Source organism: Dermacentor albipictus, chromosome 1 (assembly GCF_038994185.2).
Source record: "Dermacentor albipictus isolate Rhodes 1998 colony chromosome 1, USDA_Dalb.pri_finalv2, whole genome shotgun sequence".
Taxonomy (NCBI): domain Eukaryota; kingdom Metazoa; phylum Arthropoda; class Arachnida; order Ixodida; family Ixodidae; genus Dermacentor; species Dermacentor albipictus.
Window position 1 is genome coordinate 38,196,457 of NC_091821.1, and position 68,316 is coordinate 38,264,772.

Below are 68,316 nucleotides of genomic sequence, written 5' to 3' on the forward strand. Positions count from 1 at the left end.
TTATCAATAAAACTGTACAGAGACTGTGGGGTTCTCACACCCGTGCTCTTGGGACAAAGGAACGACAACACAGTAGTGCAAACAATCCCAAGGGCATTTATTGCACCTTTCATAGATCAATGCCTGCTAGCCGAGTTGCTATCCCCAAAACATGCCGATGGGCGCGCGACAAATCTAGAAGTCCGACTCATCGCGACCGGATAGCGAGCGAATGTGTTCGCCCCATGCTGGATCCCAACGCGTGGTCGTTCGCGCGTACGGTCACGCGAACGGTGGCGCGTTCGAAGGCAGGCCACGCGAGGCGGTCTCGCAGAAGCATGGATCGGCGCGCGCGCGGGACGTCCGCGGCACTCGCCGGCACGCCGCCCAAGAGGGACCCTTATCTTTCCCGCACCCCCAAGTATAACCCTGCCGTGAGGCCGCGCTAGCAGCGTAACACTCGCGCCATCTCTCGCACTGCGCCTCAACCACTCCGACCGCCGCGGGCGCCAGGCCACGCGGCGACGCCGCACTGCAGAAGACAGGAGCCATGCGGGAAAACAAGATATCAGGGGACGCGCGAGAGTCGCGCATCCCCACAAGACTAAAATATAAAATAAAGAAGTATTGTTATTTGTAATTGGCATTAGATAAGTGATGCGTACCTTGATGTAAAAATGCAACTTCCTTATTGCAACTTCTGAAGGATGACGAAATGATGACGACGGCATGACTAAAGTAGGAGACACGGTGCGATTGGCGCCCTATCGATACGGCATCGAACGCCGTATCGGACGCCAAATCGCACTGCTGATGGTGTGACGGCGCCAGCATGACGAAGATGACGTGACGGCAACATAATGACGACCGCGGCGTATCAGTGACGTTGTGTCTACATAGTAGAACGACGGCGGCGATGGCCGCGCGACGACGACGGTGTGACGATGTCATGACGAAGACGGCATGAAATCCACGGAGTCCCGCAAGGGCGTCTGTGTCAGCAGGCGTTTGGTGTGTTGGGACATCACGTACCCGAGCACACGAGGGTTGGGCCCTCCCGCGTCTAACCGTGCGTGGCTTAGCCGTGTCCGGGGAATAGGGGATCCTGGGGGTTGAGCCGACGCTGAGTGTTTGGATCTTTAAGGCCTCTCGGCGGAGGCAACAGACGCCTTTGACCTCGGCTTTACATAGACGGCACCCCTGGACTGACCCACGCGGGTAAATCGGTAGTTGCCTTTTCCAACCTAGCTACTCCAGCCTTCGTCTTTTGATCTCACAATCTTTCCTGTGTTCGCTTCTTTTACTTCCGATCTTCCCGGCAGCAAGGGCTAACCTTGTCTGGAACAACAATCCTTGGCTGTATACACTCGTGAGCAAAAGTATACGGACCAGGGATTGCGCAATAAAACTCATTTTCTGCTCTGTCACTCAATGGGACTTGAAATTAAAGACTGCAGTCCAAACTTGGCATCACAATTTTTCTAGTGCACTCATCAGTTTTACGCATATTTCTTACGGATAAATTCTGTTTTTTCGGTGACCCTGTGGTCCGTATAGTTTTACTCACGGGTGTACATATTAGGTTATAGTGGAAAAGTACAGTTGGCGTACGCAGTACTTGATTTTATAAGACCTGCGGCGTCCCCTGTTGGGCTACAAGGTGGACAGCTGGCATTACTGCCGAAAACTGAAAATTTTCTACGGATATTTCCTTTCCTAAACTCCCTGATCGCCCTCAGAAAAGAAGGCGCACCGAAGAAGTATTTAATTTTTTTAGCCAAAATGCGGAAAACTTCCCCGCTACCAAGTACTGTAATTCACTCTGAGAAACCAGGAAATGTAACGAGGATGACCTCGCCTTTCCTCGTTTCCAAATTTCTAACTCAAAATGTTGGCCTAGTCTATAACGCATCGAGACTGGCTAGTGGCGACCTCTTCTTCGAAGTGAATGACAAAAAGCAATGTGAAAATAAGATCAACAGCACTCGATACAGATGGTTCACCAGCGAAGTTGAAACGTGCGGCCCCGGTGTTTATCACTGCGTTAATCCTGATGGTTCATTAAACGATGGTTTGGTAGGCTGCCGAATGCTCGGTACGCAGTCGCTGCTTGCGCTCGGCTGCACGAGCTTGTTCTTGTGCCCGGGCTGCAGTATCGGCAAGGCGTGGACGAGTTCGTTCCTGGTTCTGCTCGCGGCGTTGCTGATCAAAAGCTACCTGCTCCTCAGGAGTACGAATGACGCGTGGCTACCCACTTCGGAGCCGGAGAGAAACTACTGCGCGCGCGCTCGGTTGCGACGGAGAGCAACGGCGCCACTACTGGCGCAGCTAATCCAACACCACCTAGATAGCACAAGGCATTTTCACTCCGATCCATGACGTCATGTTACCTGGCCCGACTGCCATAGAATCTAATGGGGATGCTCCCGAGTAGGCAACAGTGATTTTGACGTTACCGCTTTTATCATGCCAGCCTTGTCAAGGAAATTTTGGGCCAAGTAGCGTGACGTCATGGATTGGAGTAAACAGGCGTTGTGCTATCTATAGGTGGTGTTGGCTAATCGCGTGCCTTTCTCTCTCTCTTTCTTTCGCACATGCGCATGGGGTTGCGCCGGAGGAGTTTCCGGCGTACCGGCGACCGACAGACAGACGAACGGACGTCCGGACGAATCGGCTAGCCATATACATTGTGAAACTTCGTAAAACTACGTAACCTAGTGTCCTTCGGGAACATACCAGTTTCAGTGACCCCACACTGCACCATGGACACCATCCGCGGTGTGATTTCTGATGATTTGATACAGCTGACCGATACTGAACTTCTGGAAGAACGGAAAGAACAGAATGTTATGAACTTAAACCGAATCAAAATAAGGCGCGACTGGAATGAAATCGACACTAAGCACCTAATCCTCACATTCGGTTCCAGTGTGCTGCCAGAAACCATCGAGGCAGGCTACGTTAAAATCCGAGTGAGGCCGTACATTCCTAACTCTCTCCGTTGCTTCAAATGCCAAAGATTCGACCTTTGTTCCTAGAACTGTCGAAGCCGACTGAGCTGTGCTAAATGCAGTGCACACTAACACCTAGCTGAATCCTGCGAGAATGCTTTGCAGTAAACTGTGTAAACGGTGATGGGGACCACGCCGCATAGTCGCGGTCCTCCCCATCCTGGAAAGGGGAGAAATAAATCGTAGCAGTTGAAGTAAAAGAGAACCTCTCATTCAAGAAAGCACGGAGGCCGGTGTCGTACCTGCCAAAGAGCTTTGCCGAAGTGGCGCGTCAAGGGGAAGCGTCACAACGGCTTCCGGCGGTTTTCCGGCTCGCGCGCAGTGAGCCGACGGCAACGCCGTCCGCCCTTGGCGGCTGCAGCTAGCGCTGCTCCGTCGCCCCGGCATAAGGGGCCATCCACCTTCGGGCTGGTGGCCTCAAAGGTCTCGTCCGATGTGTCGAGGCCTTCACGTCAAACACAGCGCTCACAAGAGCGCGTGTCCAGCGCTCCACAAGAGGCGATGGACATAACGCCCATTCAGACGGTGCCGCCAGCGCCTAAGGAGCGCAGGGGTTCTCTAGACTGCTCTAAAAAAGAAAAATCTTGTGTCACGGTAGTGGAAAAGGCTCAGTGAGCTTATCTTCGTCTGTTAAACACACATCACAAACAGTTTTCTCATTATGAAGACACAAATACTACAGTAGAATGTTCGAGGATTTCTTCACGATCTCCACGATATTAGAGAACTCCTATGCAAACTTACAGACACAAACTTTCTCCGTGGATACAACATCTTCCGGAAAGACCGCGACGAGGCTAACTCCTCCGGCGGTGTTGCGATAGTAGCAGACAAGTCTGTAGCTTGTCAACATGTCGCCCTTCAGACGCCCCTTGAGGCAGTGTCAGTTCGGGCAATTCTTTTTTAATAAATTAGTCACTGTATGTTCCATATACGTACCCCCAAATTGTCATCTCGAGAAAACTGATTTCTATGACCTCATTTATCAGCCTCCCGAGCCCTAGATACTCGTGGGACATGTTAAAGCTCACAACACGATGTGGGGAGATTCACGATGCGAGGCGAGAGGTCAATTTATAGAATACTTCCTAGTAAATTCCCGCGCATGCCTTTTTGATATAAAAGGAACCGACTTATTATATTATTTCGCACAATTCTTACTCTTCTATAGACCTAGCGATTGGATCGACAGCTCTTCTTCCTTACTTGGAGGGAAGCGTTATAAAAACCTTACGGAAATGACCACTTCCCTGTTGTGTTAAACCTTTTATTCAGCAACACGAATGTCCTCCACGTGCCCCTCGGGAGAAACTAGCGTCCGCCGACTGGGATGATTTTAAAGAATCGACATACTTATCACGACATTTTATCACCAATTTTATTATTGACGACGCGGTAGCGTATTTTACCGCTTTCATCATCCAGGCAGCAAAAAAAAAAAAAAAACATTCGAGCGGTAGCTCATCCAAAAGATGAGTTCCGTGGCGGGTTGATGAGTGCAAGAAGGTGCCGAAAAATACCAAATAGAGCGTGAGGCATATTTCGCCGATGCCCAACTGCAGTGAATTTGATCGAATTTTAAAACATTAAACCACAGGGGAGGTGAACGCGGCGGCAAGCTAGGAGAGCAAGCTGGGAGAGGTTCCTTTCCGGCATTAATTCATACACACAAGAGGCAAAAGTATGGAGCGAGCTAAGGTGGCTTAAGGGACAACAAAGTCATACATTGCCCCTGGTGGATAAAGATGGAAACAAGTTGGAAGACCAGGCCGACGCTCTTGGTCAACACTTCGAGTGCGTGTCTAGCTCTATACACTATTCCGAGAACTTTCTGAAATACAAAGCAATGGAAGAATGTAAGCCCCTGAACCGGAAATGTAGCTCAAACGAACCTTATAACCGTCCTTTTACCATTGCCGAACTTGAAGCTTCCTTATCAGCATGTCAGAGTTCTGCACCGGGCCCCGATAGAATCATCTACGATATGATTAAGCACTTCACTCCGACACGCAAATCACGCTACTCACACTTTTCAATACTATCTGGGCTGCTGGGTATTGTTGCGAAGGTGGGGGTCCGTGCAGCCACGAAGGTTCCATAGATGGTGCGGTGCCAGGTACCGGGAGAAAGGGTTCTGAGCGATGTTTAAGAGGTAAGAAAAAAAAAGGATTATATTTAAAAAAGATACGTGATTCAGTTTTACAAACACGGCTCCAACTTTTGGAGCACACTATATGCTAGACTCTTTGCATGTCCAAGCCTCCTCTCTCAGCCGTCCGGATCCGCTTTTTATGCCCTTCATTTCCCTCTTTCTGTCATCAAGAGAATTCACCGGCCAATCACAAACGCCAAATCGTTCACCACCTCCCTTTCCCCAACGTCCCATGTGCCTCCAACGTTGCACAATACGAGGCAACCACGGGGCAAACTTTTAACCTACCGTCGAATCTTTTCCCAAGGAGTTCTCGTCAATGACCCTGTCATCGATCAGTGGCCTCTTCGTGACGGTCAGGAGGGGCGACGTTGTTGTCTTGAAGCAAGCTGTCATTTCTGGGCGCTCGAAAAGCCGAAGATGTGGAACATGACTGCCTCTGCGTAATACTCAGGTGACGCTGATTGAGCTGCCTTGAATGAACGATGAGGCGTGATCAGCACCCGTGATAGCCGCACGTCTGCCGGTGAAGCATCCTTTGTTCTGAGGGATCGTCAGGCACAATAGTATCTTCCATCTAAACGGAAAGAAACTATTGTTATCCCAGTTTTGAAGCACGGTAACGATACTTTATTGCTGACCAGCTACCGTCCTATAGGGCTTACGAGCTGCCTTTGCAAGCTTTTTAAAAAATGATCAATCGCCGTCGTGTGCATTTCCAGGAGTCCAACAAAATGCTTGACCCATATCAATGTGGCTTTAGGGAAGGCCGATCAACAATCGACCACCTGGTGCGCGTCGAAGAAAACATCCGTGATGCATATGTACACAAGCAGTACTTCTTGTCTATATTCCTCGATATGGCAAGCACGGGGAAGGCGGGAGATGGAAATTCAAGACAATGAGCAAAGCGAGTCCAAGATAAAAGCGGAAGCCAACGTTTCGACAAGTGGACTTGTATTTTTCAAGGCCTTGAAAAAGAAAAGTCCAGTTGTCGAAACATTGGCTCCCGCTTTTACCTTGTTCTAGTTTTACTCATGGATATGACAGAGGCGTACGGCACGACATGCCGGTGCGGTATATTACGAGACCTGCTGCAGATGGGAATTCAAGGGAATGTGCTTAACACCATAGAAAGCTATCTGTCTAACCGAGAGAGAAAGAGAGAGAGAAACTTTATTGTAATTGTAAAGATTTGAAGGAGGGGTGGTCGGAGCCTCTCAGTCCAGGGCCCCTCTGGTCTCTGCCGCCTGCCTGAGCTGGCTAATTAAGGACTTTTGTCCTGCCAGGTCGGAGCGGGCGAGCTGTGCCTCCCACTGCTCCATTGTCCTACTGGTGTTTGGCCTATGAGGGTGCTTAGTGCACTCCCAGGTTATGTGCATTGGGGTAGGTATGCCACCGCACCAAGGACAATTGGCCCTATAACGAGTGGGATACTTGGCGTTTAGCAATTTTAAATGGGGGAACACCCCGGTCTGTATTTTACGCCAATCAACCGAACTTTCCGAGTTAGAATCGGCGATGTATTGTCCCGTTCATTTATGCAAGAAACTGGTGTACCTCAAGGAGGCGTGCTCAGCTGCACGCTCTTCATTGTTAACATGACTTCGCTCCGTGCATCGCTACCTCCAGCAATTATTTATTCTGTCTATGTGGACGACGTACAATAAGGCTTCAAATCTTGTAATCTCACAGTTTATGCATACGACCGGTACAGCAATTTAAGAACAAAGTGTCTCAATGGACAGAAGAAAATGGATTTCAACTTAACTCCCAGAAAATTTCCTGTCTTCTTTTCACAAGAAAACGAGGACTAGTTCCAGATCCCAGTATCGAAGAGTCTGGGCAACGAAGACCTGTGAACAAGAAGCACAAGTCTTTAGGCATCTTACTTGACGCGAAATTAATCGTCATTCCACATATCAAGTTCCTCAAGGCGAAATGCCTAAAAACAATGAACTTACTGAAAATTCTGTCTCATACGACGTGGCGAAGTCACAGGAAGTGCCTATTAAACCTCTACAAGAGCCTTGTATCACGTTTGTATTACGGTTACGGGGTAAATCACTCTGCCGCGCCGAGCGCTCTTAAGGCGCTGGATCCCGTCCACCATCTGGGTATACGCCTGGCCACAAGTGCCTTCAGACCAAATCATATTGAGAGCCTTTACGTTGAATCGGATGAGTGGTGCCTCCATCTAAAAAGAACATGCAGTAGTTTCACATATTTCCTCAAAGTACAGTCTAACACTCGACATCCTTGCTACACACGTTAACGACGTGGCATATGTGCTGCACTATTCCATTATCGACCCTCAGTGAAAGAGCCTTTTACAATGCGACTCAGAAAACTTATACCGGTGTCACACATACATTTCTGATCGCGATCGGGGCTGATCCGGATCGGATTTCTCGATCGCGATCAACAATGGTCGCTGATACATGGTCCAACGATCCGTATCGAGTTAAATGAGTTAATATCGTCTGCTGACTGTCAGAAACTCTCAGAACTGCATAATCTATAAGCTACAAATTCAGATTTGTAAAATATGGTTAAATTTGGACAATATAGTTCACTTTTACAGCTTGTTATTGCTGGTAAAAGATTTTTAAACGTTTTTGCGTTTAAAAGATTTTAAACGTTATTGCTGGTAAAGATTTTTAAACGAGCCTGTTCTTGTGCCCGGGCACAAGAACAGGCTCGTGCAGCTGAGCGCAAGCATCAACTGCGTACAGAGCATCCGGTGGCGTACTGAACCGTCGTATAATGAACCGCCGGAATTAATCCAGTGATAAACACCGGGGCCGCACGTTTCAGCTTCATTGATTAACCATCTGTACGGAGTGTTTGGACGGTGATTTTTTTTTAATGGCTCACCCAATCTTCGGAGCAAAGCCCTTTACAGGGACCCTTTCCTTACAGCGTGGAACTGAATATCGCTATCAAAAATGTTTCTTCGTGAACTTGCACACATTCCTGAGCCTGTATACATGTTCAGGAGTTGATGTTGATATCTAAGTGCCGTGGTAAGGCTAGGGTGGCTACAGAGGCTAACTGCCTACACCAATTGTTGCGGCACCCTTTTGCAAACCGTGTACCAAATTGACGAAATAAAATATGGCCACACAATATTGCTTATAAATAAGCGAAGAAGAAATGAGCAACAACAAAAAAAGAATGTCAAAGGAGCTCGTCTAATTGCAGCAATTTCAGCTTCGTTTGGGGCGATATTGAAAAGTCCGAATATAGAGGTAGCCAACAGTGCGATGTCGCGAACAGCGTATCCACTGAAATATCGCGAGCAGATTCCTTGCGAAAATATTTTATAAGCTAACCAAAAATACTTTAAATACCACCGGAGATTTGGTGTAGTTCAACATTAATAACATGTTCTGTTGATCTTCACGAAATGATTGCATCTCTAGTTGAACTTTGATGATCATGAATATAGTGTTTTGTGGCGCAAGGGCCAAGTATGACCAAAGAGCGCCAGGCCAATGGTAGTTGAACTCTGTTGAATGAATATGAAAGAAAAATGTATAAGAACAACAAAATATGCAACGAAAAAAGATTAGTTGCTGTTTTTGTCAGCATGATAACTTTCTATTCTCATTTATTCTTGAAACCACTGACAATGACGCCCGCAGATCAATCGGGAGTGTTTCATGCTTCCATCGCACTTCTGTAGAAGCCACCTCGTTCCACGGGAAAAAAGCGTATTTAACGAAGAAGGTAATGCTCAAGCTTATCGAAACTTCTACGTCTGATATAAGGGTAATCAATTATACCACAAAGGAACCAATCGCTCTTTTTTTATGTGCAATGGTGCTGACTATGACCAAGCCTGGCGTGATTTCTTACAGTTCTCCGTAGTTCTGGAAGGGCATACCGAAAAGATATTCCCCACTCGCACGCGCAAAAAATTTCCGAACACATTCTACGCATGCGTGATTGCGCACATTGTATATGCGAGTACGTGATTGCGTGTGATTGTGCGAGGTAACAAACGACCCTGAAACATTTGAGGCTTCGTTGAGAAGTCTTTAATGCGACGCTGCAACGGCACGGACGTAGCACACGCTCCTACACAGTGTCGTCGTCTTTGTCCAGGGTGGACACCGCGGACGAAATCCTCCGGGATGTTTTTGGCCGCGATGCCATGGACGACGTTCGAGGCTTCAGACCGGCAGTCAGATCGTAATCAGCTGTTATCGCAGCTACCACATTCTCGTCGCTGTTGGGAGAAAGAAATAAGGCGCGCGTCAACTGCGACTCTTGTATTAGGGTGGACGCGATCACAAAATTTCATCGAATAGCTACGCTCTTATAGTGTGTTTTAATCGCGGCAGTGGAGAACAGCGATCGCAGAATGTCCGGTTTTGTAAGGTGCTGACTAGTGTGCTCTTTGAGAATGAAACTTGCTTAAAGGGAAACGTAGTATTTGCGGTCTCTTGCTAACGTCAAAACATTCAAGAACCTGCCAGAAACCTTGTAAAATGTGCGACTTCAGAGATGCAAGGTCAATGGAATCTAAACCGTGCTATGTGCCACCAAGTAGCTGCCACGTAAAGCATTCCGTGAAACTTATTTTCGGAAACAACGCACCTATAGTTTTTTAGACACTCTACCTATTATAGTGAGAGAATATCGACAAATTACGGTGGACAAAAAATTTACACACGTGATTCCTCAGTTACTAAACACACATCATGTTACCAGCATGGCAGAAGAATGCCGCTCAGTAGCGCTTTTTAAAAAGAAGATGCATGCTTATCTACTCACGCTTCAGATGTAAATTTTTGTTTGTCGTCTGTTCTCTTTCCAGAAGGGTGTTACTTGCATAGGTGCGATGCGCGAAGGCACGCACAAGTGTTGAAATGTTACATTTAACCTCATAGCTTGCTTTCTGATTTGTTGTACCTTTGAAGCGCTTGTGACCCCACTGCTGGGATCAGGATTTTGTCATTTTATTTCTACGAGTAGATTGTGAAATGCTGTTGCGTGCTTTTTTTATTTTAGATGCGAAAGCATAAAATGGCCCACTGAGCGAAAAGTCCGGCGTCTGTAACAGCTTAACGGAATATAAATTTCCATTGGTTGCGACGCCACGTCAGCAGCGCGCCTCGGCGGGGCAGACACGGCGACGCGACGCCGCGGGGCCAGACGGGTTGTCGTCGGCGAGGCAGTCGCGTGACGTGCGAGTGCCGCCGCCTCGCTCTCGGAGGCCGGCGCGCGGTCCCCGTGTCTCACGCCCACTGGGCTTGGCTGCTGCGCGCGCCTGCCGGCGTTGGCGGCCGCTGCTGGTTCCTCGGTCTCTCGTCGCGCGGGACGTCGGTGGCATGCGGCGTCCTTAATTTCTCAGCAATATCGTCCAAATGATTCCGATCGACAGCCAACATACTGACGTAGAGACCGCGAAAAAAAAATAATCCGCACCAATTTCATAAAAAAGCTCGATAATATACCCCGCAGGAAAACTCGGAAACATATTACTTGCAGCGCAAAACTCGAAGGACCGCTCTGCGGTGTTCAATTGAACATTAATGCGTTCGCATTCACAACTCATCAGAAGTGCTCAGGTGTCCTCGGATTACTTTTTATCATTTTTTTATTTATGAGCGTAAAATTATGTGTGCTTCTCTCATTACTATAGTGTTGAAAAACGTAGTAGCCCGCCGTACTGAGCGTTGTGAAATTGGGTGGTTAGGGAGGGTTTAGGCACATTGCCAGGCATTTAGTTGCCTTTTTGCCACTCCTTCCCACACAACCACAGTGTAAAAGCCATTTGTATGTCTGAATGAGGGAAATTAAAAAAAAAAGCGCTAGAGTTACCTGAAATACCTGGGGGCCGTGTTTTCTTTCTGTTTTCGATTCCTTATATGCTGCGAGGCAGCCTCGAAGGTGCTCGAATTTTTACGTTAGTCAGCTTTTCTTTCTTTGTTTTGGAGGGACATATGCATGTTGCGGGGGTGTGTACATTGCTCAGCGATTGAAAAGTGATACTTGGACAACATGGCGGCTGGTACTTTCTTGCGCCACCGGTGGGCGCTGGTGACACTGAGATGATGCATTTTTGTGTCACACGAAAGCGAGAACATTTTTGATGCATCGGGACTGCATTCAGCCCCTTTAGCGATCACCCAGCGATCACCGGTGGCGCAAAAAGCGTCGGCCGCCATGCTGCCCAAGTATCGCGTTTCAATCGCTGGGCACTGTACATGAGTGAAGACAGTATTGTTTGCGGCCTATTGACGATAACCATGCAGTTCGATTCAGTTCAGTTTACTTCTTTCTTGTGTAAGAGGAGCAATAGCTAAAGGCCACCTGGCCTGACAGATGCTCTTGCTCTTGACGTTCGGTATACAGGTACATTTCACATTTCCTGCAGGTATCAAATGTGAACAACATGCATTGTACAACATGCATTGCGCGCACATCTTGTGACATACTTTCTTCATAAACCTTGCATACTAAAAATTATTCACGTGTATTATATACATGTGGTAAATTTGAAAAGCACCACGAATCAATACATATCTAAATCACTTTTTTTTCTACCAGTCAATAAACTTCTTCCTTGTACCTGGATTACAGTACAGGGAGCATATTTATTTGTAGAAGATTACATCAATAAACAAGAAAGTTTTTTGTATAATGTTTAAATTGGGGTGCATAAAAATCGATTTCCGTCTCAAAAATATGTAATAGTCGGGGTATTTGACAGTCTAGATCTTGACCTCCATATTTTGTGCGGGTGAATGGTGTTGTTCTCGTTTGTTTGCGCAATGAGTAACGTAAAGGAGAAGTAGGTGTGCTAACGATGTGAAGGCTATTGCTTTTCATCTGTAAAAGTAATTTATGTTGGTATACCTGGCTGGCTCGGAGCAATGAGTGCTTGCCAAACAAGTTGCATACAGATCTCACGGCCAACCATGATAGTTTACAAACATTCGTATTACCCTTTTTTGTGAAGGTATCAATTTTTCGTAATTTTTGCCGTCGTTGTTCACCAAACTAATACACAATGAGTAAGCATAGAGTAATGAAGGGCGTAGTGCATTGTTGTTTTTTACCCATAATGGAACAAGAGCATTAATCCTATACATACAATCCTACTATTTTACTAAGCTCATTGGTTAGCTTATTAAGCTGAGTGTCCAAAAAGAGCTTATCTTAGAACCAGACCCCCAAGAATTATTGGGTTTTACTTTGTCCTTCTAAAACAAGTACGCACACAGTCGAATGTCGAATGGGCTTAATTACAGTACGATACAGGCAATAGACGACAAAATTAAATCAGTGAAGAGGAACAAGAAGGAAAAGTTTTGTATTATTTACTAAGTGCGGAAAATGCTTTTAAAGACGTTTGATATGTGGGCGTACATTGGCCGTTACCTCGGAGGGTCCGAAATGTAGGAGTTGACTAGATAACTTTTGAGTGACACACAACATTTTTTTTTATTTGCTGTTGTCGGACATGCAACATATATGCGCGTGCCTCCACCGCCATATCCTCGATGTTCACCCAGATTCCACACGCTGCAAAGCTCTGTCGGGCAACTCTGTTGACTGGCTGTGCAAGGATACGAAGCTGGGCTCGTTGCTGTGTTTTCGACAGTATTAAACATGAAATATTAATAAACGTCTGTAGAACAAACGAACACAATAAAGGCAGAGAGCTGGTGCCGCCCATTTCACCGAACGTCGATTTGTGAAACGCCGCTTGCTTGAAGACGTATTATCGAACGCTGTTTCTTCAAAAGATCGGCACTTCATCGAAGACATTTCATGGAAGACATTTCATCGAACTGTTATTGTGCTTTAACGTCTTGTCGTTAGGAACATCACTAATTTTCGATCAAGAAATGTTCAGTTCCCGTTATTATTACTTAATAGGAGTATATACGCAGATTATTATTGACGGCAGCTATGGAATTGGGAAAGCAGTCGTGTCATTCTTTGATGCCAGGAATTCCTTTCATGAAACAGCGTTCTATGGCGCTTACATTTGTGGTTCTTCCTTTGCATATGTATAGTGTCTATTCCACTGCTAATCAAAAAAAAAAACACGAATAAAAGGAACTATTTGCTTGATCGCCCATGTGTGACCCATTTTACTCTGGAAGAATTTTAAAAACAAGAAGAAAAAATTACTTAAGAAAAATTACGTAAACTGCAAAAATTGCCCATCTGATATGACGCGTGCATGCTGATTATGCATGATTAGTCCAAACAACAACAACAACAACAATAAAGGGGCGTCACATTAACAAGTGTTGAAAGAATTCACCGCATTGGAAAGGAGAAGCGAGTCAAGAACAGACCGGTCATTCTACGGCTTTATAACTTCCAAGAAAAAGCGGAGCTTTTCAGGAATGCGTACAAGTTAAAAGATTCTGGCTAATCACTTAGTGACAATTATTTTCAGGAGGTGCGTGAAAAAAGAAAGCACTTATGCAAACATGCAAAAGCAAAAAAAAAAGGATGGCCACATTGGGGAACCTTCCTTTGGATAAGCTTGCCATTTATGGTAAAACTTATACTTGGGATACTGATGCGCAAGACGTCGTGAAAGTAAGGCACTCGTTACACGCCCAAAGAGAGAGAGAGAGAGAGAGAGAGAAAAGAACAAAGCCTCGCTATGCCCGTGATGTTGTTTTGCTGATTATGAACTTCCGTAGTGTGAAGAATAAAGTTGATTATCTGGATGACCTTATCAAGTCAGTAAATGCTGACATAGTCATTGAGTCAGAAACTTGGCTTGATGAAGCAGTTTTGAACTCTGAGATGTTCCCGTGTAATTTTCGGGCATATCGGGAAGACCGGTCAAAACATGGTGGAGGTGTTTTCATTCTTGTGTCCGTGGAAATCCTTTAGTGATAACAAAAACTGAATCTGTTCGGTGTTGCATGGTGCAGAGTGACCGTTCTAGTTTTGTTGTCGGGGCTTCTTATCATCCTCCTGTTTTTAAGCCAAGCGTTATGCATCAGCTGGGAAAAATTGCCTGCCGTTTTTCTAAAGACTCGTTGTTGCGGGTGACTGCAATTTGCATGACGCTAAGTGGACTAACGGCACCTATGCTTTAAAATCTAATGCAGCTATAGTTATTGTGAATTGGCACGTTGACTGACGTGCTTAGTCTCACGCAGTACGTTTCAAAGCCTACGCGAGGTGACAACTTTTAGGATTTGTGTTTCTGTAATGCCTCTGATGTTATTATCGAAGCAGGTGTTATTCCTGGCATTAGCGACCACAGCGGTGTCGCCGCTAAGCTAACTAAAGCTACTATTAAAACAGAGCCATGTGAGTCCAGGAGAATCTTCTTTTACAGTAAAGCGAACTACGATGAAATATCAACGCAACTAGAAAATCAATTTCTGTCGTTTGAATGTAGTGGAGACGAGGCAAGCGTCGATCAACTATGGTGAATGTTTAAAGAGCTCATTACTTGTCTCATTCGGCCTCATGTTCTGAGTGTCTCAAGCAATAAGTTAGACAAGAGGAAGAAGCCTTGGATTAATCGGCATCTTATCAAGCTTATCAAAAAACGCAAGAGGCTTTTCTCCCGGTACTGACAAATTGAATATCCTAATAACTTCGACGATTTGAAGGACTTGACGCCACTTTATGAAATCCAATCGAGAGAAGCCAGAAAGAAGTATTTTGAGGGCTTGGCTATTCACTTTCCTGATAAAAGGGGGTTCTGGAAGTATATGAAACGATGTGGTAGCGAGAAAGTTAGTCCGCCAAATCTACGTCATGCTGGTTTGCCAGTCAATAAGGATCGGGATAAGGCCACAGTTTTCAACGACTTCTTCAAATCATTTTTTTCCGCCCTTATACACAGGTTACAGTTGAGTGTAGAAGAGAGCAGTGTTTGTCCATGGGGCAGGTAGGCCCTTAATTTAATGGCATATATAAACTGTTACAACAGGTTGACGAAAATAAAGTGACAGGACGAGATGGTATTTCTCCAAGAGTTTTAAAACATTGTTCTGAGGCAGTAGCACGCTACGTTTATGTTATATATAAAAAATCACTAGATGAGGGCAGGCTTCTCAATGACTGGAAGGTTGCTAACGTAGTACCTGTTTTTAAAAGTGGCTCTAAATCAGAAGTGTCCAATTGCGGGCTTATTTCCCGGACACCAATTTGTAGCAAACTATTTGAGCATGTTCTATATTCCGTCTAAATGGATCTCCTGACTTCAGTTGTATTCTTTAATTCTAGACAATACGGATTTCGAAAGGAATTTTCCTGTACAATCTCATTAATTCAATTTTATCACGATGTAGCATGGCTTTGGACAACAGAGGACAGATTGATTGTTTATTTTTGGATTTCCAAAAAGCGTTCCATACGGTATCACATTCAGTTCTAATGCAAAAGTTGCAGAATTTAAACATTGACAGAGCCGTTTGCAGATGGATTGCGGATTATTTAATATCAAGGAACCAGAAAGAGCTTTTAGGTGGATCATGTTCATGTTTAGTTTCTGTCACTTCAGGGGTACCCCAGGTTCCTTTATTGGGCCCCCTTCTCTTCCTTGTGTTTATAAATGATATTTCGGATGTAATCAAGAATAACATTAAAATGTTTGGTGATGATTGTATTTTGTATACTAATTTGACTGACCAAGTGAATTCCACACAGCTTCAGGAAGATATTAATCAAGTAGGGGTATGGTGTAAAAATAATGACATTGTACTAAACAGCAACAAGTGTGTTCACGTCAGCTTTACCAAAAGGGTCAATAGGTTCGCGAATAATTACGCTTTAAACACTCAAATTATTAGGAAAGAGGACAAACACAAGTAGTTGGGCGTTATGTTTTCAGAAGAAGGGGTATGGTCTGAACAAATCAATAGTAGTGAAATGAATAGTAACAATAGTGAAATCAGTAGTGAAATCAATAGTAGCAGGGCAGGAAAAGCCCTTGGCTTCCTACAGCGAAAACTTACGCTTGTGATTAAGGAAATCCATAAGAAAGTGGACGCCAAAGACTTGAAAAATTATAGACCGATCAGCTTACTGTCCGTTGCCTACAAAGTATTTACTAAGGTAATTGCAAATAGAATCAGAAACACGTTAGACATCTGTCAACCAAAGGACCAGGCAGAATTCCGTAAAGGCTACTGAACAATAGACCATATTCACACTATCAGTCAGGTGATAGAGAAATGTGCGGAATATAACCAACCCTTATATATAGCTTTCATTGATTATGAGAAAGCATTTGATTCTGTCGAAACCTCAGCAGTCATGGAGGCATTACGGAATCAGGGTGTAGACGAGCCGTATGTAAAAATACTGAAAGATATCTATAGCGGCTCCACAGCCACCGTAGTCCTCCATAAAGAAAGCAACAAAATCCCAATAAAGAAAGGCGTCAGGCAGGGAGATACGATCTTTCCAATGCAATTCACAGCGTGTTTACAGGAGGTATTCAGAGACCTGGATTGGGAAAAATTGGGGATAAAAGTTAATGGGGAATACCTTAGTAACTTGCGATTCGCTGATGATATTGCCTTGCTTAGTAACTCAGGGGACCAAATGCAATGCATGGTCACTGACCTGGAGAGGCAAATCAGTAGGGTGGGTCTAAAAATTAATCTGCAGAAAACTAAAGTAATGTTTAACAGTCTCGGAAGAGAACAACAGCTTACGATAGGTAGCGAGGCACTGGAAGTGGTAAGGGAATACATCTACTTAGAGCAGGTAGTGACCGCGGATACGGATTATGGGATTGAAATAATCAGAAGAATAAGAATGGGTTGGGGTGCGTTTGGCAGGCATTCTCAGATTATGAACAGCAGGTTGCCATTATCCCTCAAGAGAAAAGGGTATAACAGCTGTGTCTTACCAGTACTCACGTACGGGGCAGAAACCTGGAGGCTTACGAAAAGGGTTCTACTTAAATTGAGGACGACGCAACGAGCTATGGAAAGAAGAATGATGGGTGTAACGTTAAGGGATAAGACAAGAGCAGATTGGTTGAGGGAACAAACGCGAGTTAATGACGTCTTAGTTGAAATCAAGCAAAAGAAATGGGCATGGGCAGGACATGTAATGAGGAGAGAAATTGTCATTAAAGGTTACGGACTGGATTCCAAGGGAAGGGAAGCGTAGCAGCGGCGGCACAAAGTTAGGTGGGTGGATGAGATTAAGAAGTTTGCAGGGACAACATGGCCACAATTAGTACATGACCGTGGTAGTTGGAGAAGTATGGGAGAGGCCTTTGCCCTGCAGTGGGCGTAACCAGGCTGATGATGATGATGATAATGAAGAAGGAAATTAAACAGATCGCATACCATGCCTACGTCAGACCTATATTGAAATATGCCTGGCCTGTGTGGGATCCGTTTCACAAGGTACATATTGATTTACTTGAGAGCATTGAGTCTATTGCAGCCATATTTGTTCTGGGGAAGCATGATGGATCTGGAAGTTGTCGAAACGTGAAGAGAGACATTAAGTGTCAATCTTTAAAGGAGCGAAGACGTAATTTTTGACTTAAATTGTTTTATTCAATTTACAACAAGAAAACGGGAATCAGTGCTTCAGATTATCTACAACCAGCGCATTATCAGTGCTCCCGTTTGGATCACAACCTAAAAGTTCGGCCATACATCCCCAGGACCGATGTTTTTAAACATTCCTTTTTCCCCAAAACGATTTCCGAATGGAATTTTTCACCACCATATTTGGTTCGCCGCCATACTGCGAATTCATTTTATAATTTTTGTGCGCCCCGCAATACTGCCAACAAAGGCGCTGCGGGTAATGTCTCAAATAAAAAAAAAAGAGAAAAGGAAAACTAATTATGCGACTTACGCCTTTTTTGACATTAGCTTTCCGCTATTGGTGGTTAAATTTCTTTCGGGCTCCGCCCACGGAAACTCACCAAAACCGCGGAAACTCACCACGTCAAAGTGTCATGTACACAAGCGAAACGTGTCGTTTCTGTTTCGTTTCCTTTGTGGTCGTCGCGATGAAATATAGGAAGTTACCGTACAGAAAAGGTGTATTATGAAGTGTTCGCTTGTACTTTAGACAGGAAGAAAGTCTGTGTTGAATACGTCTACTGTGTAAAAAGAAATGTACAGAGGACTGTAGAGAACGGATGAGCACGCAGTATGACGATAACACAAAGTAGAAGAAAGCAGGCTGGAGCTGTATGCGGTTTGAATAGATAAAACAAATATATCCACTGGCCGGATAGCAGAAGCGCTGAAGCTCTCTGCGCCAGTGAACAAAGTAATAATAATAAAAAAATAAAATAAAAGAAGGATAGCAGCGACACCTGGGAGTACTCCTGGGAAGATCCTTCAGGTAAGGGTTGGTAACTGAAAATCGTAGCCATAACGTTAACTTTTGCATGCAGTTCTTTTTCTCGCAGCAAATCGCCAATTCAATGGCTGCGGATTGACGCTAAGCTCCCGCCTTTCGTGGAAGTTTGCGAAGGGCGGTTGACCGGAAGTACGGGGCTATGCTTTTCCTGTCAGAGCCGTGTGATCTAACTAGCCTGGTCGTTCCCGATGAATTTAATACCGTAGGCGACAAGAAGCCCATATATAGTTCGACCGAACCTCTCCCTAGCGGGGAACGCATACTCATTTTCGCGACGGCTCAGAGCCTATAAACAGCATCTAGCTGTTGAAAAAAAAAAAAAAAACGGAAACCGTCGCAGCTTACCGTTGCTCTTTGATGGAACCACGGGGGGCATTTACAGTCACTCTCTTCCGCGGTCTCTTGGACGTGACGTGATGGCGACTGACAAGAATCTGCGTACCTGGAAGGAGTCGACGTATGCGCCTCACGCTGTTAGACCAGGGCACTGAACGACTTCCGTATGCAGGAAGCTTATTGTCTCAAACAGAGCTGTCGAAAACGCACCCAATCGTCAAAGTCGTCGAAAGTGAGAAGATCGACAAGAAAAAACTTTACTACAGGCATGCATTTACTAGGCATACTTCCCTAATTGTTTCCCATGGAAGTTAGGTAAAATTGCACGCATATAATGCGATCTTGTGTTTTAGTCTCTGACAGGTAAAATTTACTTGTTCCAAAATTTTGTATAGAAGCATTTATGGTTTAAATGTTATTTGTTCATACGTGGGTGGCGAAAAAAAGAAACAGGGCCCGTATAATAACGAAAAAAATTGCTACGCTACAACAGTTTGTAAGAGCACTTTGTGGATTCGGCCCCAGGTGCTTTTCTCGGTATCTGTTTCGTAGCCTTAATACTGTCCCTCCTACGTATTATATTTGCGTTCGTGCTATCAGGGGAATTTTATGGCATCTCACTAAGACGTGAAGTGATAAGCGCGGTAGCTCGAGTCACTTGCGTCCCTCGCAGACATTTCACATTTGTGCTGAACTACCCGAATGACACAGAACAATTGTAAACTAGCTTGTTGGTACATGGTAGCGTAAATACTTGCGGATAGTACGGAAAAACAAAGAAACGGAACGGAACGAAGCCAGATAAATACGAATGCAGGATTGTGTGGTCGTAGTATTTCTTTTTTTCTTGCATGGTCACCAAGAAAATATTTACACACCTTAGTGCACGGGACCTTTTGAGCTCATTGAGAGATTTAATTCTTTTATATATTTTATCTCAAGAAATGGCGAGAACAAATTTTCCACAATAAACCACAAACTTCACTCGGCAGCGCATGATGAACCTACCGTATTCACTCCGCTTATAAGACGGGGTCGTCATCTCCGGCCACAGGGCGTAAGTGCCAGACTTCAACGCTTCACGCTTCCCCCTCCCCCTCTTGAAAACAAGAAGGTGAGGGTGTAAAGGCAGGGTTTAAAGGGCGCACAGTACGCTCAGGTTATTGGACAAAGGGATGCTCGGCCGTGAATGGTCAAAATACTATATTTAACTATTGGCTTTTCTGCGCTTCTGTTGCGTATATTGTACGGGCAAGATGAACAAATTGCAGGGGGTGTGCGAACACTCGAAATTTCGAATACGAACCGAAGTCTTTACTATTAGAGTGGTATTCGACTCCAGATTTCACTATTAGACATTGTCGACTATTCGTAGTCTCGAGGGATAAGAGAACGATCGAAGTGAGGACTGTTCCGAGTGATTGCGGTGCAAGTATAAGCTGCGGGTGCTGCGCGGGGTCACCAGTTCCTGAGCGACTATGCGGTGCTCATAACTACTGCTCCGTTATTTTCTTTTTTTAATTACGAATGCTTCCCCTTTAGGCAACCCATATATAAATCGTCGTAATTTAGGCAAGGCAATTTCTTATTTGGCCATTCGCAGCATGTTTTCATATCTTTAAAGCAATGTGCGGTGCTACGCGGTATCACAACTCTCTCCTTGAGCGAACCCAAAATTCTGCGCTGCGTCGCGCCACGTCGCCTCCGGGTATTGTTATAACACAGTGCGAGAGTAGCGCGAGCACAACGTTAAATGTTGCTGTCGCTTTCGAATAGCCTTCGGGCGAAACTGCCTACTCGCGTGGAAGTGGTTTTGCGAGAAAGTGTGCACGTACTGGGCCGTCGGACCTTGGCTGCCGGTGAGTGGCGCCGCCTCTTCTTCCGCTTTGAGGTGCTCGACGGCCGGCTCGTTGAAGATGGCGTGCCGCGCCTGCGCCTCCTGCTCTTCGGCCGTCGACGCGTCGCTCTGGCCACCTTGCGTGCTTTGACCGCTGGCTTTCGAGTGACGAGCATTACGGTCGCAGGCCTCCGTCGGCGCACGACAGTAGCCGCCCTACGAGCTGCGGATGGCGCGTAGCGTGGGAAAGTGTCGTTATGTTTTCGTTTATCGCGGCACTACAATACTCGCAACCCGAGGCACCCACGGCCGCTGAGCGTTTCTACATAGTAGCCGCAGCAGGTGCGGGTAGGAGCTTAGCAGGAGCGTAATAGGGTGGCCTCCGTAGCAGCGCCCTCGTTCAGGGTGGAGACACCCTATAACCTAGGCCTCGCCGACGTTTACAGAGCCAAGCTCGCCACCTTTCGAAAGCGGCGTCCCTCTGGCACGGCAGTGTGCTTGCTGCTTTGCCAGGCGCCTTTCTTCAGTGTGTTCTCAGCTAACTTTATGGCGTCCTTAAAATAGGCCCGAGGAGTCGTTTGCTAAAACCGCATGTAACGAAAACACGTTATATATTATAGCTTATAACATTGCAACCGGGCTATATTCGTGCGCCTTACTTTGGTATGTGTTGAGAAAAGAAGCCATTACTCGATCATGCATGTGTCGGGTGAACAGATGGCGCCGTAATAGTGCCACGCATGACGCGATCGAGGCTAAAGTTAGCCTCGCGTTCAGAGAGGAGTACGTATAGCTCGGCAGTATGTTTGTTGATCCGAGCGGGAGTGGTCGCGCTGGAGAGATTTCACTTTGCCGTAGAGGGTATACCGACCCATCGAGCTCAAACTGCTACTCGTCAGGAGTTGTGAGCCTTATGAGCGTGCAACTTCTCCCGCAATTTCGACACCTGCTCGGCTGTGGCTTCCCAGCGTTCTACACGAAGGGTGTCCAGAAATGGGGCGGAGAGACTGGGGCAGCAGGACAGAGGGATATGCAACCCCTTTGACCACGTCGTAACATGTCCGTCTCCCTAGGGAGCGCAAGCACAGGAGATTGCGGCAAGCGCAGGAACCCCAACCATCTACGAGTGCGGAGGCCAGTCTCGGGCAGTACGGGGATTTCTTTACCGTATATTGTCCAAACGCGCTCTGCAAAACAAACCCATCCACTACGAATAGGGAGCAAGCACGATTGAAAAATTAGACCGGAAGACCCCCACTAGCTGAGACATCAGTTAGGCATGTAAGCTTCCAAGTGTGTGCATAAATGTAACTTAATTGTGTATTTAATTACGTCATTTATATACTCTAGTGCCAATACACCATCTCAGCACGCACAAGACGTGTCATGAAACCCACTGCTCCTGCGTCCCTGATACAGCCTACACGACTTTCTTTTTTGTCTGCGTGCATGCGTGCGTGTTTATGTGTTTGTTATACCATCTATAGGGTATGTGCATATATGTGGCAGGGTCGAACTATTACAGGCATGCAACAAACCTCACCAAAATTGGTGCAGTGGTTGCTGAGAAGAACGATTTTTCCATTCCGCGTGCCAGTTATTCTACACAAAAGATATCATACACACTACCAACACTTTTAAATTTGTTTCTGAAATCAAGTCTTGATATTTATATAACTGATGTACGACATTACGTGAACATTTTTTCACTCAATCTTTCTTAAATAATTGAAGAGCGTTTTTCAGGTAATTTGTGTTTTTGCGTTTATTTTTGTGCATATTTCACATGTAGTCAATTGCTATGCATATATATCTCCTGTTCAATCGCTGTTTGCCTTGTAAAGGAGGCTGCGGGCTCTAGTCAGGTCGCTTGCCTCTAAAGCGACTTTTACCCGTAGTCTCCTCCATCACTGATGGAAATAAAGGAGTTATTATTATTATTATTATTATTATTATTATTATTATTATTATATGTATTTAGATTAGAGCTTCTGAATAAACCTTCCTGTTAAATGCTTAATTTGATGTTTAAAACTTTCTTGTGAATATGTTACTGAATGAAACACTTGGTTTTACCACATTCCGACTTCTGACTCACTTTTTCCGGGGAAATGAGGACAATATCGACAAAATCACGATGGCTTTCATACATGCTCCAAGGTGGCGCGGCGGAGTCGTGTCCCCGCCCTGAAAGCGGCCCTTGGCGTCAATGCAACTTAAAGCGTAACCGCGAACAGCACCAGCGGTAGACCGCAGTCTAAACCATATTTGCAAGGCTTTTTGTACACGTGGGAGTGTTTAACGACAGGCAGGCGCCCCAGCTCTTACATAGCTATAGCCCGTGAGCCGAACAATCAACAAACCAAACTGAATTACCACAAAGTTGTTTTTTTTAATTTGGCTTTTGAGAGATGTTCATCCTACGGTGGAGCTATTCAGAGTATAAGTAGACTTAGTTCATGGATCAGACACCCAAGGCGAGAAGATTATATTATAGTCGTGGCTCGAAAGACAAAGTATACCCAGAAGTGTCGACTTTCACGCGCGGGGTGACGGAGTGGGACGAGTTGGACGGGACTGGGAAGGCGAACCTTATATATGCCGTAACAGTTGCCCGCCTGAAGGGCGGGTTGACTGGCTATTAGCCCCGAGAGCGAACACGAGCGGCGCTGCGAGCGCCGCTCGCGTGACGTCAGGGCACGGACTCGCGCCTGTCGTCTGCTACAGTTCGGGCGTTGTCCGGGCGCTTTCTGCGGTGTTTTCGTTTGTTCGCCCCCGTTCTCTCTGCTTGTATACTTATGGTGGTCGTCTCAAATATATTTTTACGACGTCTTCCTTTGCGAACATTTATTCAAAGAGCTAATTTCTAAGACAACAATGCAGCTCTCGAAGGCAACGCTACGGTGCCAGCCGAAGCGACGCAGACCAGCTCATTGCGGGTTTTTCATACGCGGATAGACAATCGCAAGAGCATAGCCTATAGGAATCCAGTTATGATACCATACCTGCCGCGGTGCAACAAGTATGTCACAAAGCTGGATATATATGACTTCTACAGCAGTTACGCTGATTTTATTCCGCTAAAACAGGTTTGCTCACGACGAGTAGTTCATGGTATAATATCGAATTTTTGCATTTCCTCACAGAAACGCTCGGCAGTAGCACGGGGACTTAACTAATACTGGAGCTTAGATTCTACACGCCTCACTTGCTTCTTTAACTGCTTGTCGACATTAGGCGGTTATTCACGTGTTCATTTTCTTTAAGCGGCGGAAACTTGAAGTAAAGTTAATGAAGGCTTAGAGCTATTTACAGAGTACAAATAGGAATGTACCAATATATATTCCCTTTTCCATGCTACACGTTCAACTCACCTCTTTAGAGCGCGTTTGTTAACGGCCCTACAGGCAAACCGAATCGGTAAAACCCGATCAGTCGTCATTGCTTTCGAAGGGCACAAAGTACCCAATTACGTGAGATACGGTAACCTGCTCACGGAGTGCACGTTGCACAGAAAACAAATCGACGTATGCTATGCGTGCGGAAGAGTGGGCCACAGAATGGACGTGTGCCCGGATCCTTCGAACACGATCTGTCGAGGATGCGGAATCTCCAACCCTGCCGAAGACCACAGATGTGACCCGAAGTGTGGCCTGTGCGGAGGCAAACACCTGACCGCGGACAAGGCCTGCAAAGCCCGCTTCAAGACGCCCTACGTCGTCCGCCGGCGACGCTGGGAACGACGCCGAGCAGAGGAAGAAGACGCCGGGAGAAGAAACCAAGACAAGAGAGGTCCTGCAGGTGGACCCCGCCGTAGCGCCTCCAAACAACGGGGCCGGTCACACACGCCAGGCCGGAGCAGCAACAACAGTGGCGGCGGAAACGGCCGCCGGAGTCGCTCCCGATCGAAGACACCATCCGGGGGTGGCAATGGCGGCGGCAACCGCCGCTCGCGCTCCCGGACCAGTTCGAGATCCGGGGCCGGTTCAAGGTCCCGGAGCGAGTCAACCGGACGCCGAGGGATCGCCGAGAAAAAGGTGGGCTGGACCAACAGGTCTCCCGTCGCTCGAGCCAACAACACCGAGTTCCCACCGCTCATCCCCTCCCAACCCCTTAACTCACAAGCGAATCAGCAAAAGGACAGTAGCGAAGTCATAGAACTTAAGAGGATCATAGAGCGCCAAAACGCTCAGATCCAGGAACAGAACGCCCAAATACGGGCGCTTATGAATAAGATCGAAACGCTGGCGAATAACGGACGCTCGGCAAATGCAAGCCCTCAAAACAACAACACGGCGGCAAACAACGCCGCAGGCTTGCGCATATTGTCGCGGAGGGACCCCCCCTCGCCCCGCCTAGGGCGGGCGGCGGGAGAGGCTGGGGTTACGCACAGTGCATCAAGTAATCAAGAGCCAAGTACGCCGAAATGAGCCTCGCGAGCTGTGAAGAAGCGGTGACCGCAGAGACCGCGACCACGGCAACGACACAGATCCCGCGAGAAGGAGAGCTGACGGCCATTTTGGCTGCAATTTCCCAAATTAATGAAAGGCTAGGCAAAATGGACGCCCGACTCGAGGCTGTCGAGAGTCAGTCTCACGCGCGATCGGTGAAGCACAAGCGCATAGTGCCAAAAGTAGCCTCAACTTCGGTGAGGAACCGCTTCGCGTCCCTGAAAAAGGAGCGGTCCGAAAAAATCAAAGGCGCGATCGCGAAAAGGCGCAATCGACTCGAGACGTCCGGAAAGGATGATGCAGAAGCCAAGTAAGAAGCACAAGAAGAAAACCGGGGGGGATACCACAGTAATTTACCAATGGAACTGCCGAGGGATTCGCAACAAAGAAGCGGAACTATTATTACACATTGACGGGCAAGAAAACAAGCCCGATGTAATTGCTCTACAAGAAACAAACGGGAAACCAAGACTCCCGGGGTACGTCACTTACACGGACCCCACGGAGAACGGGACGGCGGTGCTCGTCCGCAGCAACGTGGCGGCAACTCAACATGTCACGGCGCAGGGTGGGTGCGAGCACACGCTGGTCGAAATTCATGCTAGAGAAATTGGCAGCTCGGGCAATTTATTTGTAATGAGCGCGTACTGCCGTCCGTCACAACGGCAGTACGAATTTGACCGCATCGTGAGCCAGGCGAAAAGGTTGGCGGGGACCAGGCCCCTCCTGATCCTCGGCGACTTTAACGCCCCTCACACAACGTGGGGCTATAAGTTTCAGTCCAAGAGAGGAAAAGCATTGGCGAAAGCAATGGAGGATCACGAGATGGCCCTCCTGAACGAGCCGGACGTATCCACCAGAAGAGGCAACAGTGTCGCTAGGGACACCACACCAGACCTGTCGTGGCTATCGGGCACGCTAGACGTCTCGTGGAGAAGCGAAGAAGTGGACCTGGGGTCTGACCACAGTGTGATCGGTATCACGATCCGAGGCTCCCGATATCGGGCTGTACTGGGGACGGCGCGGATCACGGATTGGGACAAGATGAGAAAGTTTACCCAAGAACAAGAAGAGGCATCCAAGGAAGAAACGGGACAGGCTGACAGACAAAGGACCTACACCGATTGGGCGAGGGACCAGAAGAAGGCTCTAGATAAATTTACCCGAGAAATCGCAACGACGTCGCAGACACCGTACGTGGACGCCAGACTGACCCACATGTGGGCGGCCCGACACTCGTTGACGCGGCGGTGGAAACGTTAGAGACACAACAGAAAGCTGGCCAAGCGCATAGCAGTCTTGAACAAACAGATCGCCGAGTACGCGGCCAAACTATGTAACGAAAATTGGCTGAAGACCTGCGACGGCCTACAGGGCAAGCTCTCGACGTGGAAGACGTGGTGTCTCTTGAGGCATCTGATCGACCCGCTGAGTAGCAAAACTGCGACCAATCGCAACCTCACCAAAGTACTGAACACGTACAAGGCAGACGGTTGCAGGCTCCTGGAAGACCTGAAGGCCAAGTACCTAAAGACAGAGAAGGGCCAGTACCCGGTGCCCGAGAGGTACGAAGGACCCGACAACGAAGAACTGGACCGGCCGTTTACCATGATGGAGCTGTGGACAGCTATAGATGACAGTAACAAGAGAAGTGCACCCGGCAGGGACGCCATAACTTACAAATTACTCGGTAACATGAGCGGTACAGCGGCCCGCGGCCTCCTAGAGCACATTAACGAAGCCTGGGAGAGCTCGCAGTTGCCGAAGGAATGGAAGGACGCCGAGGTCCGCTTCATTCCAAAGCCCGGCAAAGCCCTCACGATAGACAACATGCGGCCCATCTCCCTCACATCCTGCGTGGGGAAGGTGATGGAGCGCATGGTCCTTCGCCGGTTGCAAAAGCACCTCGAAGAAACGGATCAGATGCCAGAAACGATGTATGGCTTCAGGCAACATCTCAGCACCCAAGACGTAATGATCCAACTTCACGAACTGGTCGTCAAGCCGGCAACGAGGCATGCACCGCGCGGGATACTCGCCCTCGACCTGAAGGGAGCGTTTGACAACGTGTCCCACGCGAGCGTGTTGCCGAATCTAAACAAAACCCGGTGTGGCAGAAAGACATTCGGCTACATAAAAGATTTTCTGTCAAACCGAACGGCGACCATCAGGATAGGGGAGGAGAAGTCGGACCCTGTCGAGCTCGGCGATAGGGGCACCCCTCAGGGATCGGTCTTGTCGCCCCTGCTCTTCAATCTGGCCCTGCTGCCCCTGCCCGGTCTACTCAAGCAAATCGAAGGCGTGGACCACGCGTTCTACGCCGACGATATTACGCTGTGGACGGCCCGAGCCGGATCCGATGCCTGGATGGAGGAAGTCTTGCAGCGGGCGGCAACGACCGTGCACGAGTACGCAAAGTCGTGCGGACTGAGCTGCGCTCCCCAGAAATCAGAGCTGCTCATGATCCAACCGGGAAAAACCAAGAAGGAGCTGCCGCCGAACGTGATTATCACGATCGCCGGAACGACCATCAAGCCAACACAGCAGATTAGGATTCTCGGCCTACTACTTCAGAGCGACGGAAAGGCACAGGCCGCCATCACAAAGATCAAGACTACATCTGAACAGATACTTGGTATGATTCGGAGGGTATCAAACAGAAACCGAGGCCTTAAAGAGGACGATGCCATGCGCCTGGTACGCGCGTTCGTCGTGTCGCGGGTTACCTACTCCGCCCCGTATCTCCAGCTGACGAAGGCGAATAGGGACACCCTAAACACGATGCTTCGTAAGGCAACGAAACAAGCACTGGGCATACCCATATACTCATCCACGCAAAAACTGCTAGACATGGGGGCCCACAACACGGTGGAGGAGCTCATCGAAGCCCACCTCTCTAATCAGAGAATCCGGCTCAGTCACACGGAACACGGACGAGCCGTCCTACGCAAGATAGGATGGCAGATCGAGCCAGTACCCATCAAGACGGCCCTTCCAGAAGACTGGAAAATGATAGTTCAGACAAAACCCCTTCCCCGGAACATGACGCCGGGCAAGGACGATGAGAGGCGCACCGCGCGCGCCAAAGCCCTAGCCCGTAAGCTAGAAGAGAACCCCAGGGTCCTCTACGCGGACGCCTCGCTCCGAAAACACAGTGACCGTGCAGCCGTGGTGGATACTTCAAAGGAGAGGCTGATCGTCAGCGCTTCCCTGAAGACAACAGACCCCGCAGTTGCCGAAGAAGCGGCCGTAGCCCTCGCACTCGCACAGCCGAGCGTGGGCACCGTAGTCACCGACTCAAAGACAGCCTACAGAAGCTTCCGCAGGGGGGTAATCTCCTCCGCGACCCGAGCCATTCTAGCCAAGTACAAGCCTCCGGGAAGAGCCATAGAGCTCATGTGGGTCCCGGCTCACTCGCAGGTAGCAGGCAACATCATCGCCGACTACCATGCCCGAGAAATGTCAATCCGGGCCGAGCACGAGCCGGAAGAGCTACCGCACCCGGTTACCAGCTTTCGCGACATTACCCGGATGTACCGAGAAGAAAGGTGCAGGCTGCCAGAACCGCACCCCAAACTCACCAGGCAACAACAGACGATCCTGCGTCGAGCGCAGGCGGGATCGCTTGCGCATCCCGTACTGATGAACCGCATGTACCCTGCGGAATACGATATGCTCTGTCCTTTTTGCAGAAGAGAAAAGGGCACCCTGCCGCACGTCTTGGCAGAGTGCACAGAACTCAAGACCCCCCCTCCTCCCCTTCCCACCAACACCCCCAATCCCCAACCCCTTGAGCGATGGGAGACCTTGTTATCCAGCCTCGCCCTACCGATTCAGCTCGCACTGACGGACAGGGGCCAGGAGCTGCTGGAAACATATGGGTCCCGTAACTAGGGAACCACCCCGTCTGGTGCCTGCGTGCACCACCGATTTATTTCGGGCCCAGTGAATGTTGCTTCATCATCATCATGTTAATGAATAATAATGTATGTTATGTTCCTCTTTTTTTGTCTATGTTACCTAGTGTATATCATTTATTTATTTCAATGCCGCAGTGTGTTTTGCATTGTTATTGTGGAAATATTTCACTGTTCTTTCATATATTGTATAACTGCAATGTTTTATGGCCACTATATAAATGTAATTTATATGGCGCTTGATGTGTTACCCCATGCAGCCATATTGTACCTAAGGGGGTGAGGTTACCTCAAGCCGCGTCTGTGCGACTTTTTTCCCTCATCCACCTCCACTTACCACTCCTCTGTACATGTGTGTATGTGTAAATGGAAATTATTAAATCAAATCAAACTCACTTGAGAAATTTACTGATGCTTGCTGCTTGAGGAATATACATGACGAATCTGTTTGGCGAACTGACACAGGCTGCTCGGCACAATTTTTTTAGTGAAGTATGCCTGCTGGACCGCATCGCTGCAGCCAGAAAGAAGTCGAAGCGTCAATGATTAGTAGTATGGGACATATTGAAGATATCGAAATTCCCCCGGTGGAGGGTCAGAAATCAAGTGAAAGTATATGCAAGACTTGTAGTGCTTTCTTTATGAATGTTTGCGATTGGATTGGAGCAAACTTAATTTGCCTGCAAGGTTCTCTTTTATGTACCGACGAAGAGAATAGTTATCCGTTTGTATAATTGAATAACGCTGGATCGAGACATGGTGAGACAGAAGGTGCTTGAATTTTCCTTTTGTATACAGGAAATCTAAGCTGCGGTGTAGTAGCTCGAGAATGCTTTAGCCATTCCAGTTGGCGCTGTAAAAAATGCTTTATGGTTTTAATTCGAAGTTGTAGTGAACTGATGGGTTTCGCGAACATAGCGTGCCTCGCCATACGGACAGCCGATTGCTACCGTTACGTGATCAGGGGTGTGCCATATTGTCGATAGAGGCTACTGAGGGCCACTATGAAACATTCCATCACTTTCAATTGAGTGGCTCTCGATCTTAACAACGAAACTTTTCTCTCAGGTGATTGCTACTATGGTGTTTGTGAATTAACTATGTAAATACTCTACATGACGCGCCGTCGTGTTAGCAGCCATGAGCAATTCGTTTTTTCGGAGGCCTGTTTCAGAGGGGGATGAAAGTAGCAGCAAACTTTTTCATAAGAAATGCGCGCCTAACTATTTTTTTACGCATTAATGAATGGCCATATTTGAATAGAACAACACACCAGAGTAATAGGAATCATGATGAGAGCTTCGCTGGGCAGTGTCTTTCTTAAATCAGATAACATGTTGACGCCAATTACCAAATTTTTCTTCCACGTAAAATGCAATGCCTCTCATAGCTAAATACTAAAGCAATGTTAAATGTTTAGCGAAGCATCATGCACAACTTCGCGCGTTGAATTTGCAGATATTCTTTCTTTAGTCCAAATTTACCGATAGACACGGCGCATATATGCATTGCAAAACCTAGTAGACCCCTTTAACGCTACTTAGCTTGCGATATCCAAGCCGCAAAGTTTCTCGACTCACACGCTTTTGAAGAAGAAACTGTGGTTAAGGTATGGCAGCTGAAAGAAGCCGACGTATTCTTCAATACGTACGGCTCGAGCCACCCATACCCCAAGCATACACGAAGGGAACGAGCGCGCGCGGCAGCCGAGCGAGCCGGAGCGAGCGGCGTCCTGGCCGTGACGTCACTCGCGAGAGGGCGCCACTCCTAATTCTCGGGGCTAATTGCGTACGGTGCAGCGCTGCTGCAGTCGAGTGACAAATACTCTTCCTTGTATACAAGCTTGCCTCGCCGGAAAATAGCGAGAGTTGCCGAGTGAATATTCTGTGGTTATGTCGCCTTGGCCCATGACACCACTCGAGTGTTTCACCCACATATGTTTCACTAGGGCCGAGCTCTTGGCGCGAAGAATGAATAGGAAAATAACTGTTATAAAATACTGCCCTACGATGTGCCAAGGTGGAGAGGGCAGAGAAGTACAATAAACGTTGACGAGCGCTTGCTCGTGTCCACCTGCTCGCTTCTGTTGAACGTCTCGGCTTCCGGACGCGGAGAAAGAGAGCGTAAGAAATCCAGCTCGCTCCTTTGTGTTGTTTGCACTGAACCATTTGTAATGTGTTTAGCATTTATTGCGTCTTGAATTGTACATTTATTTATTTATTTATTTATTTATTTATTTATTTATTTATTTATTTACTTATTTATTTGACAATACAAGGAATAGCCCGCGGGTGAGGACAAAATCAGGTGATTAACATCCTCACGGGGTTCCCGCTGTGCAGTAGTTTCCCGCTGTGAAATATCCATGCTTGGTAAGGAGTGCAAAAGCGTAATAATACCCGAATGTCAGAAAACGTCTCCGAGAATGTAAGCACCCTTAAAGAACAATTGTGAAAGTTAAAAAAAAATATTAGGCCAGTTACAACGCCTACGCCAGATGAAGGTGACGTCTGTGAAGATGCTATATGAAGCCACTCGGCAACCGCATGGCCGTTGTGTAGACCGCGATCGTCGCGCGGAACACGCAGCTCACGAACAACAGAAACCAATGCTGACAGCTTGCCGCATCCAGGCGGTTGTCGAGCTAATCAATGAGCGGAGTTAGTAATTCTTACGGTGCCATTACGCGCGGGAGCGAAATCCCGCCGCGCTGGTTGTGTTTCGGGCTCTACGAGTAAAACGCGCAAAAAAATCAGCACGCAGAACATGCATAACTGGCTTTAAACGACTGACTGGGATCTTTAATTTGCCGGCAATAAGTACGCAAAAGTTGTTCTGGGGGAGGAAGAGAACTCGTGACTGAGCGCCGTCGAATTAACCGCGTAATTCAATCGTTCTTTTTTTTAACAGTTTGGCTAACGCTGGTTGGGACACCGTGTATATTTCCTTCTTTTCAGTAGTTTCTTATATTTATTCGAGAAAATGAGGTTATGAATCAATATTGCGCGCTGATTCATCGATGTAGCGTTTTCTTACTGATTATTCCCCTCCCTAAATAAATAAAAAATAATGATTAGGAAAGGAATTCGAACCGGTTTAGTGGTTGCCTGATAAAATTATTTCTGCCTCTATTGTGTTTTTTAATGGATCTTCTGCCGCACGACCGCAGCAGCGTGCTCTAAGATAAAAGTATTTAAAAGCTCGTTTAGATGGTGTAGTTGCGTCGGGCTATAAGCAAGCCTTACTGCTTACAGTGCTGACGAGCGGCGACAGCCTTCCGTCGGTCACATCGTTGATGCCGCTGACGATGCTCTTCAACCCACCAGCATTGTGAGACGCCTGGTATAGCCGCCAGGGCGCTGTTTGAGCTGCACAGCTAGCCGTGCGTGCTGCGTTGTGCCAATATGTCGCAGGGCGACGTGTTGGCACGACGACGTGTTGCATCCGAGGAGCTCAGGTGAAACGCTCACTAAACGTTGCTATCGCTCGCATCTCGAATCTGTCAGCCTTGATGCCATCAGGCAGCGTGCGAGGGTTTATTAGCCACGTACCTCATTGGTCTCATTGGCCCTAAGTTCACGTGTTGCGTGACGCCATCGGGCGAAAACAGGATGTTCTACATCCGCCCGCCATGGCTCTGAGTGGCGCCGTCTAACACTCCCAGTGCTAGATCTAGTATACATAAACGCCCAAGATAATGACCGAATTGATATACGCGTCGCCGTAGCACAATTTATAGTGCAACGCACGCGTAATGCCGAGGTTAATTGTGGGCTCTGCCGTGTTAATTCTGCTCCCACCGCCGGCAAGTTATCTTTTCGTATACCTTCACTTATCTTTTATTCATTATTTTCTGCATTGAATTTGAACCACATGCTGTTAATTTACCCCATGCTTTACTTGACTTCATTGTCTGTTGGCTTTATATGGTCATGATTAACAAGAAAATCGAGCCCCTCGGTTTCTTCTCGTACACACACACCCACACACACACACACACACACATATATATATATATATATATATATATATATATATATATATATATATATATATATATATATATATATATATATATATATATATTACATGTCTCATAGTTGGTTTCGAACCCACTCCACTCAACACAGAAGCCCGATGCTTTATCCATAGGCCACGGACGCCTGCCTGGAAAGGTGGCAAAAAACAACCTTAATGCAAGGTTGTTTGTGCAAGGTTGTGCAAGTCAGCGCTTTGAGACGCTTGGCGCGTTAGCCCCGTCGCGTAGTGGTAATTGCAAAAAGCGAGCGCGCACACCTTCTGGCTGAGCATGAAGGTGGAAGATAGATCCATTCGTCGCCTGAAATTCGCTGCGCGTCTCTCAGCGTATAACTGTGCCACCGTGGCGCGTCTCTGTACAAGGTCGACTACGTCGCGCCTTGTGATTCATCGCGCGTTTCAATGCCGAATAAAACTTCCACATGCTCTGCTAGGTCCACCATGGTGGCGCATGGAGGCGTTGGTCGCTGAAATCCGCGGCGAGTCTCTTGTCGTATGCGCCATTTTGCCTTGCTGGCTCGTGAAAGCTTGGCGTTCACCAGTTCTCTGCGATAGGAGTTTAGACAATTTGAATTGCGCCTCCGAATGGGTGTGACTGCTATGGGGCGGCGATGGGCGAAGAGGAAGAACAGGCCGGTGTCTGGGCTGAGGGAGCAGCTATGCGAGCTGCCTGAGCTGCCTGGGCTGGCCTTTCGCGCCGAACGAGCCGAGCAGTCCGTCTACCCAAGGCCGGTGTTCCTAGGTGTGTTCCTAGGCTTGAACCGGCTTGCACCACTTCTGTGCGAGCACCCAACGCCGGCGTCTTCCGGTGCAGCCAAGCATTCCGAACGGACTACCCTGTGGTGGGCAGACGTCCTGACATAGCTGTCACGCGAGTGGCTCGTCCTGTGCCGGGCCTCCGCCCCGGCTTTCAGCCCCTGCGTCACCCGCTGCTCCAGATTCATCGTTGCGGCTCTTCGTGCCGTGAGTGTGTGATACCAACACGCGATCAGACGTCTTTCTACATTGACTTTGTGCATGACTACCTAAGCGACAGACAATCATGAAGTGAATCGTGTGTGTTATCGTGTACCTTATCCTAGTCCCCTACCCGTGTCATTAAAGCCTCTCTGTGTTCATTGTGCCATCCCTTTGTGTTTGAGGCCTGGGCCCTAATCATCCTATCACAATTTTGGCGAGCCTGCCAGGATTTTCAAACGCACAGGAGGGGCGATGTACACTGAGAGGTTGTACGTCATATGGCAGGAGTGGTGTTAAAGCGCTGGGTTGACGCAGAAATCGTGAGGGAACGGGACCAGCACGCCCAGCATCGGGAAGACTCGAAAACGCAGGCAGAACAAGACCGTCTACGATTTGAAGCGGAAGAACGAGTGCTAAATCTCCAGATCGAGCTCCAGGAAAAGGCTGCTGGCGCACAAAGCGCGCCGAGTGACAGAACTACGGAACAGTCGGTTACCAGGGTGGCTCCTGAGCTATTCAGTCCCCATAAGTTGATCCCCCCGTTTAATGAAGCCCGGGATGATTTAGACACCAACTTGCAATGTTTTGAGCGAGTGGCAACAAGTCAGGAATGGCCCGGTGCAAAATGGGCACTCAGCACTCCCTCAGCCTCTGCCTGACAAGAGAAGCGTTGACGGTTATACTTCGGCTTGATTCGGATGCAGCCCTAGACTAGGACCAGCTGAAGGCTACTCTCCTTCAGCGGTTTCGGTGCACCGCTGAGGGATACTGAGAAAAATTTCGAAACGCAAGGTGCGAAAACAGTGAGACTGGCTTGCAATATGCAGGTAGAATATGCAGGTAGAAGTAGGCTACTTTGACTACTGGCTTAAAATGTCTCATATTGAGAGGACCTTCGACTCCATCATGGACGCCATGATTGCTGAACAGTTTTTGAGAATATGTTCTGCGTCGCTGCGAATGTTCCTGAAAGAAAGGAATTGTAAGACCCTCACTACGTTGTGAAAGAATGCCGATTCTTTTATAGAGGCACAAAATCTGACCAGTCTAGGTAGAGAAACGTTATCCAAGGAGATCGTGTTAGACTCTGCTCGCAAGACTGAACCTCCAACGACGATGCCGCGCACAACTAATAATCGGGGTTTCCTTTGTGATGAAGCAGGACATCAAGCTTTGGAGTGCTGGTCCCGGACTAAAGAGAACCCTTCAGGTCGCGGATGGTCCGGCAGAAAGAGACAAGGAGGCGAAGCCTCAAGAAGGCAAAATTAAGGACAAGCTTCGTGTATGCTGGCTCCGTCTCAAGCCGAAAAACCGACAAAAGAGGGTGACGGATACGTTGTGGTTCAAGGTGGCGAAACAATCCCAATAGTCAACATGATGTTAATGCGACAAGGTCCCAAATGTGACATTGTATCTGCCAGTGGAAAGAGGCTTCCTTGAATCACAACCGGTGTCTGTCTTACGAGACACTGGCTGCAATACCGTGGTCGTTTGACTCTTTTTGGTACCTGAGGAAAAAATGACAATAACATAAAGCGCAATGTTCTTGCTGGACCGCACAATTCTCTACTTACCGGAAGCGATAGTATACTTAGTCCATTCTTTACAGGCGTCGCGCGAGTTAAATGTATGCGATACCCCCTGTATGATCTGGTATTGGGAAACGTTGAAGGTGCCCGTGCACCTAACGACCCGGCCAGTTCATGGTCTCCGCAGAAACATAACAGCGACAAGACGAGTAACCCTGCCAACAGGATGTCATTAACCGCTCAAGCAGACCTAGCAGACGTAGAGGGCCACATGTTGTCCACAGCTAAAAACGCAACCGTCTCCTCGAGACATACGGAAGACGACGAATCTGGTGCTGAGCTCGTCACTGTGACAAAGGAAACGAAGACATGGTCCCTTCCTACACGGCCTGTGCCGCAACCCGCAGTCACTGGAATAGAGCAAAGCAAATGAAAAACTCTACAGAGTTACGAGGGGTCTCTGAAGAGATGCTTCGAAAAGGTCGGCAAGATGATGACCGCGGATGGCCGCACAAGCGAATATTACTTACAGGACTACATTTTACAAAGGAAGCACACATTGTCAGGTGGGAAAGATCACCTAGTGGTGCCAAAAGATCTCGTGGCGACGGTGAGGAAGTTGGCGCATTAAGGGATCCTCGCCGGTCAGCAGGGTGTGACGAGAACGGTGGATCGAATCGTTGCTGAATTTTACTGGCCAGGGGTCAAGTAGGAGACGAAACGGTTTGTTAAATCGTGCGACGTCTTCCAACGAATGGTTCCGCGCAATTTAGTCAGACGCGATCCACTGGGTACGATGCCTGCAATTGACGCTCCCTTTGCTCACGTAGGCATCGATATTATTGGTCCTTTATCCTCAACTTCAGATAAAGGCAACCGTTACATCCTTACTATGGTTGACTTCGCCCCCCGATACCCTGATACTATCGCCCTGCCGACTACCGAGTCGAGAACTGTTGGGAAAGGACTGATTGAAATGTTTTCCCGGGTGGGCTTACGGCGGGAGATTTCCAATGACCGCGGATCCTATTTCATGTCAGCTGTGTTGAAGGAGTTCAGTCGTCTTCTGCCAATTAAGTAATTGCCTACCACGCCGTACGACCCCGTGGCAAATTGATTAGTGGAACGATTTAACGGCACGCTAAAGCGTGTGCTAGGAATTTCATGCAGTGCGTGACATCCGCATTTTTTTTTCGGAGCTAAATATACGCGTACGTGCTAATGAGCAGCTCGCATTGCAGGGTGGGCAAGGCGTGTGCACATGCACATGTAGTGCGCACCTGTTGTGGGCGCCGTCACCTCGACTTCCTCGTGCGCTGCCACCTGCTCGTTCTCGAAGGAATCGTGAAGCAGCTCCAGGTTGTTCTCTTTCTCGCCCGTACCCGCTGTAAAGCAAGGCCGATGTAAAATGTTGATAATCAGGGTCCGTATTCACAAAAAGCTCTTATGCTAGAATCGTTCGTATACAAGAGCAAATTCCAGCCAATCCTGATTCTGGACATGGGTCATTCCATGTCAAGTGCCGCGGACGTGGCGCCGGGCCGTAGCAGATTTTGCTCACGAAACTCGTTTCGTTATACCACGCGGAGCGCTCCGGCTAAATATTTCTGCCGAAATATTTTTTTCGGTCCCGTGATGCCCTCTCAAACTTATCTCGATTATATAAAAGGGTGTGCTACAGAAAAATGTATTTAAGAGCAATAATTGCACGTAGCCCTATGAAACTCTACCTGCGCGTCTATATAGTTCCTGCTTAGACATGGTAATGTGAGAAATTCTTTCAAGTTTAAGATTTTTTACGAGAAAACTCGCTATCTCCATTAGCAGTCTAAGAACGTTTTTTATAATCTAATCTGAAAATGCTCACGGGCACATGTGCATTTATAATTTTCTATAAAAGTAAGCATATATACTCGACAAAATGTGCGATTTATTGCATTTTCGGCCGTAATCGGTGCATTGATGCGTTCCAAGTAAAAATATGCTGCATGTCGCCTTTGATGGAACTTTTCATTGTCAAGCACATAATAAATCTCACGAAATGGATATATGTCTAAGGCGAGAAAAATAGAATTGAAGTTGGATCTCACAACGTGCTCGTATATTCATCCGTGTTTGCCGCTTCGCCACACTGTTTATGTTGCATGCAGCTTTTAAGTTGTGGGAACACTAGAACCGGAGGCTGTGCGGCAATAATAAATGTTCCCGTGATAGAAGTCGCGCTGTTGTCACCTCCTAACAGCTTTTTCCTGCAGAATAGCTGGTCTCCCAAATTCAAACATATACAGTAGTGCGTGTCGGTGGGCTAGTCGGTTCATACTGAATTATTTCAGATCGTAAGATTCATGGCCTCTTAGCGCAGTAGGGAATCAGAAATGGGACTGGGGTCAAGGTGAGCGCTGACTTTCGGTTGTTTATTCTGCTCACAAAGACATCCAATATGTAGAAGTAAGCAGTGCGCAGCAAATTAAAAAAGTTCACCCAGAAACACGTCTGGCAGTTGTCTGAGTATGCGTAAGCATTGTGCCGCTTGCTCATCTCCGCAGCCCGGTGTCATTATCATTGTTATGAAGCTTGATCCGACCAGTGCAAATCCTTATCAACCCTTATCGGTCATTATCAATCTTATCAGACTAGATTAGACCCTCATCAACCCTTATTGGCTGTTATCAACTTATCGAACTCGATCCGAGCCTTATCAATCCTTATCGGTCGGTATCAATCTTATCGCAATCGACCCGCTTCTTATGAGCCTTTATGTCCTTATCAATTTTATCGGCCATGATGCTACCCTTACCAACTACTGTCGGTACTATCAACCTTGTCGGACTTGATCCGACCATCAGCAAACTTTATCGGTGCTTCTTAACCTTATCATAATTGCTCCGGCCAATATCAGCCCTTATCGCTCTTCAGCACCTTATCTATCCGTGTTGAACCAGCATCAACTGTGATGAGATCCATATAACCCCTCGTCACTCCTTATCAACTAATTGAGTGCTTATCCGTCTGGGTTGCGCGACTTTAAGCACATGAGCCCTCAGACATCGTTGGCATTTCGGTCGCTGAAGTAACGCCTCAAGGGAACGCGCATCCCGCGACCACCGAAACGCATCGGGAATGTGGCGTGCTTGACATTAAATTGTCGCAAAGTCGGAATTTTTCTGAGGTATACAATGCTCCCAAAGGGCGCTAGATGTGGTCCTAGAAGTGCATTTTATTCCATCATCACCAAACCTTTCAGCAAAGCATTCATAGAAACTGTTCCCCTTTGACATTTATTTTGTACTGCCGGTACAACACATTCATATGGTTCAGGTATATTCAGATCTGCGAGCGTGGGTGTTTAGCCGAGCGGGTAATTAAGACTCTCGGATTCCGAGCGAGTGGTTGTATGTTCGACACTCACTACCGCCATCGTTTTGCCTTTTCAGTTTATTTTAATTTTTTTTTATAGCGATTCGTCTTACGTGACGGACCGACGCATAGGTTTCCTCGTCGGGTAGGCATAGAAATGCTTACGCATTTATAACTTCAAACGCGTATTGCTGCGCCCGCGTCGTGCTCTCGATAAAACGTCTCTCCGAAGGAAAGAGGGCAACTGACGCGTCGCTGATACACACGATACCTCTCGCTTCCTAATATGAATATCCTCCAATAATTCACGTGCCGCTGCATCCATACTTCTACCCAGAATCCTTATCTTGTATAATCGTAGCTCACACTGATGTGCATTGCAGTGCGAAGAGAAATGTGCCTCCGTCTTTACCTTTTAAAGACAGCTCGTGTTTACGCACATGTTCACTGACGCAACGCACGGTCTGGCCGACATGGGTCTTATCACAAAACGGAATCTCGTATAGACGACTCCAGGGGCACATTTTACGTGTGGTCTTGCGTGCTTCTTACTGCAACCACGCATCTCGCTACTATCGGATAGCGCTTTGTAGGACGGAATATATATATATATATATATATATATATATATATATATATATATATATATATATATATATATATATATATATATATATATATATATATATATATATTAAAACGCTTGAAGTTATTGGTGTGGTATGAATAAAATGCTTTGAAGTAGTTTACAAGTTTCACTTCTCTACACCGAACCGTGAGACGTATTTGTCCCGCTGATGCTAAATGGCCTTTCAAAAAGTGGGACGCATATGTCCCATGGACCCTCTAGGGCCTCGATGCAAAATAATTTTTGTCTACTTTCCTCGTGAAACGAAACTCTTTACATTTTTTGTAAAAAGTAAATGAGGAGCTTAGAAGTAGTTTGCAACTAATTACACTTCTGTCCAACAAGCAGTTTAGTTTTAAAAAATGGGACGTATAGCTGTCCCATTGACTCTACACGGCTTTTTCGAAAAGTGGGACTCAAAGGTTCTAAAAAAAATTATGTGTGACCACTTCCATCGTAAAACGGACGAGAGCACGACGGAGAAGGTGCTACCTTACAGGATCAGACTCTATATAGGCAATTACTGGCTATTTACAGTCTTGGAATACGCCTACTCGTATGGCAGCAATTCCTTCTTTGCCCGGGGTGAGTATTGCCGGCAGGCAGTACTCATATACGCAGTTCCAAAAAGTCAATGCCTGTTTGTAAATTTTATTAATCCAAGATTCTGGGGATTTGCGTGCCAAAACCGCGATATGATTATAAGTCACGTCGTAGTGGAGGACTCCGGATTAATTTTGACCAAGTGGGATTCTTTAACGTGCACCCAATGCACGGGGAGTTTTTTTTCCTTCCACCCCCATTGAAATGCTTCCGTCGCGGTCGAGATTTGATCCCGCGACTTCGGGCTTAGCAGCGCAACACCAAAGCCACTATGCCACCCCTGGCGGGTAACTTTAACCTTGTTATTTTTTGTGGCAAATCTAGTTTACACAGCCAGAATAGATAATTTTATGCCGTTTTAAAAGCTAGCGCACGCCCCAGCGTTGTTAACAAACTTTGGGTGAGCATTTATATGTCATTCTTCAATCTCTGCATGCACGAACTATACAGGGTACCTAAGTATAATGCACAAAAATTCACAAAAAAATATGCAAATGTCATGAAACTGGACAGAACCAAGGTAATGTTTATAGTCGCTTGGAGATACTCAGATTATTTTTTGCATTCCGCCTAATTACGAAATTAGTCTTAATTAATTAATAAACTTCTCACAATATTATAAATAATGCAAAGTGTCAGTGAGAAAATTGTAGAGCAACATGGAAACTGCGGATAAGCCCGCGAATGCACGCGTAATTGCCACGCGACTGGCGGCTCGAGGCACTTTGTGCGTATTCGCGGGCTTCGTTCACGCTCAGAAAAACACTCTTATGTAGCCCGTATGGAGCAACAGAGAGCGGTAGCGAGAGTTTTTCATGTTGCTCTACAATTTTCTCATTAACGCTTTTCATCAAATTATAATATTTGAAAAGTTCAAGAATCAAGACTAATTGTGTAATTAGGCGGAATCCCCCCCAAAAATCTCAGTACCTCCAAGCGACGGCAAACAACATTACCTTCGTTCTGTCTAGCTACGTGGCATTTGCATATTTTAAAATCTTGGTGAATGATATTGTCACGTTATGCCTGTAGTGACGGTGTAGAAAGATACTGTTACCCGCCGTGGTTGCGTAGTGACTATGGTGTTGGGTTGCTAAGCACGAGACCGTGGGATCGAATCCCAGCCGCAGCGGTCGCATTTCGACGGGGGCAAAATGCAAAAAACACCTGTGTACTTAGATTTAGGTACACGTTAAAGAACCCCAGGCGGTCCAAACTTCTGGAGTCCCCCAATACGGCGTGGTTTATAATCAGATCGTGGTTTTGGCACGTAAAACCCCATAGTCTGAAGTCACAGTGTCAAAACTGTGTTACAACTTTAACTTTATTTGGCGAAATTTATAAACACTGTATACGATCGACTGCGACAGCTCTGTTTGAACCTGGCGACACAGAGTGCGGTGCCTACGTGCCTTTTCCAGAAAGTGCTGCGATGGTGGCCAGAGTGAAGAGCACAGCGGCCAGCACAGCCATCGAAACCAGGAACGATTTTGGGTTCCGATGGGTTCCCAGCAGCCTCCGGAAGTCGAACCACGACTCTTCTCTGCGTGAGAGCCGCGGATACGGTCTTATATGAGACCGGGTGTTGGAGGGACGGCAGCCATTCTATGTGCACGCATATTTAAGGTTGGCGTATGCTGCTCGCCAAATACTACGCACGTCTTTCTAGCTGGGCTTGGTGATTATACGTTAGTAATCCTCAACCAAGATGCGGCACTAGTCTAATGAGCGGCCTTCATTCACGCGCCAGCTGCGATATGCGTTTTCTAACTGAATGACTCCTATGTATACATACCGCGCAGTATATATAGTTGATATAAGTTTAACTTTTAACTTGTAGTTAGCCACTGTGAAGTTCGCTAAGGTGAACACTCACGCCATTCAACTGCATCGTACATGGCAGTGAATCAGACGAAAACGGCCTCGTGCTCATATGAAATGTACAGCTTTTCACCTAACTGCATGGACGGAGTTTTGAAGGTTTGCGTGCGTGATACGTGGCTACAGTATAGCGTGTGAAGCCTTAAAGTATGTGCGAAATTGTCATCCAGTGTAATCGGCTGGCTTCTTTCAATTTAACCGAAGATGCTTAGGTACATTGCCGATAATTAGCTTCACTGCGATGCACACGCTATATACATTTGCTGGTGACTAAGTGTTTTCATTTCGAACTGTAAAAGCTACTTCTTTCTGTCTACAGTGAGAAAATATAGCACATTTACATATATTTGCTTTTGGTTTATGAGTTGGAAGAACCTGTTGTTGGGAATTCGGTAGTTGATGCAGATACACATATACCGTGTGTCTGCGACGACTGGCTCACGATTAATAAAAACGGGAATCCCGGCTAAAAAAGAATATGAGCTTTTCAATTACATTAGGTGTGGTTGTTCTAACTGCAGAATCGAAGCCACTCAGTACTGAAAGAATATTCTTTTGCTAGAAGGTCGGCGTCTCGCTCGTTTCGAGAAATGCAGAATTAAAATCTGCGACGAAATGTATTGCTGTTTCACTTAACAGTTTATCGTGCCGCATTTGTTTCTGTCACGGCGTGTAAGCCTATTGGCTGGAAGGGCAATAAATTTCTCTGCAGAGTTTGGGTGTACTCATTGCTCGAAACTGGTGCAAGGCATCGAGTTTTCAGCAAAATGTTGTGCTTTGAGTACTGCTAGCTGACTACGATTGTCAAATCACGCGAAAATTACTATGTAAAAGTGTATTGGCGAAATTTTGTTGAATAATGATCGCATTGGCGATCATGGCGCACATCGTACTCTTGGTCGCTTCTATGCATCCCAGATTAGTCATCGCCGAAATGATAAAGTCGCTTGTATATCCTGGAGCTGTGCCGCACTGAGGACTCATTTGACGTGCATCGAGACGTCACAAAGAGCAGTGTTCGCATTTAGGCGCGTAGGATCGCCGGGCAACGACGTACTCGACGTGCTCGTCGCTCAGCGCCCCAAGCGCGACGCCGCTGGCGGGCTCGCTCGGCCTGGATCCCAGCTCTGTCTGCGTGCTGCGTGACCGGAGCTCTCGCCCGCCGTTGCTCGAGTCGTCGTGTGGCTGCAGCGACTCGAATGCACTCTCCACCGGCCTGCGCCAGTCGCGGCCAAAATGTTGGCCTGGCGTTCATCACTGTATCCTCGTGTGGATTCTCGTAGTACATTATACGGGGTGTTCGACCAAACCTTTTTTTTACAAAAGATTACGTGCGCGCTACGAGAACGCAACCAACTTAGTGTTGCTCGCGGTCCTCCAGAGAATGTATTTTTATTACGGTGTTAGGCCATTAAGTAACAGTAATGAATCTACTCTTAAAGTATTGCTTTAAGCTGGAAATCTTCAGTGGAGAAGTTGTAGAGCCGATGAAAAAATAATCTAAATAACTGATTGCCGTCGTTTTTATTTTTCCGGGCTGAAAAGAAAGCACGCGATATTAAAAAGAAAAGAAAAACGACTAGGCGCTCACGCGCCGCTATCTTAGTGCCCTCAGACAGGTTATCAACGAGGCTTCGTTGAGTAAGCTGACCGGGCTATTTGGAGAGAAAAATTGACTTTTTCGCCCTAATAACGTGCCATTCGGTAAGTAACAACCAACTTTAAAAGCGAGTATACGTCCCTGAGCTGTCTTTGGGCCTGAGGAGGAATATATTGTCGTAAATACGTGTCTCACTCGGCGCGTAACTGCAGTTTCTCTGTTGTGTGAAATCCTCAGACAGCGTGATGTTTCGTTTTGACTCCGTAAATATTTGGAATGCTGGAGATGCGATAGAAGACCCACTGGCTGTTTCCGAGTTAGGTGCGTTCACACGCCGCAGCTTACCCCGAGATTCAGCGTGTCCGGTTATACGTGGTGGCGTTTGCATGATACCGGGTTACCGGATGCTGGTGGCGAAATAGTGTGACGCTACGTCTAAGAACAATGCCCCGTAGACACGTTTTCTTGTTCCACGAGTGTCCTTATCGAAAGAAGAAAAAAAAAGCCATAAAAAGGCAACGTGTTCACGATTACGCCACTGACGTAAATTTACACCAGAAGCGAAGTGTAGAATGCACTTGATTACTGCAATAATATAGCTCTGTGCTTGTCTGGTTACTAAGTCAGTAATGTAGTGCCCCTTATCCCTTGTGAAGCAGGGCAGGTGCTTGAAGCACCACAGAGTCAAAGGTGGCTCCACCAACCCGACCGCTCGAGCTTACGCCTCCGGTAATCCGCCAATGGTAAGTTTGCAGACAAACTAGAATCCGCTGTTAATTGTTGGCGTCTAACGTCCCGAAGGGGAACTGTGGGCTATGAGAGGGTCTGTAAAGGGGGCTTCTGATCAAATGCATTCACCCGAGATCCTTTACCGTGCATTTTAGTTTCAGTTCACGGGCACTTTTAGAGCGATACCGATTCGCATCGTGTGCGGGATGCGGTTACCATTTTTTATAGTTTAAACGGCAGTCATTTTTTGTTGTAACAGACAAACTTGAAATTTCTGTAGTATGTAAAGAAGGAAAGTTCATAGCGAGGTGCTTCCCATAGAATTATTAAAAAAAATAGTTTGTTAGTACAGGATAATTTGATCACGCTGTACGTGTATTTTAATTGAGCAATGAAAATTTGAAGGCAGCTCTCCTATCCGACCCAAGTCACTGATGGGCCATTGCTGCCGATTCATTGTACAACACAACAATGACACACTGCGAAGAAAGGTTTGGGAACCAAAACATCATTTCATTTTTGATCGCTTAAGTCGACATTCATTGGGTACAAAGTTTCGCACAGAAATTTTCGTGTATGCCGCTCCTAAATGTATTGTCTCCCGTCTTGTAATATAAGTCACACCACTGTAAAATTTGCTTCTGGAGAGAAATCTGGGGTCGAAGCCACATGGCGTTTCTTTCGTAAGTGCTGTTTGCCATTGGCCGGCCACCTTCGCTAATGATATGTCCGGCATCAGAATTGGCTGAAATTTTCGCTTAGCAAGGATTCTAGCTGAAAGCAGATGCCAGCCTCTCGTGACGTTAAATATACCCGAGATAGTGACTGGTCACTGGCACGCTGCACTTACTAACAAAAAAACTTTGTCAATTCAGCCCCTGGGCCCGTACTCACAGAAATGTTCTTACGCTTTGACTGCACGTGAGATGATACGTGATGATACAATTGTAATGTTGGGCATATTGTTAGTGAAGGCAGTCGAATCAAAAACAGGCAGTCACATTTTCAAGAACGTTATGCGCACGTCGGCGCAGCTTGAATATATATGTAACTGACAGAAACGTCCAACGGCCACAAATGTGCAGTACGTGCGTTCTCGCAGGCCTTACAATACTTATATTTTTTCCCTGTTAATAAAAGAGAGCGCGGTGCCGCTGTCGTGACTGCCTCGCTGAGTGCTGCAGATTTGGCAAGAAGCTCGACCCACCCGGCGGTGAACTTCTTGGCACGAGCTTGCCAGAGTGCGCGCAGTTTACGGTGCCGTGTACCTGCGGAGCAGCTAGTAATCCTAAGGAACGAGCATGGCTGGCTCTAAGAGGGGACTAGTGGGGAGCGCTCGGCCCCACCAATGTTGGCTTCTGCCCACCCGTCGCTCTCCTCCTAGAACTGTGGAGGGCTGGAACGGCCTCCTGCACCCCAGAATCATACTCCTGTACCTCAAAATACAGAATCGTACTCTGACTTCAGACAAATGCTTAGGCGCCACGCCCTGGGGACGAGTACAACCTGTGGGCACTACTAGTAGGCCACAGAACTGAGGCATTCAAGGAGTGGCGAAGGCAACCGCAAAGAACTGCCGTTGATGTTTGCAAGACAAGTGCTATCACAGAAAAGACATGTTCATTCGTTCATTTGAAGGTAGCGACCTCTACCGCTGCAGAGGAACAAAATCGCGAAGCGGAATCATGCTACATAGAATGCATCGTACCACTTGTGGAATTCGTCGAGATATGCCTCGGTCTCGTACCACGAAGAATGTGGCGTTAGCGTTGAGTCCGATGGATGCAGCAACTCGGGCCGCGAGTCGGGCTCGGAGCACAGGGATGGTGACGTAGCAGCTTTGCTGAGCTGCGCCATTGGCGGCGTTTGCGCTCGCGGGTGCGGGGAGGACGCCCTGCGCAGCGGCCTGCGGCTCCGCGACCGCCTCATCTCGTCGCTGACACCGCAGTAGTCGGGAGAGAAAAAGACCGTCGACGAGGGATTTGCACACTTGACGCACTTCTTTTGCGAGAGCTCGCGGCACGCTCACTGCGGGTGTAGCTATGAAGACGAAAAGAAAGAAGGAAAAAACTAGCGGCGCTTACGACTGCTTAGGGATGATTGATTCTTCGTACTATCGTTGCTGCCATTTTCACACGTAATTTCGCCTTTCAACAGCACTTACTCTGAAACAACCCGGAAGCTTTATTTCTGAATATAACTTGGAATGATCCAGCTATTTCTTCATCTAAATAAATACATAATAATAAAAAAAACGTTTCTTGACCTATCCCCTGTAGTGGGTATGAGCCACACATTTGATGGACAACCACAACGCCATCAAGGACTGCTTCGCAGGTGATGGAATCCCATAGAATTTGTTTTCTTAATGCGATTAGCGTGCTTCGGATACTTCACGCACTTTCCGGTATCTCTATCTATGTCCTTATCTAACCTCTTTCACTCCAACTTGGGTTGCTGAATAGTCCATCGTCTAATGGGTGGAGCATCGGGGGGCTGTGCTGAGGGAACCGGATTCGAAGCCAACCGTCAGACCAACTTGGGTCTCTGGGTGTGCGCCGCTCTTTGATTAACCTCTTTGACCCCACTTTGGGCCACTGGGTATCGTTGTGCTCCACGTGTTACTTGTTTTGCTGAGCACAAGTTCGCCCAATAAAGATTTAGTTTCGCGACTCGCAGTTGTGTCGCTGTCACGTTCTTTACCGTCGCTACAACGTGACAATATCACTGCGACCGCGGTTACATATATAAGCTAGGAACTTAGTTTGCTGTGCGTCCGTCGGTCCTTTCCGCCGTTACGCCGTCATCAGGCCGCCTCCTCATTCACCCTCAGCAGATGGAGGAGGCAGACAAGGCTTTGTCCAACTTTTCCTGTGGGGATTCGAGTCATGCGCACGCGGCAATATGCCGGACATACTAACCACGCAGCTATCGCGCAATTTGGCGCCCAGTAGTTTGTGCGGCCTTTTATTCGCTGCGCAGACTCTGAGAGTGCCAACGTCTGTGCATGTAATTAGGAGGCGTCAGCATACAATACTGTGAAGCGCACGAGCACGACGACGCACGTGCACGTCGCAAATATGTTTTCCTTGAGGACATGTTAGTGTCCCCTCTGAGAGCCTGCTGCAATCTCAGTACAAGACCTCGTAGGCGTGTGGAGCAACCGCTTAAGTCTGAATTGCTTTTCATTTCTGAAATACACCTATGCCCGTTGGGGTGAAAAGTTGTTCGATTGAAGTTATCGTGAAAGTTTAATTTTGTCCATGGCGATGCAGGCATTAGTTGGTCGTCGCTGTCAGCTATATCGCCGCCTTGCGAATCATAACCAGTACGTATATTAGCAGGACATCATTGCGCAATTTTACATCAATTTTGCATTTAGGGAGCTGGGTGTATGTTCTAGTGTATGATTGCGTAATTTACGTTCCAAGCGTTTTTCTGGACACAAATTTGATACGTATATTGGCACGAATCGGAAACAGAGTAGGCGTGACGTCGTTCATTAGCTGAGGCACACTGCGCACAATCCCAGCGGCTTTAAGTTGGACGACGTTCCTAAGCTCTGTTAATGAAATGTGATTAAATCTTCCAGTTTCCAGTTTCAGTTTACTGATGCGTTTGAAATGTTTTACAGAAGTAACTCTAGGAGGTCCCATAGTCAAAGACTGAGGAGGGACCTCCAACAATAAATACATAGAAAAAGTTCATTTCACACATTACGTGGGCTTTATTAGTGGTCCTGTAATAATGCTCTGTGTTGCTCTTTTGTTACAGTTTACCACGCACGACCTTGCGGGTTTTCAAAAGAGCAACAACTTCCACGAGTTATGGGCACTTCTGCAGCCTCGCTCAAGCAGGTGCTGTCGCGGACCTGTCGCTTTCTTCCGGATGAAATATTTTTAAGTGACAGACTCGGACACGCCAGCAAAATGACAGTGAAAAGATGGTGGGCGACCGCTACAAGATATAGCAGACCACGGCACGCCGGTTTACAGCAGCGCCCTCGGCCTTTCATCGTGGCCGCGTCACATCGCTAAAGCGCCAGGCAGCAAATTAGTTGTCATTGTATAGGTTCGTAATAAGGCCGCTCTAATTCTTTCTCTCTATGTTTTTCGAAGGATGTGCCTCAAGGCATATTAACGAAACAAATATCAAATAATAACTTGCAACTCTCCATTGTGCAGGAACTGCAGAAATATCTCTGAGAACCCGTTGTTTGTCACCCAACATTTTAATTTGCCGAGCATGTACATCCGGCATAAATCAAACCTCTTCCAGCGTTTTCAGTCCGGTTGCACGGGCTCCAGGGCACAGCCAAAGCAGATGACGAGCATCTGCCGTCAGCCGCGAGAGATGAGCACCTGGCACATGTTCCTCGGTGGACTGTAGTCGTTCCTCAGCATTGGTCCGCAAGCTTTCACTGCAGTGAGACTGCCGAAAGCGTTTTTCCCGCTCGCTCGCCGCTGCTACGAGGACGCGTGGCTGTGCTTCGCAGCGAGTTTGCGTGCCCGTCCTCGCTCACTTTGAGCTCCCCTGAAGCAGCGCGCGTGTGGCGCACCGTCTGTACAGTCTCGTGTTTCGACTCGACAATAATTATTCGGTACGGTGACCGGTCATTCCAAGGATTGGTGGCGTTTCATTCAGCCGCGTGACTGCATTCTCATGTGTCATGCTGTATCCTCGATGCTACTTCTACCAATGCGTATGCCTTGCTGCATGAGTGCGGTAAATAAATGATGCGTATGAGTGTGGTAAATAAAAGACGTGCCCTTTCGTTCGACCTCTATAGCGCACAAATTTAGTCCGAGTTATGTTGTGTTCAAACCGAGAAAAATGTTTGACATGTGTGAGCGCCTTGTGGAACTTTTGAACACGGTCGAGTTTTAGGCGTGGGTAATTAACCGCATTGATATTGAACGAGAGTGGACTGCACATTGACGATGGGAAAGGCACTTCACGATTGCACCTATACTTTCGCATACGAAACGAAGAGGCAACCTTTATTCATTTTTTTATGAATCAGGTGTGATGTTCAACTACACGTTGTTAAGAACGGCCCACTGAGGTGCAAGTTTTGCCAGCCAGTTGCGACAGCGGCGTCAACTTTTCCTGGTACGCCACCGCAACCCTCTAGCCACACGGCGTCACTAAGTCCACTGTGTCCGCAGGACAATGAGCCACGTCCGCCACTCTGCGTCGCGGGATTGCCGAGATGAGTTCGGTGAACCAGGCTTTATGACTGAACACGCCACCGCCGATCTGGTCTGCCGCGAGCGGGGGAGTTGTCGAGGGAACGTCTTCGGAGGCCCCTTCCTACGCGCCTTTCAAGACGCAAGACAACGGAGCATCGGCGGCCGCGCTGCGGGGGTCAGCTCGGGGAATGAGATGTGCCTTTCCTGACGTAAGCCCCGAGTTCTGCGAAGACAGTCTGACGTCGATGGGGACCGTGAACCTGCGCGGAAGTGTGTATATGTCCCTTCCGCAGAGAGGCGGTTCGTCTACGGTGCCTGGTCGAACGTTTCCCTCACCTTGGGATCGAGGGAGGACCGTGTGTTTATAAACCGCTGTTGTGCGGCAGCTCAGTGTACTTTCTCTCGCAGTCATGCTAGACTGATGTACTTTCTCTCGCAGTCATGCTAGACTGATGAAGTGCAGCATCCTTATGTAGATACTGTAAATAACCTCATATTCCTCGTTCTCGATGAGAAGCAGTCCTACCCTTCAACAACGTCCTAAGCGTGGATAAGTTGGACGACGGCATGGGCCAGCTACCATCTAATTCATGCCCGACTCCATCTTGACATCTTGACAACTGGTTACGAACGGTGGGATTGACCTCCCAATCCTAACGACGTACCTGTTCAACACGTTCAATTCGTTGCAGTGAGATTGGCTTTACCCAGAAAAGCTGTATAATCGAGTTTTCTCATGCTATTAAGTGTTTTTGTAATATGTCAGTGATTAGGCCGCCTACAAATTGCGCAATAAAACTGGGGCCGTATTCACAAAGTTTTTCGTTCGCAAGTGCTGTTTGCTACTGGCCGGCAGCCTTCGTCAGTCATCATAATTGGCTACCACCTGCTCTTACGAGGAGTTCTAGCGTAAGTACTTCCTTGTGAATACGGGTCCTGAAGGTCCAAGATGCATCTACAGTGTTCTACAGAGTGCTATCCGAAGCGAGTTTCCGCCATCTGCTAGAAGCCGCTGCATATTGTCACGTAGGTGACGGTGCGCTACCTGGCATGCCGGCAGACAGAAAGGGGCACTGCGTCGGTGGTAGACTTAAAAAGAGCTTTAATGGGCGAACTTGTGCCCTAAATCAAGCGAACAACGCGGTGACGGCGAAAGCAGCAAGCGCGTCTGGGGCGTTCGTTGGACTGAGCCAGCGCAAGCGGTGGTCCCGTATTTATGCGTTTCGCGTCCATGATCGAAACGCGTCAAGCGACGCCGCTTGCGTCGCAGCGACGCCGGTCGCGTCGCTGCAAGCCGAAATAAACGCACGTGGCAATATTATCTACCGCGAGCACTATCCGAGGCGCCACTGACATTCGCTCTTGTCGCGAACAAGGCATCTGCTACGGGCGGTGGGCCAGGCATCGCAGTAAAGCATGCCGTTGCTTCGCATATATTCGCTAAATTTCGCCTGGATTAAGGTGCGGCCACTGATAAGGACAAGCTTTGCGACTAAATGGCGAGTTAAAGCAAGCTCTAGGAGCCTTGCGTATACGCAGGGAAATGTTCTTTCTACAGAGTTTAGCCCGTGCGTTATAACAACTAAGCCACTAACAAGCGTTGTCGACATAAGACAGAACAGGCAGCTTGAATATAGTAGCGGCTTGGCACCTCACATGCAGCCAATGCTGAACCAGGCTTTATGGCAGACGGCTCAAGATCGCTTCTGAACATGTAGACAATGTTTTATTGACCGTGTACTCTGTTCGTATCTCTCGTCATTCGATTATGTGAAGTATAACGCTATTCGGGCAACTGCAGCCTTCCACAATACTTGAAACGTCCATGAAAGAAACTTGAAAATGTTTTTTTTTGTAAACCACCCTTTATTCACCGCTGAAGGTAGGAACGCCTGCCCGCAACTCCAGCGCCGACGCAAGCAGCCAATCAAGCGCTCCTGTACTAGACGATCTCTTCGACATCGTTGTCGACTGGTCTCGTGGACGGCGCTTGGGACGTACGTTCTGTGGAGGCCTGATTGTAATCGTCTGCTGCCGCGGCTATCACGTTTTCGTCGCTTCTGGTGGAAGGAAATTGGGCACACACAATTAGGAAGGTTGTGCTCACATGTATACCTAACCACGGTAGTTATACAATCTGCACAGCTTTGGTCCTTCCTGCTTTAAACTGCGCACACAATTATGTAAGAAGCTGTGTTTTCATACAGCTAGACTGAACGCTTTGTTAATAAATCATCCCTTATACGTCCAAAAGCTGTACGTGGGCTACGAAGGACGCCGTATTGGGTCACATCGGATTGATTTCTGATGCCGGGAGTTCTTTAACGTGCTTGAGCATTTCGGCAACCCTTCTTCCCTTCGTTTGATTATTATTTCTTTTACGATGGCAAGCAGTGACAACGTGAGGAAGGAAATTTTCTGGAACAAATTTCTCGATAATAAAATTTATTTTCACATGCCAGATAGAATTCAGCAAGTGCCGCACTCGTGTAAGGGTGGCTTCACGTGCCCCCAAATTCTCAGCTCAAAATTCATTGAAATTTTTTTAGAACTTCAAAAAAGAAAAAAAAAACCCCGCACGCCTCTGTTCGAACTACTCCGAGCGTTGTCTTTGAACATTGTTGTGGTGGTGAAAACGTCTTTATTTACTGCAATGACCTCGATGAACATATGAAGAGATGGGGAAAATTATCGCACGTGTAATATCAGGGAGTCTAACTTGACTTCCTGTATGTAGGAGAGGAGGGTGCGAAAGGATGGGCCTCTTACCCAGTTTTTGCGGGTCATTTTTTATCTTACGGTACTGTTGTGAGAAGCTTTAGGATCAGAGGCATATCTAGCGCCACGAATGACACTGAGGACGACTGTATCCGGGCACTAGTGTGCTACTGAACCGAGCTTGAGAAGCAACGACAGCGGCATCGGTGAGGATTATTACACAGGCACCAGCTGCGTGCCCTGCATGCATGAACCAATGTGCGCATTATGAAAACAACAGCTCTCAGCTCCTTTTTGGTACAAAGGGATCACGGTGATTACGCACGGCCGGAAAATTGAACCTAAATGGCCCGCCTCCGTGTAGGACGGTTCGCTCCTCGTTGAGAAGAAAGAAAGAAAAGAAAGAAAGGAAGAAAGTAAAGAAAGAAAGAAAGAAAGAAAGAAAGAAAGAAAGATAGAAAGAAAGAAAGAAAGAAAGAAAAGCTTGCCTCTAAGAGGAGTGTACATATATGGTATTCAAATGAAAACATTTCGTGAAGGAAATTTAGCGACACAGAGCAGAGTAGAGGCGAAACTAGCGAGCGAGGCTTTTGCGCTATTTTCGTCTTTTTGGTCCCTGCGTGTAAAGCTGGTTACTCCCGTCATTCATGAAGAACGTAGCCTATACCTGCTACATCTGTCTTTTGTTTTCCAAGCTTTTCGCTCAAGTCTTGGCACATCATGTGCCGAAAGTAGTTATCGGCATTTAAGAAAAGGAAAAAAAGATTGGAAGTGATTGATTTCCTTAACTCAATTACTGCGAACAGCACTTACGAGCCTCAGAATTCGAGATACTTTTACAGACTGATCTTAGCAAGAACCCACAAAAATTCCTGGAAATCTCTTGAAGGAACCTGAACCCGAAACTATTGGTGCCATCTGAAGGACTTTTGAAAACTCCTAGACGAACACTATAAGCAACATATAGGCGTAAAATTGCTTGATTTTTGACTCGCTCTCAATCAGGCTCTGGGTACGTATAGAGTACGAATTAGGCCGTGCCATGCTGGAAGCAAGATGTCGCAACGAGCCGAACGAACGAACCGACGAACGAACACGATAGGCCCATTTCCTAGCTCATAACTATTGCTCGCAGTAAAAAAAAATAAATAAATAAAAAGAAGCCGCCAACCGCAACATTGGTACTCACTCATACTGGATGGTGCGTTCAGTGGGCTCGCTTCTTGCATCCGCCCGCAGATTGCCCCTGCGTGTCACGTTACCTTTGCCACCAGCAGTGTTCGAGCCTGGGAGTGTTTGCAGAGGATGCACTGTCACGCCCCGCACTGGACAAGCGCATTTTTCTACAATTACCGTATGACGCGTAACGCTGCCGCACACCATTAAAAAAATGATGAAAGCTTCAGCCCGCAGGCGCAGTGGTGTCATGCAAATGAAAGATTAGTAGTATCAAAGTGTACGGGGTGGATCAGCCACAAAAACACCTGGGTTGAGGCGTTCTGCCAAATGTTCTTCTGCCGTATATACGCGCGAAGGTGCCACCCGAGACGTTGTCGTGCGCCTAGGATTATATTGAACGTCAAAGGCCGTGTTCTCAACCTCTGCGCTTCTACGACTCGTGTTTCGGTGCGGCTTCAACCCTGTTGCAGTTTTGAGAGTTTTAGCTAATAAGCGTTCAGAAAAAAAGAGGGGTGGGAGTTTTTCATTAGCACATTTCGCGAGACTTTATATTGAGCAAATTAACACAGAGAATATCGCCACAACGCAGCTTAAGGCGCAACAAACGCTGAAGATACACAGGGCTGGCCTTACTGTCACTCGGCCGCATAAATACCAACTGTGACGTTGCTTCTGATGTCTAGAAATAGTGCAGCGCAATGTCCTTTAGAAGTCTTGTGGGACTACATCAACACATATGCCAGGTTTTTCAGGAAATGGTTCGAAATTTCTTTAAGTTAGGGAAGCTGAGATAATAAAGTGCTTTTACCGCAGAGCCACACATTTAGAAATGATTCGATGCAATAATTATACGAGTAATTAATTACACAACTTAGATGATTTAAGCTCGTTAACATTTTAGCGCTCGCGAACGAGGACAGAGGGGAGACGTAAACAGCATGACGCGCTAACTTGAACACTTCATTTCCGGCAAATTTCGTGCATTTATATGCACCATGCGCAAAAACGCCACCCTTGGTCAACATGTCAAAGTGCTTTTGTCAAAAAGGCCGTCCCTTTGTCAAGAAGGTCGATAGACGCAACGCTGACGCAGCTTACACCACTCCTCCTGATAGGATGTGTGCGAGAATATAGAGGTACATAATGTCAGGCGGAATGGTGAAAACTGCGTCTGTTGGCCTTTTCTTGGTGAAGAGACGGCCTTTTTGAAAAAAAAAAAAAACAGTATTACATGTTGGCCAGGAGTGGCGCTTTTGTGCATGGTACATAAATGCATGAATTTTCTCGCGATTAAAGTGTCGAAGTTAGCGCATAATCATGCCTATACGTCTCCCCTCTGTCCTCGTTCGCCAGAGCTAAAATGTTATCCAAGTTCGAATACCAATACGCCCCACATACGGCAGTGCTACAGGTAATTTACTTTCCAAACTAAAGAGCCATTCGGTTGGTCCCGATGGCAAACTTGAAGCGCGCCGTCCGATGAGTTCATAACTATTTCCAGAAATTAAGAGAAATATTACGCTGCTAATCGTTCACAGCGTAATTAATTCCGACTAGTTTGACAAAGAACAGCGAGACTGTGTAGACACCCTTGGCAGACGCCCATCTACGAGTGACATGACTGATCGCGCTTCACCGTCGGGCGAGCACGAAGCTAGCGCGTTCGGGGCTCGATAAGGACGGTCGCTTGATTGCATGGCGCTTTGGTTCAGAAATGCTAGGTAAACTTGGCATAATTACTTGTCTAATTACTACATCGAATCATTTTCAAATGTTTGCCTTTGGGATAAAAGTAATGTAGAGGATACCATTTAATTATCTCAGCATGCCTCATATTAAAGAATTTATATAGAACGCATTTCGTGAAAAGAAAAAAAAAACATTGTAAGGTCTTGGCACGTACTGAGTGTCTTAGCCGGCGCACAAATACGTCCGATTCACCTGTTTAGTGCCCAATGATAAAGACACTCACTTGACGCCGCACTCTTCAAATCGCAGGATATGGCTTTTGATGGTACACCGAGTATCTCTCAAGAGAGGTAAACACACAACGAAACCAAGGAGGAAAAATCCACGCTTCTTAAATTGAAATATAGAACTATAAATTGGGATTTTATTCGCAATAACTTTCAGGTTGGCTATAGATAGTCTTGTCGTATAAGATCGCACGCTCATCACGCCTGGCGCGTGAAAGGACGTTCCATACCATGCACCATCATGGTCGTGAGTGGCACTGGTTAGCACTTTCAAGGCTGCAGGCTTAGCACATGCACAGAAATACTTCAAGTAGGTGAAGGAACAGCCCCTGCAGGCGCTCAATCGGTAGAGCGTCGCGCGCGTCACCCGGGGGTTGAATTCGGCTCCCACCGGTGGCTTTCCTGTCGCTGAGCCATGGGGCGAGTTCCGAATAGAAAAACTCAGCTCAGTATGGCAACTGCCAGGTGGTGACGACAAAGTACCGGGGACTAGAACACGTCCTTATTTTGACATGAACTGAAAACTTTGTGGTAAAAAAAGAAAGAATTAAACGCTTAGACATGCGCGCGGTCGTCGTTTTAGACACAAGGTGCCGCAGTTGAAGGGCCTTCAAACAAAGAGGCCGCGTCTGCGTCGTCGCCCATTTTGCCTGTGCATGTCACGGCGTGGTGTAAGCAATGTACGGTATGAGCGCGCAAGTCTAACGTCAGGGTGTGGAAAAACAAGCCCCTCCTCCCCCCTCCCCCCGCGGTGCTTACTACAAGCATCATACATCGCCTGCGATCGTCGTCCTTGTGACGTCGCTACATGTGTACGCCTCACAATGTGGCACCGAAACGCTCTTGCATACCGCAGAAACCCAATAAAATCAAACTGAATCGAGCCTCGCAAGCCCTATTTCAACTAAAGCTGAAGAGCGCTCCATCCATGTTACACTGGCAGAATTGTTGCTCTCTACAGGTACCCACTCGGGCTTCGGACGGTGGTCGTTGAAGAGAGTCGCTGCCAGCTCTTTGCGTCTGTGTTGCTCGACGGCAAACTCGTTGAAAACAGCGAGCCACGCTTGCGCTTCTTGCTCTTCAGCCGCCGGTTCGAACCTCTGGGTGCCTTGCGAACGGCGCCGGGCGCTGTCCGAGAGCCGCGCACTTCAAAGGCGGCCTCTCGTCGCACCACCGTAGCCGGCCTGCGAGCTGGGGTGAGCAGGTTCGAGGCGACGTTTGTCGCTCATATGAATACCCGGCACTGACAGCGTCATGCCTCGTCGAACCTGATTGCCTTTTAACTTTAATCTATCTTCGGTCCCTTCGCTGACTGACTTCATACGGGACTATAGGAGTTGTTCGTATAGACCTTGAATGCAGCGAAGGTAAATTCGAACAGTTAGAGAAACAGGCAGAATGGGTGCGAAAATTTTCAATGCATTCTCGTGATCGACAGCAATTTCTGAGCTATACATTAACCCGAAGAATAATAATAGTAAAAGTAAGATGTGAGTGCATTTTGGAAAAGTTAGGCAAGAACTATATAGTTTTACATATACCTGCTGATTATAACGCTTCATGAATTCACTGAATGACTGCATTCTCAACTCCGCGTGCAGCTTTCAATTTAGTCGACTGAGACGAAACAAATATGTACACTCGCTCATTTGAGCATGACGTATATTGTAGCTGTGCATGAGGCTCTATACCCCTTAACGAAACACTACTTCTCTGCAGGTTAGCATTATTAGTATGCCCTTTCCGAGTAGAAAACAGCAAATGTTCCAGCAGTGTTCTGGGTTTCATTATTGATTATTTGCATGAATATACGCATTGACAAAATTATGGGCATTGAAAACGTACAAAATATTGGATATATATGTTAGATGCCTCAGAAACAAATTATAGCAATATTTACGCAGGCATACCTTCTTTATATGTACAATTCAGTGCAGTGAATATCCACCCCAGATCCAATTAAAACATTTAATGAGTTCCTGTCCCCACTGAGCGCCTATAAGCAAGCAGCGGCAGCGTCAATCTAACTTAGCAACACCATCCTTCTTTTCCGCGTTACTTCCTATATACTGAGTTATGAAAACCACACCTTCAAGGTTTTATTTACGACTCATTTTACCGCTATTTTCTGACACCTGCGCATATAGTATGTTTCACAGGACGGTATCACAAAGGGCAAAACTAAAGAGCAACGACACATCAGTCTATGGACTCGTATAAAGTATATTGTTTCAAAGCCTTAAAGACACGAATTTGGCGTGACAATGTGATTCTATTACTGGCGAAAGTGATCAAACTTTCCGGTTTTTAATTTCGCGCTGAAACTTATCTGTGACGTCACGGCTGGGGGGGGCACCGAAAAACTTGTTATATGCTGGAGTCTGTTAGATCGTTTAGAAAGCGATTTGTTCCTAAAAACAATCAGGTTGGCCCGTGCCGTGTAAACCCTGTCAAAACCCATGGCGTCACGGGGAGCTGGTGCGGGAATTTCAAGGCGGTGTCACCCGCCGTGGTTGCTCAGTGGCTATGGTGTTAGGCTGCTGAGCACGAGGTCGCGGGATCGTATCCCGGCCACGGCGGCCGCATTTCGATGGGGGCGAAATGCGAAAACACCCGTGTACTTAGATTTAGGTGCACGTTAAAGAACCCCAGGTGGTCGAAATTTCCGGAGTCCCCCACTACGGTGTGCCTCATAATCAGAAAGTGGTTTTGGCACGTAAAACCCCATAATTTAATTTTTTTTTTTAAGGCGGTGTCGCCACCGGTCTGTCTATCTTTTCTGGCTCACGATAAGATTGGATGTCCTTCTATTGTCGAAGCGTAAGTCAGCGATACAGCTTAATTAATGCAGCCTTGGAACTCTTTAGTGCCACTGGAAAAAGGACACAGCGCAAAAAAAAAGGCACGGACACGTGAGAGCTATACGCACACGTGTCCTTGTATTTTTTGCGCTGTGTCCTTTTTCCAATGAATGACCAACAAGCCCAAGCTTCCACGCTAAGTCTCTAGTGCCCCTTTAAGAGTCCCTCGCGAACGAAGTAAGAGAACATGCAAAACTCTAGCCTGACGTAATTGTGACGCGATTTGACACGGCCAAGAGGAGGCATACAGAGTTGCCGCCTCCTGGTCGCTGGTTGAATTTCGGCCGCGGCAGCCGCATTCCGATCGGCGTGAGGAGGAGGAGGAGGAGGAATAAACTTTATTTGTAAGAATGAGCTGACGGTGGAGTCGTCCGGGGGGCGGCGTCCCTAGTCCAGGATGCCGTGGGCCTGAGCCAATAGCTTGGCCCTGTTTACCAGGCGATGCTGGTCTTCAGGGTTCGGGCTTGTCAGCTGGGCCTCCCACTGCTCGACTGCTTTTCCGGTTATATGTGGTATCGATGGGTTGCGCCCACACACCCCTACCATGTGGTAGAGGGCCGTGCGGGAATGTGCCGGTTTGTAGTTTGCGATGGGGGTGAAACGCAAAATAAAAAAAAATAAAGAAGAAAACAAAAGAGAAAAGAGAAGGTAGAAACGCCCGTGCACTGTGCATCAGGGGCACGTTAAAGGACCCCAGGCACTCAAAATGAATCCAGGGGCCCTATAACGTAACACTATTCCAATATGTTTTTATTCCAATCTCCGGACGTCAAATTTGCGTAACCGCCGACACAAACATCGGACGGTGACCCGCAGGGTTGTATAAACAGACCAATCAAACACTCTCGTCGTTTACAGGAGGTCACTTTCGTTTCCTTCAAAAACGAATACCATTGCCTACATTGAGCGGCTTGTCTTATCTAATTGGCTCACAGGAGGCGAGGCGCACGCTCAAGTGGAGAGGGATTCGATGGGGCCGAGTCAGTGCTCTGGAAATCGATAACCGGATGAAGAGGGTGGTGATTGGTCTGCTTTCCCTTACTTAGCTTGCGGTGGCTCCTCGACAATCGCGGCGGCATGCAACGGAAGCATAAGAATGACGCTAAAATCGATCCTCAGCAAACGAGAGTTGGCAGACCGAGGTCGTAAACGGGCCGAAAGTGCCCGAAAATGTTGCACGGCCACGCAGAAAGTTTTATTACACGCAAATAAACCCATGCTCATCGACAGGTGCAAGTAGCCAGTGCCTGAGGGATCGGCGGCAGCCATATTTTATTCCTTTCGGAACGGGGCAGCCTGCGGCTATTCAGAAGAAAAATCAGTTTTGTTCGACATACTAATGCATCTTTATCGCGTACACGTCACTTTGACGCGGTAAGTTTTTGCGGTTTTGTGACGTCGCGTGACAGGGAGGTGAAGCGGGTGCAGCCCGAAAACCTTTGACCAATAGCCGAGAGCGAATGGCGAAAGGCGTCCAATCAGAAATAACTATTTTTCTTTTGCTCGGTCAAATCATGCATAATCAGTGAGCACACGTCATATCAGATGGGGAGCTATCGCGGTTTTCGTGACGTCACGTGACAGACAGGCGAAGTGGGGGTGGTCCAAAAAAGTTTGACTAATCGCGGAAGACTGATTGCAGAATTGGAATAGAAAAGTTTGGAATAGATTTACGTTATAGCGCCACAGAGTCCGCCACTATGGCGTTCTTCATAATTAGATCATGGTTTTGGCACCTAAAACCCCAGAATTTATTCAAAGGAGGCGACGGAACATACCATGATAGCGTTGCCTAACACTCAATATTTAAAATGTTGTAGTCATATTTATATTATGGTGTTGGTTCCCTGTTTCTGTTTATTAGGAACTTCATTTTGTATTATTTTTATAATTTGAACCCTTTTCCCTTCATTCCTACTCCCGGACGTACTCGTCGGTGGGCTTGGTGGATTCCTGGCGCAAACGCCACCTCGAGCCGCAACAATTCTTATAGTTTTCTATCCATGCCGTTCTGGTACACAAAGCACAAAACAGGACAGAGTCATGAGCGCGAACTAACAATTGTTTTGCCTCAGACACACTAGATTTACATTTATATGAATAAATAGATAACTGAAGAACACTTAAATGGAACTAATGCGTGGCACCGACAAAGAATGAGAAGGCTATGCGCATGCGCGTTGTGGGGGGGGGGGGGGTAGGGGTAAGGGTTTTTCCGTTATCTACCTATTCATATCTATGTAAAGCTACCGCGTCCGAAATAAAAAGAAAAGCAGTTGTTAGTTCGCGCTCTTGCCTCCGACCTGTTCTGTGCTTAGTGTCCCAAAACAACGCGGTTAGAGAACTAGGAATCGCCAGTGAGTTTATGAGGGACGCCGTATAGTGGATGGCTCCGAATCGATTTTGACCACCTGGGGTTCCGTATGCCGTGCACCCAACACGCATCTACGAGCGTGTTTGCATTTCGCCCCCCATCGGAATGCTGCCGCCGCGGTTGGGAGTCGAACCGGCTACCTCGTGCTCAGTGTAGCACAACGTCACGGCCACTGAGCCACCGCTGGGCCATCAGGCGTCGAGGCGTGTAGCACGCATACCGTACGTACTCGTGGTGGACGCCATGACCACGACTTTCTTGCCGTGCGCTGCCGCCGCCTCTTTCACGAAGGCGTTGGGAATCAGATCCAGGTTGTTCATCTTCTTGCTCGGGCTGGCTGCAGGGCGTTGTAGAATGGAGGGTGGCCGGCATTGACGGATAGTGAATGGCTAAGCTTTTTGAAACATGAAGTTGGACGGAATTCTAAAAGAACAAGTATGTCTTCTGACTGAACCAGCAATGAGAACAATAAACGGCTTTTATTCTTTCTCTCTTTCTTTCTTTAAGATCTAAACAAGATGCACTTAACGAGACTCTAGAACAGGAAAGTGTTCGCGCAAATATTTTCGGCGCCAACTGCCCAGAAGTGAAATTTAGCTAAATGGAAATGAAATGAAAAACACTTAACGCGGAACACAGCAAGCCTCCGATTTTGCGCCGTTTATAATGAATAAAAATTGGTGCATCCTTCCCGGTGTTCGTTATTTAATTGATGAATCAGCGTTGTTTGGTGCAGTGCTCTGTTAAAATACAAACAAGCCGCGATTAACGGTAAAAAGAAACAAAGAAAATCTATATGAAAGAGCGCCATTAGGAGCGTTTGGCTTCCATTACAACTTCTTCTTGTTGTTGTTGTTGTTTAGAAATTTTTCACTCCCATAAACAGCGGAACGCGAGATGAGCACGAAAACCAGAGAGACGAAACTGCAATATTGTGAACTGTATCTTTGTGTGTCCTACGCGACATACTTATAGGTTTCAACAAGCACCGGTGGCTGGGCAAGATGGTTAAAGGGACGCTAAAGAGAAACAATAATCCAGTTTACACTGACAAACGTATTCTTTGAAAGTATATTTTCGCTCATTTCGCAATAATACGTTGATTATGAGAAGAAAAATTGAAGGTAATGGTTCGTTCTTATTTTTTAAGTTACGTTCCGATACCTCAACACTGGCACGTCACTGTAACGTCACATATTTCACAGTATTTTTGTTTTTGGTATTTCGGCCGGCGTTGGCTCATTATTAGTTTTCTAAACTTTCCAGGTTAACTATATGGCTCCTTTAAAACCCAATGTAGTCCATTTTTACCGATGAACAATCAAATGGACCCTAACGGACACCGTTTAAAAATCCAGGGGGGTATTCGAGGCGGCGTGGCCACCCGTCTCTGCTCTTTACGCCTTTCTGGCTTAACAAGCAGCTTAACTCCTTCGGTAAGAGGGATTTTTTTTTTTGGTAATGTAGAAGGAAGTAATTTGCTAATACGGGTGAATTGATTTTTTTTCTCTTCAGTGTCCTTCTAAAGGCGCAGAGGAACTCGGGTCAGCAGGGATTGCCGAGTGTATAGTTGCTCGTGTCACCATGGGGAGCCCGATGGATACTGCCACGTGAACATTCAGACCTACAAGTGAACAGTGTTCGACCAGTAAACTCCTACTGTTCGAGCAAACCCAACCAAATTATTTAGAATTCTTCGCGGCGTACGGAATGGCCTGCGACGCAAGCAACCACGCACGGGAGCGTTGTCCTCGAAAGCTTTTGGACCTGTTAAAACAGGCATAGCGGCGGCCCGTAAGATCCCCGAAAATAACACACACACGATCGTCGCAATTAAAAGACCGTGATATCTCCTTTGCTTTGAAGATGCCGAGGAAAGAAAAGTTGTCGGTTATTTACAGCTCCTTCAGTTTTCCCGTTTTTCAGGTGAGAGCGACTTTTCGGGGCCTTGTAAGGACATCTGCGAAATTAAATTAAGTGCTGCGTCAAGTTCCAGGCAGCAAGTTTTCATAACGACATAACGCGCGGTTCTTCCTTAATGCCATTAAATGCTTTACTGGTTTTCATTTCATATCTCGACACTGTTTCTACTAATTGCACAGACAAGGTGTTCTTACGCGTTAGCATCTGTTTCATCGCTAAACCTCGCCTCATACCGCCATTTATATGCGTCGGCACATCCACGAAGTATTAGAATTGAGCAAGATATGAGATCCATGAAACACTAATCTCACAAATGTTTGTACAGCGTAAATCGGTACGGTTTCGCCCGACGTGGGCGTGTCACTAAACTCACTGGACTTAACACGTTAGGGCCGCCACACTTAGCGGTGTGTATTTACCTGTCCCAAAGATGGTTGTGACGATGGCCAAGGCGAATACGATGACGGAGAGGAGAACCAGTGAAATCATGAACGTGTGCGGGCTCCAGCTGGCGCCTGTCATCCTCTGGAGCATGTATCGTGGCTGCTCACTGCGGGATAGAGCAGCAGCGACGGCATTGGGACATGTACGGAGGGGGCAAGCAGCAACTGGGAGCAGCGCTGCTCATTAGTTGCGACGTATTACACACGGAAATAGATGTCCTACTAGGCAATGTAGGGCGTCTGTAGATTTCACTTTGCTATGGCCGCTGCTTACAGAAAAAAAAGCAGTACAAAGCACAACAAAAATATTCTAGTTCAATGAATTTTGGCGAATCACAGCAGCGATGGATTGTAGCGAGGCCGCTTATACGAACAACGCGAAGACTCCTGTCTTTGTGCAAATCTCCTGCTACCGTGCGCAAACTTTGGATTTGTATTTACCGACGATAACAAGTCAGTGACGACGACGACGACATTACGTTTATTGAGATCTACGACAGCGAAGAACTGTCTTTGCAGGAACAACGCTGCATAATACCGTTCTGCGGACGTCTTCCGCATAGTTCTCCAGCTATTGACCGCGTGAGCGTATTGACTGCTGCTGCTTCCAAAGTACATGGCAATTTTGTCCGACTCTGTGCGTCATGTGCACGACAAACCTCGCACAAAATGGGAAAGAATGCGAAGCGCGGGCAGCCGGGCAGTGCACGATAGTGCACTGCTCGGCTGTCTGTGCGTATATATATATATATATATATATATATATATATATATATATATATATATATATCTTTAGACCGGACGCGTTCGGATACGTCAGAGGCATGTGGGTGCCAGATGAGCGACTGGAAAGAATGCTTACGCACTATCTGACAAGTCCCACTTGGGAGATGCTGCAGTAATTGTTTTTCATGTGGCATGAAGAAGAGCTGCAGGGTGACGGAAATGACAAACGGAACGAACCCAGTTTCGAGCTGTCGTATAATTCGCAATACGTAGATCCAGACATGAAGGAAGGAAGTAAACGAGGAGAGAGCATTACGTCGCGTAGCGAGCCTTACAATTCGCCATCGATCTCTCCGAGAAGTAATTCCATTTGCTTTTTCCCTCGCAATATCGGTCCAAAGCGTGACTTACTGGCCGGGAATGTTTGCTTGCTGGTAGTTTTTAATCGATGCGCACTTGTACCTGCTTGTACGGCCACCACGCCGTCATAGAGTTGCCTGCCGTAGCTCTGCCTGCAGAGCCGGAACCCGAAAGCCTACCGCGCGCTCTGACGTGACGGTCACGTATTGAGCCGGTACATTTGACTTCAATCCTGTAGCGCGATGCTCTCCTATTTTTTTTTCCACCATGAATAAAGATAATTAGCAGTGCACACTTTAGTCGTGCGACTTCCTTTATTATTGGCCTCAGATCAACTGAAAGCCTGTAGCGCACCCTGCAGGTGCATTCACACGTTATTTCACGCATTAGGCCGAAATAACGGAAGCCTTCATACTGACTATAGTCGCGCCCTCGTCTTCTTCGCTGATCAGGTCCCCTTCGACAGCGTGATGAAGTACGAGGGCGAATCAAAAAGTCTTTGCCCCTATCTTTGTTTTAGAGCGCAGCTCTTTGGCGTCCGTTCCTGGGTTTCGCGTCGTCGTCGGCGTTGTAGTCGGCCTCGTAACCAGCTCCGCCCCCCCTGTCATCCCCCCAGCGCTAGCAGCGACCGACTGATACCGCTGGATGCCGCTGACGCCGCTAGAGAGTCAAGATAACGTGACTGCATAGAACACCGTCGCCTCCATGCAGAAAGAGGAGGAAAGGGTCCCCCCCCCCCCCCTGTTCTTGTGTGGCGGATAGGGTGCTCTTCAGTTGCCGACGCGCCGGTTATTTCACGTAGGCCCCGGCACGTCGACGAATACGTGACCACCTTCCCACGGCTAGACCTGGTTCTTAGCGCTGCGGAAGCGAGGGTATCATATTGTTTGTGTCGGCATCGGCGGCGTTGTCCCTGAAACCAACTCCGCAGCTGGGGTTGACTCACTATCGGCGTCAGCGGCATCAGTCAGTCGCTACTATCTCTTCCCTCCTCCCTTTATCGTGTTGTCCGCTTGCTGCGCGCGCTTCTGCCCCCATCGTTTGACGCTGGGTGTACACGCCGCCCCCCTCCCCCCTCTTCCTGCGAGTCTCCGGTTGTCAAAGCGCCGGCTCGAACTTAATAGTAGCTGCCTACTTCGCCCCTACCGCACTCACGAAAGACGTCGTGCACTTCCTGCAACTCGCATTAACCGTCCATCGATCCACACCGATGTTAGTAGTGGGGGACTTTAATGTTGACATAAAGACAAACAGCAATTTCCTAACACTTATGCGGGAGAACATCCCGTTCCTCTCGCTCGTAACGCGTCCCACGGCTGTGACAACCTCGCGAGGCACTTGTATAGATCTCGTCTTTGAGAATCAAGCATTGGTCTACCAAGTCGAACATATATCAGTCTATTTCTCCGACCACAAAGCTTCCTTCATGACTGTCAAGAACTGTTAGTGGAGTCTTTGTTAAAGGAATACGTGTGAAAAATAAAAAAAAAATTCTGTGATAGCGCATACATGTGTTGCTCGATTTCTTTGCCTCAATCTATCGAAAAGGTGAAACAGCTTATTTGCTGCGCTCAAATTTCGCATTAGGAAGTAACGTAATCGTCGGTAATTTTTAGCAAAATTACGGCTGTAAATGCCAAGTCAACATATCCTTTCCCCGCGGTGGACCTTTCTTGGACCGTACCGGCCTTGTCTGCCGGTAGCTGCGGGGCTGCTGTCAGTTGTTGACGACGGCAGTTGTGCTTCACACGTCCACGGCGTACGAGCAACGAAGTGCGATTCGTTTTCTATGGAGCAAGGGACGAACGCCCATCGAAGTTCACAGGGAAATGCAGCCCACGCATGGAGAAATGTGGCTCGCTTTGAGAAGTGTGAGGTGGTGGTGTTGTGAGTTCGCAAAAGGCCGTGATGACTTGCATGACAATGAGCATTCGGGGACGCCGCGCGCGTCGCTGACGACATTTCCCGCGTTTCTGGACCACCCACCACACGACTACAGACGCTGACGCCACTTCAGAGGGCTCGATCCCCATTAGACATGAGCGGAGTGAAAACCCAGACCAACCACCGGGGAAACTGGAGGGGTGCCAAGGTAACGCGTTTCCCTAGTGATTTCCTCGTTTTCGGTCTGCTGAGGAAGTCCCTGGTAGGACAGCGATTGACGTGCAACGATGAAGTCAGCACAGCAGTCCGGCGGTGCTTCCCGATTCAGCTAGCCGGACGAATTGTACCACAGGGCCAATTCAAATTTAGTGCTGCGATGGGAGAAATGGGTCTGAACCGGCGTAGGGATTATGTGGGCAAAAAGTGTAAGGTACGTAGAATATTACGTTATATATGTAATTACCTGTATGTACCTTATTTTGGCTAATAAAAATAGGTGCAAAAGCTTTCCGATTCGCCCTCGTAGTCGCACTTGATTGCGCGAGGCCCGTGTTCACATTGAACAGTGTGGTCTCACCAACGACACCTTACAGCTACACTTCAGCCTCTGCTGCAATTCGGGCGCTAAGACTACCCGTTTGAAAACGCGTTACCTTGGCACCCCTCCAGTTTCCCCGGTGGTTGGTCTGGGTTTTCACTCCGCTAATGTCTAATGGGGATCGAGCCCTCTGAAGTGGCGTCAGCGTCTTGCTCGTCCTTCAGCTCCATTTGGACGTTCTTCTGAGCCATGCTCGGGCTCCTCGAGTTGCGCTCGCTCGCGAATAAATCAGTTGCTTTTGGTTCCTGGATACGGGCGTCCGCATGCCTAGCCTATATGACATGCCCTCTATAGACATCACTGAGGTCCCCATACTGGCATTTAATAATAATAATAATATCTGGGGTTTTACGTGCCAAAACCACTTTCTGATTATGAGGCACGCCGTAGTGGAGGACTCCGGAAGTTTTGACCACCTGGGGTTCTTTAACGTGCACCTAAATCTAAGCACACGGGTGTTTTCGCATTTCGCCCCCATCGAAATGCGGCCGCCGTGGCCGGGATTCGATCCCGCGACCTCGTGCTCAGCAGCCCAACACCATAGCCACTGAGCAACCACGGCGGGTCCCATACTGGCATTTAGTGACCGCGGATCCAGTACATGTAAAGTACGTGGAAGGAGCATACCGTACAACCCATGCTCTTAAAACAGCGTTGAACACAAAAGCGTTATTAGCCAGTCGCAGCGGGCCGTCAATTCTACGCTGGCACCGTGGCACTATATCGTAAAAACGAGTCCTGCGTCACTGCGCGTGCGCAGTGCCATCGCGCACGTTCCAAGGTCGATCCAAGTAGGTCGCCAAGCTTCGGGCGAAAAGCGGTTTCGAAAAAATTGTGACCGACATAGCGAGGTTGGTTATGGGAGCAGTGATTGAAGCGCGACTGTGTGAGGAGGGAACAAACATTCTGAAAGAAAAAAGCGTTTTTTTAATTGAAGCTAGCCACCTTCAGATTCTTTCAACGAAATTAAATTCCTAATCAATTTTACATATACGTGACGAGTAAAGAAAAGGCAAGTCTATTTTATTTTACCAGTATCAATAAATACCTTTTTTCAGCGCCCATCGAGCGTTGACGCCGCTATCACTTGCAATGCAATGCAGCTCTTGAAATGTGCAAAGGCGCGCTGGTAAGGTTCACCTGTTACAATACGCCCTCCTCACACGTTGTATTTTTTTTGCTTGTCGACGTTTGTCTCAATTTGGTGGTCCGGGTAGTTTGATCGTTTCTTAACATGTTCGGTTAAAAGTAGTGAGTTACGACTACCCGATAATTGTTTACTTCAGTTGTTTTCGTGCGACTGCGCTGGCCGACGGGCTTGGCGTCCGAGGATAGAGCCAGCACTCTACAGCCAAAGCTTTTGTCGGCCTGCACAGAAAGTATGTTCTGTGCAGGGGTGCGACAAGGTATATTTAAACTGGTAGCGAAGCTTCCATAGAATCCCACATGTCAAGAAAATGGCGGCTCGTTGCAACCGTCACCATCTACGTGTCGTGGGGACAACTAAAAGCAAGCAAAAAATAAAAGAGTGACGTCACAACCGGAAATGGCAGTGACGTCAAGATCTTATGCTGCTTGGCGCGAATGTTTGAATTTCTTTGGAGTCCGGCATATCCGCCGCTACGTCAGCCGTTATTTTTCTTTTGAGGCCGTGGCGAGCTTGCGACTCGCCTCAGCTAAGGCGCCAGCGTGTCACTAAACTATAAGGGTGACGTATGTCTTAA

General features: G+C 47.4%; 1 protein-coding gene across 1 annotated transcript; it reads right to left on the bottom strand.

Moving 5' to 3' along the window:
* Positions 1–9,175: 9,175 nt before the first annotated feature.
* LOC135901125 (uncharacterized) lies at positions 9,176–46,392 on the bottom strand. The gene is made up of 7 exons (XM_065430799.1): positions 46,067–46,392; positions 43,087–43,245; positions 41,561–41,691; positions 36,841–36,945; positions 20,664–20,888; positions 18,838–18,934; positions 9,176–9,376 (listed from the first exon to the last, which is right to left on the bottom strand). Exons 1-7 carry the CDS (start codon positions 46,285–46,287, stop codon positions 9,226–9,228), a joined length of 1,089 nt encoding a protein of 362 aa, XP_065286871.1. The 5' UTR covers positions 46,288–46,392; the 3' UTR covers positions 9,176–9,225.
* Between the last annotated feature and the right edge of the window lie 21,924 nt (positions 46,393–68,316).

Coding starts and splice junctions, on each gene's coding strand:
- LOC135901125 (XM_065430799.1), bottom strand. CDS start 46,287: ATGAGGCGGTCGCGGAGCCGCAGGCCGCTGCGCAGGGCGTCCTCCCCG. Junction 20,889..36,840: donor GGTGACGGCGCCCACAACAG/GTGCGCACTACA, acceptor CGCCATCCGCAG/CTCGTAGGGCGGCTACTGTC. Junction 18,935..20,663: donor AGCCAAGGTCCGACGGCCCA/GTACGTGCACAC, acceptor GACTCCTTCCAG/GTACGCAGATTCTTGTCAGT.